A 72,089-nucleotide genomic window follows, 5' to 3' on the forward strand; every position below is an offset into this window, starting at 1 on the left:
AGCAGTTTTGACACAGTGTTTTTGCAGATTCTGCACGTGGATATTTGGAGCTCTTTCAGGCTTTTGTTGGAAACGAGACTACCTTCACATAAAAACTAGATAGAAGCATTCTGTGAAACTGCCTTGTGTAGTGTGAATCCAACTTACAGAGTTGATCACTTCTTTTGAAAGAACAGTTTTGAAACACTCATTTTGTAGAATCTGCAATTCCTCATTAGGAGCGCTTTGAGGCCTACGGTGGAAAACGAGATATCCTCACAGAAAATCCAGACAGAAGCATTCTCGGAAAGTCCTTTATGATGTGTGCTTTCAACTCACAGAGTTCAACCTTCGTTTTGATGGAGCAGTTTGGAAAGAGTCTTTTCACAGAATCTGCAAGTGGAGATTTGGAGCTCTTTGAGGCCTCCGTTGGAAACGGGAATATCTTCACACAAAAACTGGACAGAAGCATTCGCAGAAACCGCATTGTGATGTGTGTGTTCAATTCAGAGAGTTGAACCTTTCCTTTGGTAAAGCAGTTATGAAACACCCTTTTTGTAGAATCTGCAAGGTTTCATTTGGAGAGCTTTGAGGCCTATGGTGGAAAAGGAAATATCTTCATATGAAAACTAGACAGACGCATTCTCAGAAACAACTTTATGATGTGTGCATTCAACCCAGAGATTTGAACCTTCCTTTTGATAGAGCAGGTTTGAAAACAGTGTTTTTGCAGAATCTGCAAGTGGATATTTGAAGCTCTTTCAGGACTTCGTTGCAAACGGGACAATTTTCACGTAAAAACTAGATAGAAGCGTTCTGTAAAACTGCTTTGTGTAGTGTGAATCCAACTCACAGAGTTGAACACTTCTTTTGAAATAGGAGTTTTGAGACAGTCTTTTTGTGGAATCTGCAATTGTTCACTATTAGCGTTTTGAGGCGTACGGTGGAAAACGAGATATGTTCCCGTAAAACCCAGACAGAAGCAATCTCTGAAAGTTCTTTGTGATGTGTGCTTTCAACTCAGAGAGTTCAACCTTCCTTTTGAAAGAGCAGTTTTGAAACACTCTTTTTGTAGGATCTGCAAGTGGATATTTGGACCGCTGTTACGAATTCGTTGGAAACGGGATATCCTCACAAAAAAACTAGACAGAAGCATTCTCACAAACTTCTTTTAGACGATTGCTTTCAACTCAAAGAGTTGAACCTTTCTTTTGATAGAGCAGTTTTGAAACACCCTATTTCTAGAATCTGCAAGTGGACATTTGGAAGGCTTTGCAGCCTGTGGTGGAAAAGGAAATATCTTCACATAAAAACAAGACAGAAACATTCTCTGAAACTTGTTTGTGGGGTGTGCATTCAACTCAGAGAGTTGAACATGCCTTTTGTCAGAGAAGTTTTGAAACACTCTTTTTGTGGAATCTGCAAGTGGATATTTGGACGGCTTATAGGAATTCGTTGGAAACGGGATATCCTCACACAAAAACTAGACAGAAGAATTCTCACAAACTTCTGTGTGATGTGTGCATTCATCTCACAGGGTTGAACCTTTCTTTTCATGGGCCAGTTTTGAAATACTCTTTTTGTAGAATCTGCAATTGGACATTTTGTGGGCTTTGAGGCCTGTGGTGGAAAAGGAAATATCTCCACATAAAAACTAGGCAGAAGCATTATCTGAAACTACTTTGTACTGTGTGCATTCACCTCACAGAGTTGAACATTCCTTTGGGCAGAGAAGTTTTGAAACACTTTTTTTCTAGAATCTGCGGGTGGATATGTGGAGAGGTTGGAGGCTTGTGGTGGAAAAAGAAATATCCTTACATAAAAACCATGCGGAAGCATTCTCTGAAACTTCTTTGTCGTGTGTTCATTCAACTCACTATGTTCAACATTCCTTTTGACCGAGAAGTTTTGAAACACTCTATTTGCACAGTGTGCAAGTGGATATGTTGAGCGCTTTCAGGCCTGTGGTGGAAAAGGTAATATCTTCACATAAAAACGACAGAGAAGCATTCTCAGAAACTTCCTGGTGATGTGTGCATTCAACTCACAGAGTTGAACTTTTCTTCTGATAGAGAAATTTTGAAACACTCTTTTTCTGGAATCTGCAAGTGGACGTTTGGAGGGCTTCCCTGCCTGTGGTGGAAAAGGAAATATCTTCAAACAAAAAAAAGACTGAAGCATTCTCTGAAACTACTTTCTGTTGTGGACATTCAACTCAAAGAGTGGAACATTCTTTTAGACAGAAAAGTTTGAAACACTCTTTTTGTAGGGTCTGCAAGTGGACATTTGGAAGGGTTTGAGGCCTTTGTTGGAAAAGGAAATATCTTCACATAAAAACTGGACAGAAGCATTCGCAGAAACTGCTTTGTGATGTGTGTGTTCAATTCACAGAGTTGAACATTTCCTTTGATAGGGTAGTTTTGAAACACCCTTTTTGTAGAATCTGCAAGTGTTCATTTAGAGTGCTTTGAGACCTACGGTGGAAAAGGAAATTTCTTCACATAAAAACTAGACAGAAGCATTCTCAGAAACATCTTTATGATGTGTGCATTCAACTCAGACAGATGAGCCTTCCTTCTGATAGAGCAGTTTTGAAACAGTGTTTTTGCAGGATCTGCATGTGGATATTTGGAGCTGTTTGAAGCGTTTGTTGGAAACGGGACTATCTTCACATAAAAACTAGATAGAAATGTTCTCGGAACCTGCTTCGTGTTGTCTGCATTCAACTCACAGAGTTGAATCTTTCTTTTGATAGAGCAGTTTTGAAACACTCTTTTTGTAGAATCTGCAAGTCTTCATTAGGTGTGCTTTGAGGCCTGTGGTGGAAAAGGAAATATTTTCAAATAAAAAATAGACAGAAGCGTTCTCAGAAACATCTTTATGATGTGCGCATTCAACTCACAGAGTTGAACCTTCCTTTTGATAGAGCAGTTTTGACACAGTGTTTTTGCAGATTCTGCACGTGGATATTTGGAGCTCTTTCAGGCTTTTGTTGGAAACGAGACTACCTTCACATAAAAACTAGATAGAAGCATTCTGTGAAACTGCCTTGTGTAGTGTGAATCCAACTTACAGAGTTGATCACTTCTTTTGAAAGAACAGTTTTGAAACACTCATTTTGTAGAATCTGCAATTCCTCATTAGGAGTGCTTTGAGGCCTACGGTGGAAAACGAGATATCCTCACAGAAAATCCAGACAGAAGCATTCTCGGAAAGTCCTTTATGATGTGTGCTTTCAACTCACAGAGTTCAACCTTCGTTTTGATGGAGCAGTTTGGAAAGAGTCTTTTCACAGAATCTGCAAGTGGAGATTTGGAGCTCTTTGAGGCCTCCGTTGGAAACGGGAATATCTTCACACAAAAACTGGACAGAAGCATTCGCAGAAACCGCATTGTGATGTGTGTGTTCAATTCAGAGAGTTGAAGCTTTCCTTTGGTAAAGCAGTTATGAAACACCCTTTTTGTAGAATCTGCAAGTTTTCATTTGGAGAGCTTTGAGGCCTATGGTGGAAAAGGAAATATCTTCATATGAAAACTAGACAGACGCATTCTCAGAAACAACTTTATGATTTGTGCATTCAACCCAGAGATTGGAACCTTCCTTTTGATAGAGCAGGTGTGAAAACAGTGTTTTTGTAGAATCTGCAAGAGGATATTTGAAGCTCCTTCAGGACTTCGTTGCAAACGGGATAATTTTCACGTAAAAACTAGATAGAAGCGTTCTGTAAAACTGCTTTGTGTAGTGTGAATCCAACTCACAGAGTTGAACACTTCTTTTGAAATTTTAGTTTTGAAACAATCTTTTTGTAGAATCTGCAATTGTTCACTATTAGCGTTTTGAGGCGTACGGTGGAAAACGAGATATGTTCACGTAAAACCCAGACAGAAGCAATCTCTGAAAGTTCTTTGTGATGTGTGCTTTCAACTCAGAGAGTTCAACCTTCCTTTTGAAAGAGCAGTTTTGAAACACTCTTTTTGTAGGATCTGCAAGTGGATATTTGGACCGCTGTGACGAATTCGTTGGAAACGGGATGTCCTCACAAAAAAACTAGACAGAAGCATTCTCACAAACTTCTTTTAGACGATTGCTTTCAACTCAAAGAGTTGAACCTTTCTTTTGATAGAGCAGGTTTGAAACACCCTATTTCTAGAATCTGCAAGTGGACATTTGGAGGGCTTTGCAGCCTGTGGTGAAAAGGAAATATCTTCACATAAAAACAAGACAGAAACATTCTCTGAAACTTGTTTGTGGGGTGTGCATTCAACTCAGAGAGTTGAACATGCCTTTTGTCAGAGAAGTTTTGAAACACTCTTTTTGTGGAGTCTGCAAGTGGATATTTGGACGGCTTATAGGAATTCGTTGGAAACGGGATATCCTCACACAAAAACTAGACAGAAGAATTCTCACAAACTTCTGTGTGATGTGTGCATTCATCTCACAGGGTTGAACCTTTCTTTTCATGGGCCAGTTTTGAAATACTCTTTTTGTAGAATCTGCAATTGGACATTTTGTGGGCTTTGAGGCCTGTGGTGGAAAAGGAAATATCTGCACATAAAAACTAGGCAGAAGCATTATCTGAAACTACTTTGTAGTGTGTGCATTCACCTCACAGAGTTGAACATTCCTTTTGGCAGAGAAGTTTTGAAACACTTTTTTTCTAGAATCTGCGGGTGGATATGTGGAGAGGTTGGAGGCTTGTGGTGGAAAAAGAAACATCCTTACATAAAAACCATGCGGAAGCATTCTCTGAAACTTCTCTGTCGTGTGTTCATTCAACTCACTATGTTCAACATTCCTTTTGACCGAGAAGTTTTGAAACACTCTATTTGTACAGTGTGCAAGTGGATATGTTGACCGCTTTCAGGCCTGTGGTGGAAAAGGTAATATCTTCACATAAAAACGACAGAGAAGCATTCTCACAAACTTCCTGGTGATGTGTGCATTCAACTCACAGAGTTGAACTTTTCTTCTGATAGAAAAATTTTGAAACACTCTTTTTCTGGAATCTGCAAGTGGACGTTTGGAGGGCTTCCCTGCCTGTGGTGGTAAAGGAAATATCTTCACAGAAAAAAAAGACTGAAGCATTCTCTGAAACTACTTTCTGTTGTGGACATTCAACTCAAAGAGTGGAACATTCTTTTAGACAGAAAAGTTTGAAACACTCTTTTTGTAGGGTCTGCAAGTGGACATTTGGAAGGGTTTGAGGCCTTTGTTGGAAAAGGAAATATCTTCACATAAAAACTGTACAGAAGCATTCGCAGAAACTGCTTTGGGATGTGTGTGTTCAATTCACAGAGTTGAACATTTCCTTTGATAGGGTAGTTTTGAAACACCCTTTTTGTAGAATCTGCAAGTGTTCATTTAGAGTGCTTTGAGGCCTATGGTGGAAAAGGAAATTTCTTCACATAAAAACTAGACAGAAGCATTCTCAGAAACATCTTTATGATGTGTGCATTCAACTCAGACAGATGAGCCTTCCTTCTGATAGAGCAGTTTTGAAACAGTGTTTTTGCAGGATCTGCATGTGGATATTTGGAGCTGTTTGAAGCGTTTGTTGGAAACGGGACTATCTTCACATAAAAACTAGATAGAAATGTTCTCGGAACCTGCTTCATGTTGTCTGCATTCAACTCACAGAGTTGAATCTTTCTTTTGATAGAGCAGTTTTGAAACACTCTTTTTGTAGAATCTGCAAGTGTTCATTAGGTGTGCTTTGAGGCCTATGGTGGAAAAGGAAATATTTTCAAATAAAAAATAGACAGAAGCGTTCTGAGAGACATCTTTATGATGTGCGCATTCAACTCACAGAGTTGAACCTTCCTTTTGATAGAGCAGTTTTGACACAGTGCTTTTGCAGATTCTGCACGTGGATATTTGGAGCTCTTTCAGGCTTTTGTTGGAAACGAGACTACCTTCACATAAAAACTAGATAGAAGCATTCTGTGAAACTGCCTTGTGTAGTGTGAATCCAACTTACAGAGTTGATCACTTCTTTTGAAAGAACAGTTTTGAAACACTCATTTTGTAGAATCTGCAATTCCTCATTAGGAGCGCTTTGAGGCCTACGGTGGAAAACGAGATATCCTCACAGAAAATCCAGACAGAAGCATTCTCGGAAAGTCCTTTATGATGTGTGCTTTCAAATCACAGAGTTCAACCTTCGTTTTGATGGAGCAGTTTGGAAATGGTCTTGTCACAGAATCTGTAAGTGGAGATTTGGAGCTCTTTGAGGCCTCCGTTGGAAACGGGAATATCTTCACATAAAAACTGGACAGAAGCATTCGCAGAAACTGCATTGTGATGTGGGTGTTCAATTCAGAGAGTTGAACCTTTCCTTTGGTAAAGCAGTTATGAAACACCCTTTTTGTAGAATCTGCAAGTTTTCATTTGGAGAGCTTTGGGGCCTACGGTGGAAAAGGAAATATCTACATATGAAAACTAGACAGACGCATTCTCAGAAACAACTTTATGATGTGTGCATTCAACCCAGAGATTTGAACCTTCCTTTTGATAGAGCAGGTTTGAAAACAGTGTTTTTGCAGAATCTGCAAGTGGATATTGGAAGCTCTTTCAGGACTTCGTTGCAAACGGGACAATTTTCACGTAAAAACTAGATAGAAGCGTTCTGTAAAACTGCTTTGTGTAGTGTGAATCCAATTCACAGAGTTGAACACTTCTTTTGAAATAGGAGTTTTGAAACAATCTTTTTGTAGAATCTGCAATTGTTCACTATTAGCGTTTTGAGGCGTACGGTGGAAAACGAGATATGTTCACGTAAAACCCAGACAGAAGCAATCTCTGAAAGTTCTTTGTGATGTGTGCTTTCAACTCAGAGAGTTCAACCTTCCTTTTGAAAGAGCAGTTTTGAAACACCCTTTTTGTAGGATCTGCAAGTGGATATTTGGACCGCTGTGACGAATTCGTTGGAAACGGGATGTCCTCACAAAAAAACTAGACAGAAGCATTCTCACAAACTTCTTTTAGACGATTGCTTTCAACTCAAAGAGTTGAACCTTTCTTTTGATAGAGCAGGTTTGAAACACCCTATTTCTAGAATCTGCAAGTGGACATTTGGAGGGCTTTGCAGCCTGTGGTGGAAAAGGAAATATCTTCACATAAAAACAAGACAGAAACATTCTCTGAAACTTGTTTCTGGGGTGTGCATTCAACTCAGAGAGTTGAACATGCCTTTTGTCAGAGAAGTTTTGAAACACTCTTTTTGTGGAATCTGCAAGTGGATATTTGGACGGCTTATAGGAATTCGTTGGAAACGGGATATCCTCACACAAAAACTAGACAGAAGAATTCTCACAAACTTCTGTGTGATGTGTGCATTCATCTCACAGGGTTGAACCTTTCTTTTCATGGGCCAGTTTTGAAATACTCTTTTTGTAGAATCTGCAATTGGACATTTTGTGGGCTTTGAGGCCTGTGGTGGAAAAGGAAATATCTCCACATAAAAATTAGGCAGAAGCATTATCTGAAACTACTTTGTAGTGTGTGCATTCACCTCACAGAGTTGAACATTCCTTTTGGCAGAGAAGTTTTGAAACACTTTTTTTCTAGAATCTGCGGGTGGATATGTGGAGAGGTTGGAGGCTTGTGGTGGAAAAAGAAACATCCTTACATAAAAACCATGCGGAAGCATTCTCTGAAACTTCTCTGTCGTGTGTTCATTCAACTCACTATGTTCAACATTCCTTTTGACCGAGAAGTTTTGAAACACTCTATTTGTACAGTGTGCAAGTGGATATGTTGACCGCTTTCAGGCCTGTGGTGGAAAAGGTAATATCTTCACATAAAAACGACAGAGAAGCATTCTCACAAACTTCCTGGTGATGTGTGCATTCAACTCACAGAGTTGAACTTTTCTTCTGATAGAAAAATTTTGAAACACTCTTTTTCTGGAATCTGCAAGTGGACCTTTGGAGGGCTTCCATGCCTGTGGTGGAAAAGGAAATATCTTCACAGAAAAAAAAGACGGAAGCATTCTCTGAAACTACTTTCTGTTGTGGACATTCAACTCAAAGAGTGGAACATTCTTTTAGACAGAAAATTTGAAACACTCTTTTTGTAGGGTCTGCAAGTGGACATTTGGAAGGGTTTGAGGCCTTTGTTGGAAAAGGAAATATCTTCACATAAAAACTGGACAGAAGCATTCGCAGAAACTGCTTTGGGATGTGTGTGTTCAATTCACAGAGTTGAACATTTCCTTTGATAGGGTAGTTTTGAAACACCCTTTTTGTAGAATCTGCAAGTGTTCATTTAGAGTGCTTTGAGGCCTATGGTGGAAAAGGAAATTTCTTCACATAAAAACTAGACAGAAGCATTCTCAGAAACATCTTTATGATGTGTGCATTCAACTCAGACAGATGAGCCTTCCTTCTGATACAGCAGTTTGGAAACAGTGTTTTTGCAGGATCTGCATGTGGATATTTGGAGCTGTTTGAAGCGTTTGTTGGAAACGGGACTATCTTCACATAAAAACTAGACAGAAATGTTCTCGGAACCTGCTTCGTGTTGTCTGCATTCAACTCACAGAGTTGAATCTTTCTTTTGATAGAGCAGTTTTGAAACACTCTTTTTGTAGAATCTGCAAGTGTTCATTAGGTGGGCTTTGAGGCCTATGGTGGAAAAGGAAATATTTTCAAATAAAAAATAGACAGAAGCGTTCTCAGAAACATCTTTATGATGTGCGCATTCAACTCACAGAGTTGAACCTTCCTTTTGATAGAGCAGTTTTGACACAGTGTTTTTGCAGATTCTGCACGTGGATATTTGGAGCTCTTTCAGGCTTTTGTTGGAAACGAGGCTACCTTCACATAAAAACTAGATAGAAGCATTCTGTGAAACTGCCTTGTGTAGTGTGAATCCAACTTACAGAGTTGATCACTTCTTTTGAAAGAACAGTTTTGAAACACTCATTTTGTAGAATCTGCAATTCCTCATTAGGAGCGCTTTGTGGCCTACGGTGGAAAACGAGATATCCTCACAGAAAATCCAGACAGAAGCATTCTCGGAAAGTCCTGTATGATGTGTGCTTTCAACTCACAGAGTTCAACCTTCGTTTTGATGGAGCAGTTTGGAAAGAGTCTTTTCACAGAATCTGCAAGTGGAGATTTGGAGCTCTTTGAGGCCTCCGTTGGAAACGGGAATATCTTCACACAAAAACTGGACAGAAGCATTCGCAGAAACTGCATTGTGATGTGTGTGTTCAATTCAGAGAGTTGAACCTTTCCTTTGGTAAAGCAGTTATGAAACACCCTTTTTGTAGAATCTGCAAGGTTTCATTTGGAGAGCTTTGAGGCCTATGGTGGAAAAGGAAATATCTTCATATGAAAACTAGACAGACGCATTCTCAGAAACAACTTTATGATGTGTGCATTCAACCCAGAGATTTGAACCTTCCTTTTGATAGAGCAGGTTTGAAAACAGTGTTTTTGCAGAATCTGCAAGTGGATATTTGAAGCTCTTTCAGGACTTCGTTGCAAACGGGGCAATTTTCACGTAAAAACTAGATAGAAGGGTTCTGTAAAACTGCTTTGTGTAGTGTGAATCCAACTCACAGAGTTGAACACTTCTTTTGAAATAGGAGTTTTGAAACAGTCTTTTTGTGGAATCTGCAATTGTTCACTATTAGCGTTTTGAGGCGTACGGTGGAAAACGAGATATGTTCACGTAAAACCCAGACAGAAGCAATCTCTGAAAGTTCTTTGTGATGTGTGCTTTCAACTCAGAGAGTTCAACCTTCCTTTTGAAAGAGCAGTTTTGAAACACTCTTTTTGTAGGATCTGCAAGTGGATATTTGGACCGCTGTTACGAATTCGTTGGAAACGGGATATCCTCACAAAAAAACTAGACAGAAGCATTCTCACAAACTTCTTTTAGACGATTGCTTTCAACTCAAAGAGTTGAACCTTTCTTTTGATAGAGGAGTTTTGAAACACCCTATTTCTAGAATCTGCAAGTGGACATTTGGAGGGCTTTGCAGCCTGTGGTGGAAAAGGAAATATCTTCACATAAAAACAAGACAGAAACATTCTCTGAAACTTGCTTGTGGGGTGTGCATTCAACTCAGAGAGTTGAACATGCCTTTTGTCAGAGAAGTTTTGAAACACTCTTTTTGTGGAATCTGAAAGTGGATATTTGGACTGCTTATAGGAATTCGTTGGAAACGGGATATCCTCACACAAAAACTAGACAGAAGAATTCTCACAAACTTCTGTGTGATGTGTGCATTCAACTCACAGGGTTGAACCTTTCTTTTCATGGGCCAGTTTTGAAATACTCTTTTTGTAGAATCTGCAATTGGACATTTTGTGGGCTTTGCGGCCTGTGGTGGAAAAGGAAATATCTCCACATAAAAGCTAGGCAGAAGCATTATCTGAAACTACTTTGTAGTGTGTGCATTCACCTCACAGAGTTGAACATTCCTTTTGGCAGAGAAGTTTTGAAACACTTTTTTTCTAGAATCTGCGGGTGGATATGTGGAGAGGTTGGAGGCTTGTGGTGGAAAAAGAAACATCCTTACATAAAAACCATGCGGAAGCATTCTCTGAAACTTCTCTGTCGTGTGTTCATTCAACTCACTATGTTCAACATTCCTTTTGACCGAGAAGTTTTGAAACACTCTATTTGTACAGTGTGCAAGTGGATATGTTGACCGCTTTCAGGCCTGTGGTGGAAAAGGAAATATCTTCACATAAAAACGACAGAGAAGCATTCTCACAAACTTCCTGGTGATGTGTGCATTCAACTCACAGAGTTGAACTTTTCTTCTGATAGAAAAATTTTGAAACACTCTTTTTCTGGAATCTGCAAGTGGACGTTTGGAGGGCTTCCCTGCCTGTGGTGGTAAAGGAAATATCTTCACAGAAAAAAAAGACTGAAGCATTCTCTGAAACTACTTTCTGTTGTGGACATTCAACTCAAAGAGTGGAACATTCTTTTAGACAGAAAAGTTTGAAACACTCTTTTTGTAGGGTCTGCAAGTGGACATTTGGAAGGGTTTGAGGCCTTTGTTGGAAAAGGAAATATCTTCACATAAAAACTGTACAGAAGCATTCGCAGAAACTGCTTTGGGATGTGTGTGTTCAATTCACAGAGCTGAACATTTCCTTTGATAGGGTAGTTTTGAAACACCCTTTTTGTAGAATCTGCAAGTGTTCATTTAGAGTGCTTTGAGGCCTATGGTGGAAAAGGAAATTTCTTCACATAAAAACTAGACAGAAGCATTCTCAGAAACATCTTTATGATGTGTGCATTCAACTCAGACAGATGAGCCTTCCTTCTGATAGAGCAGTTTTGAAACAGTGTTTTTGCAGGATCTGCATGTGGATATTTGGAGCTGTTTGAAGCGTTTGTTGGAAACGGGACTATCTTCACATGAAAACTAGATAGAAATGTTCTCGGAACCTGCTTCATGTTGTCTGCATTCAACTCACAGAGTTGAATCTTTCTTTTGATAGAGCAGTTTTGAAACACTCTTTTTGTAGAATCTGCAAGTGTTCATTAGGTGTGCTTTGAGGCCTATGGTGGAAAAGGAAATATTTTCAAATAAAAAATAGACAGAAGCGTTCTCAGAGACATCTTTATGATGTGCGCATTCAACTCACAGAGTTGAACCTTCCTTTTGATAGAGCAGTTTTGACACAGTGCTTTTGCAGATTCTGCACGTGGATATTTGGAGCTCTTTCAGGCTTTTGTTGGAAACGAGACTACCTTCACATAAAAACTAGATAGAAGCATTCTGTGAAACTGCCTTGTGTAGTGTGAATCCAACTTACAGAGTTGATCACTTCTTTTGAAAGAACAGTTTTGAAACACTCATTTTGTCGAATCTGCAATTCCTCATTAGGAGCGCTTTGAGGCCTACGGTGGAAAACGAGATATCCTCACAGAAAATCCAGACAGAAGCATTCTCGGAAAGTCCTTTATGATGTGTGCTTTCAACTCACAGAGTTCAACCTTCGTTTTGATGGAGCAGTTTGGAAAGAGTCTTTTCACAGAATCTGCAAGTGGAGATTTGGAGCTCTTTGAGGCCTCCGTTGGAAACGGGAATATCTTCACACAAAAACTGGACAGAAGCATTCGCAGAAACCGCATTGTGATGTGTGTGTTCAATTCAGAGAGTTGAACCTTTCCTTTGGTAAAGCAGTTATGAAACACCCTTTTTGTAGAATCTGCAAGGTTTCATTTGGAGAGCTTTGAGGCCTATGGTGGAAAAGGAAATATCTTCATATGAAAACTAGACAGACGCATTCTCAGAAACAACTTTATGATGTGTGCATTCAACCCAGAGATTTGAACCTTCCTTTTGATAGAGCAGGTTTGAAAACAGTGTTTTTGCAGAATCTGCAAGTGGATATTTCAAGCTCTTTCAGGACTTCGTTGCAAACGGGACAATTTTCACGTAAAAACTAGATAGAAGCGTTCTGTAAAACTGCTTTGTGTAGTGTGAATCCAACTCACAGAGTTGAACACTTCTTTTGAAATAGGAGTTTTGAGACAGTCTTTTTGTGGAATCTGCAATTGTTCACTATTAGCGTTTTGAGGCGTACGGTGGAAAACGAGATATGTTCACGTAAAACCCAGACAGAAGCAATCTCTGAAAGTTCTTTGTGATGTGTGCTTTCAACTCAGAGAGTTCAACCTTCCTTTTGAAAGAGCAGTTTTGAAACACTCTTTTTGTAGGATCTGCAAGTGGATATTTGGACCGCTGTTACGAATTCGTTGGAAACGGGATATCCTCACAAAAAAACTAGACAGAAGCATTCTCACAAACTTCTTTTAGACGATTGCTTTCAACTCAAAGAGTTGAACCTTTCTTTTGATAGAGCAGGTTTGAAACACCCTATTTCTAGAATCTGCAAGTGGACATTTGGAAGGCTTTGCAGCCTGTGGTGGAAAAGGAAATATCTTCACATAAAAACAAGACAGAAACATTCTCTGAAACTTGTTTGTGGGGTGTGCATTCAACTCAGAGAGTTGAACATGCCTTTTGTCAGAGAAGTTTTGAAACACTCTTTTTGTGGAATCTGCAAGTGGATATTTGGACGGCTTATAGGAATTCGTTGGAAACGGGATATCCTCACACAAAAACTAGACAGAAGAATTCTCACAAACTTCTGTGTGATGTGTGCATTCATCTCACAGGGTTGAACCTTTCTTTTCATGGGCCAGTTTTGAAATACTCTTTTTGTAGAATCTGCAATTGGACATTTTGTGGGCTTTGAGGCCTGTGGTGGAAAAGGAAATATCTCCACATAAAAACTAGGCAGAAGCATTATCTGAAACTACTTTGTACTGTGTGCATTCACCTCACAGAGTTGAACATTCCTTTGGGCAGAGAAGTTTTGAAACACTTTTTTTCTAGAATCTGCGGGTGGATATGTGGAGAGGTTGGAGGCTTGTGGTGGAAAAAGAAATATCCTTACATAAAAACCATGCGGAAGCATTCTCTGAAACTTCTTTGTCGTGTGTTCATTCAACTCACTATGTTCAACATTCCTTTTGACCGAGAAGTTTTGAAACACTCTATTTGCACAGTGTGCAAGTGGATATGTTGACCGCTTTCAGGCCTGTGGTGGAAAAGGTAATATCTTCACATAAAAACGACAGAGAAGCATTCTCAGAAACTTCCTGGTGATGTGTGCATTCAACTCACAGAGTTGAACTTTTCTTCTGATAGAAAAATTTTGAAACACTCTTTTTCTGGAATCTGCAAGTGGACGTTTGGAGGGCTTCCGTGCCTGTGGTGGAAAAGGAAATATCTTCAAACAAAAAAAAGACTGAAGCATTCTCTGAAACTACTTTCTGTTGTGGACATTCAACTCAAAGAGTGGAACATTCTTTTAGACAGAAAAGTTTGAAACACTCTTTTTGTAGGGTCTGCAAGTGGACATTTGGAAGGGTTTGAGGCCTTTGTTGGAAAAGGAAATATCTTCACATAAAAACTGGACAGAAGCATTCGCAGAAACTGCTTTGTGATGTGTGTGTTCAATTCACAGAGTTGAACATTTCCTTTGATAGGGTAGTTTTGAAACACCCTTTTTGTAGAATCTGCAAGTGTTCATTTAGAGTGCTTTGAGACCTACGGTGGAAAAGGAAATTTCTTCACATAAAAACTAGACAGAAGCATTCTCAGAAACATCTTTATGATGTGTGCATTCAACTCAGACAGATGAGCCTTCCTTCTGATAGAGCAGTTTTGAAACAGTGTTTTTGCAGGATCTGCATGTGGATATTTGGAGCTGTTTGAAGCGTTTGTTGGAAACGGGACTATCTTCACATAAAAACTAGATAGAAATGTTCTCGGAACCTGCTTCGTGTTGTCTGCATTCAACTCACAGAGTTGAATCTTTCTTTTGATAGAGCAGTTTTGAAACACTCTTTTTGTAGAATCTGCAAGTGTTCATTAGGTGTGCTTTGAGGCCTGTGGTGGAAAAGGAAATATTTTCAAATAAAAAATAGACAGAAGCGTTCTCAGAAACATCTTTATGATGTGCGCATTCAACTCACAGAGTTGAACCTTCCTTTTGATAGAGCAGTTTTGACACAGTGTTTTTGCAGATTCTGCACGTGGATATTTGGAGCTCTTTCAGGCTTTTGTTGGAAACGAGACTACCTTCACATAAAAACTAGATAGAAGCATTCTGTGAAACTGCCTTGTGTAGTGTGAATCCAACTTACAGAGTTGATCACTTCTTTTGAAAGAACAGTTTTGAAACACTCATTTTGTAGAATCTGCAATTCCTCATTAGGAGCGCTTTGAGGCCTACGGTGGAAAACGAGATATCCTCACAGAAAATCCAGACAGAAGCATTCTCGGAAAGTCCTTTATGATGTGTGCTTTCAACTCACAGAGTTCAACCTTCGTTTTGATGGAGCAGTTTGGAAAGAGTCTTTTCACAGAATCTGCAAGTGGAGATTTGGAGCTCTTTGAGGCCTCCGTTGGAAACGGGAATATCTTCACACAAAAACTGGACAGAAGCATTCGCAGAAACCGCATTGTGATGTGTGTGTTCAATTCAGAGAGTTGAAGCTTTCCTTTGGTAAAGCAGTTATGAAACACCCTTTTTGTAGAATCTGCAAGTTTTCATTTGGAGAGCTTTGAGGCCTATGGTGGAAAAGGAAATATCTTCATATGAAAACTAGACAGACGCATTCTCAGAAACAACTTTATGATTTGTGCATTCAACCCAGAGATTGAAACCTTCCTTTTGATAGAGCAGGTGTGAAAACAGTGTTTTTGTAGAATCTGCAAGAGGATATTTGAAGCTCCTTCAGGACTTCGTTGCAAACGGGATAATTTTCACGTAAAAACTAGATAGAAGCGTTCTGTAAAACTGCTTTGTGTAGTGTGAATCCAACTCACAGAGTTGAACACTTCTTTTGAAATAGGAGTTTTGAAACAATCTTTTTGTAGAATCTGCAATTGTTCACTATTAGCGTTTTGAGGCGTACGGTGGAAAACGAGATATGTTCACGTAAAACCCAGACAGAAGCAATCTCTGAAAGTTCTTTGTGATGTGTGCTTTCAACTCAGAGAGTTCAACCTTCCTTTTGAAAGAGCAGTTTTGAAACACTCTTTTTGTAGGATCTGCAAGTGGATATTTGGACCGCTGTGACGAATTCGTTGGAAACGGGATGTCCTCACAAAAAAACTAGACAGAAGCATTCTCACAAACTTCTTTTAGACGATTGCTTTCAACTCAAAGAGTTGAACCTTTCTTTTGATAGAGCAGGTTTGAAACACCCTATTTCTAGAATCTGCAAGTGGACATTTGGAGGGCTTTGCAGCCTGTGGTGAAAAGGAAATATCTTCACATAAAAACAAGACAGAAACATTCTCTGAAACTTGTTTGTGGGGTGTGCATTCAACTCAGAGAGTTGAACATGCCTTTTGTCAGAGAAGTTTTGAAACACTCTTTTTGTGGAGTCTGCAAGTGGATATTTGGACGGCTTATAGGAATTCGTTGGAAAGGGGATATCCTCACACAAAAACTAGACAGAAGAATTCTCACAAACTTCTGTGTGATGTGTGCATTCATCTCACAGGGTTGAACCTTTCTTTTCATGGGCCAGTTTTGAAATACTCTTTTTGTAGAATCTGCAATTGGACATTTTGTGGGCTTTGAGGCCTGTGGTGGAAAAGGAAATATCTCCACATAAAAACTAGGCAGAAGCATTATCTGAAACTACTTTGTACTGTGTGCATTCACCTCACAGAGTTGAACATTCCTTTGGGCAGAGAAGTTTTGAAACACTTTTTTTCTAGAATCTGCGGGTGGATATGTGGAGAGGTTGGAGGCTTGTGGTGGAAAAAGAAATATCCTTACATAAAAACCATGCGGAAGCATTCTCTGAAACTTCTTTGTCGTGTGTTCATTCAACTCACTATGTTCAACATTCCTTTTGACCGAGAAGTTTTGAAACACTCTATTTGCACAGTGTGCAAGTGGATATGTTGACCGCTTTCAGGCCTGTGGTGGAAAAGGTAATATCTTCACATAAAAACGACAGAGAAGCATTCTCAGAAACTTCCTGGTGATGTGTGCATTCAACTCACAGAGTTGAACTTTTCTTCTGATAGAAAAATTTTGAAACACTCTTTTTCTGGAATCTGCAAGTGGACGTTTGGAGGGCTTCCCTGCCTGTGGTGGAAAAGGAAATATCTTCAAACAAAAAAAAGACTGAAGCATTCTCTGAAACTACTTTCTGTTGTGGACATTCAACTCAAAGAGTGGAACATTCTTTTAGACAGAAAAGTTTGAAACACTCTTTTTGTAGGGTCTGCAAGTGGACATTTGGAAGGGTTTGAGGCCTTTGTTGGAAAAGGAAATATCTTCACATAAAAACTGGACAGAAGCATTCGCAGAAACTGCTTTGTGATGTGTGTGTTCAATTCACAGAGTTGAACATTTCCTTTGATAGGGTAGTTTTGAAACACCCTTTTTGTAGAATCTGCAAGTGTTCATTTAGAGTGCTTTGAGACCTACGGTGGAAAAGGAAATTTCTTCACATAAAAACTAGACAGAAGCATTCTCAGAAACATCTTTATGATGTGTGCATTCAACTCAGACAGATGAGCCTTCCTTCTGATAGAGCAGTTTTGAAACAGTGTTTTTGCAGGATCTGCATGTGGATATTTGGAGCTGTTTGAAGCGTTTGTTGGAAACGGGACTATCTTCACATAAAAACTAGATAGAAATGTTCTCGGAACCTGCTTCGTGTTGTCTGCATTCAACTCACAGAGTTGAATCTTTCTTTTGATAGAGCAGTTTTGAAACACTCTTTTTGTAGAATCTGCAAGTGTTCATTAGGTGTGCTTTGAGGCCTGTGGTGGAAAAGGAAATATTTTCAAATAAAAAATAGACAGAAGCGTTCTCAGAAACATCTTTATGATGTGCGCATTCAACTCACAGAGTTGAACCTTCCTTTTGATAGAGCAGTTTTGACACAGTGTTTTTGCAGATTCTGCACGTGGATATTTGGAGCTCTTTCAGGCTTTTGTTGGAAACGAGACTACCTTCACATAAAAACTAGATAGAAGCATTCTGTGAAACTGCCTTGTGTAGTGTGAATCCAACTTACAGAGTTGATCACTTCTTTTGAAAGAACAGTTTTGAAACACTCATTTTGTAGAATCTGCAATTCCTCATTAGGAGCGCTTTGAGGCCTACGGTGGAAAACGAGATATCCTCACAGAAAATCCAGACAGAAGCATTCTCGGAAAGTCCTTTATGATGTGTGCTTTCAACTCACAGAGTTCAACCTTCGTTTTGATGGAGCAGTTTGGAAAGAGTCTTTTCACAGAATCTGCAAGTGGAGATTTGGAGCTCTTTGAGGCCTCCGTTGGAAACGGGAATATCTTCACACAAAAACTGGACAGAAGCATTCGCAGAAACCGCATTGTGATGTGTGTGTTCAATTCAGAGAGTTGAAGCTTTCCTTTGGTAAAGCAGTTATGAAACACCCTTTTTGTAGAATCTGCAAGTTTTCATTTGGAGAGCTTTGAGGCCTATGGTGGAAAAGGAAATATCTTCATATGAAAACTAGACAGACGCATTCTCAGAAACAACTTTATGATTTGTGCATTCAACCCAGAGATTGAAACCTTCCTTTTGATAGAGCAGGTGTGAAAACAGTGTTTTTGTAGAATCTGCAAGAGGATATTTGAAGCTCCTTCAGGACTTCGTTGCAAACGGGATAATTTTCACGTAAAAACTAGATAGAAGCGTTCTGTAAAACTGCTTTGTGTAGTGTGAATCCAACTCACAGAGTTGAACACTTCTTTTGAAATAGGAGTTTTGAAACAATCTTTTTGTAGAATCTGCAATTGTTCACTATTAGCGTTTTGAGGCGTACGGTGGAAAACGAGATATGTTCACGTAAAACCCAGACAGAAGCAATCTCTGAAAGTTCTTTGTGATGTGTGCTTTCAACTCAGAGAGTTCAACCTTCCTTTTGAAAGAGCAGTTTTGAAACACTCTTTTTGTAGGATCTGCAAGTGGATATTTGGACCGCTGTGACGAATTCGTTGGAAACGGGATGTCCTCACAAAAAAACTAGACAGAAGCATTCTCACAAACTTCTTTTAGACGATTGCTTTCAACTCAAAGAGTTGAACCTTTCTTTTGATAGAGCAGGTTTGAAACACCCTATTTCTAGAATCTGCAAGTGGACATTTGGAGGGCTTTGCAGCCTGTGGTGAAAAGGAAATATCTTCACATAAAAACAAGACAGAAACATTCTCTGAAACTTGTTTGTGGGGTGTGCATTCAACTCAGAGAGTTGAACATGCCTTTTGTCAGAGAAGTTTTGAAACACTCTTTTTGTGGAGTCTGCAAGTGGATATTTGGACGGCTTATAGGAATTCGTTGGAAAGGGGATATCCTCACACAAAAACTAGACAGAAGAATTCTCACAAACTTCTGTGTGATGTGTGCATTCATCTCACAGGGTTGAACCTTTCTTTTCATGGGCCAGTTTTGAAATACTCTTTTTGTAGAATCTGCAATTGGACATTTTGTGGGCTTTGAGGCCTGTGGTGGAAAAGGAAATATCTCCACATAAAAACTAGGCAGAAGCATTTTCTGAAACTACTTTGTAGTGTGTGCATTCACCTCACAGAGTTGAACATTCCTTTGGGCAGAGAAGTTTTGAAACACTTTTTTTCTAGAATCTGCGGGTGGATATGTGGAGAGGTTGGAGGCTTGTGGTGGAAAAAGAAACATCCTTACATAAAAACCATGCGGAAGCATTCTCTGAAACTTCTCTGTCGTGTGTTCATTCAACTCACTATGTTCAACATTCCTTTTGACCGAGAAGTTTTGAAACACTCTATTTGTACAGTGTGCAAGTGGATATGTTGACCGCTTTCAGGCCTGTGGTGGAAAAGGTAATATCTTCACATAAAAACGACAGAGAAGCATTCTCACAAACTTCCTGGTGATGTGTGCATTCAACTCACAGAGTTGAACTTTTCTTCTGATAGAAAAATTTTGAAACACTCTTTTTCTGGAATCTGCAAGTGGACGTTTGGAGGGCTTCCCTGCCTGTGGTGGTAAAGGAAATATCTTCACAGAAAAAAAAGACTGAAGCATTCTCTGAAACTACTTTCTGTTGTGGACATTCAACTCAAAGAGTGGAACATTCTTTTAGACAGAAAAGTTTGAAACACTCTTTTTGTAGGGTCTGCAAGTGGACATTTGGAAGGGTTTGAGGCCTTTGTTGGAAAAGGAAATATCTTCACATAAAAACTGTACAGAAGCATTCGCAGAAACTGCTTTGGGATGTGTGTGTTCAATTCACAGAGTTGAACATTTCCTTTGATAGGGTAGTTTTGAAACACCCTTTTTGTAGAATCTGCAAGTGTTCATTTAGAGTGCTTTGAGGCCTATGGTGGAAAAGGAAATTTCTTCACATAAAAACTAGACAGAAGCATTCTCAGAAACATCTTTATGATGTGTGCATTCAACTCAGACAGATGAGCCTTCCTTCTGATAGAGCAGTTTTGAAACAGTGTTTTTGCAGGATCTGCATGTGGATATTTGGAGCTGTTTGAAGCGTTTGTTGGAAACGGGACTATCTTCACATAAAAACTAGATAGAAATGTTCTCGGAACCTGCTTCATGTTGTCTGCATTCAACTCACAGAGTTGAATCTTTCTTTTGATAGAGCAGTTTTGAAACACTCTTTTTGTAGAATCTGCAAGTGTTCATTAGGTGTGCTTTGAGGCCTATGGTGGAAAAGGAAATATTTTCAAATAAAAAATAGACAGAAGCGTTCTCAGAGACATCTTTATGATGTGCGCATTCAACTCACAGAGTTGAACCTTCCTTTTGATAGAGCAGTTTTGACACAGTGCTTTTGCAGATTCTGCACGTGGATATTTGGAGCTCTTTCAGGCTTTTGTTGGAAACGAGACTACCTTCACATAAAAACTAGATAGAAGCATTCTGTGAAACTGCCTTGTGTAGTGTGAATCCAACTTACAGAGTTGATCACTTCTTTTCAAAGAACAGTTTTGAAACACTCATTTTGTAGAATCTGCAATTCCTCATTAGGAGCGCTTTGAGGCCTACGGTGGAAAACGAGATATCCTCACAGAAAATCCAGACAGAAGCATTCTCGGAAAGTCCTTTATGATGTGTGCTTTCAAATCACAGAGTTCAACCTTCGTTTTGATGGAGCAGTTTGGAAATGGTCTTGTCACAGAATCTGTAAGTGGAGATTTGGAGCTCTTTGAGGCCTCCGTTGGAAACGGGAATATCTTCACATAAAAACTGGACAGAAGCATTCGCAGAAACTGCATTGTGATGTGGGTGTTCAATTCAGAGAGTTGAACCTTTCCTTTGGTAAAGCAGTTATGAAACACCCTTTTTGTAGAATCTGCAAGTTTTCATTTGGAGAGCTTTGGGGCCTACGGTGGAAAAGGAAATATCTACATATGAAAACTAGACAGACGCATTCTCAGAAACAACTTTATGATGTGTGCATTCAACCCAGAGATTTGAACCTTCCTTTTGATAGAGCAGGTTTGAAAACAGTGTTTTTGCAGAATCTGCAAGTGGATATTTGAAGCTCTTTCAGGACTTCGTTGCAAACGGGACAATTTTCACGTAAAAACTAGATAGAAGCGTTCTGTAAAACTGCTTTGTGTAGTGTGAATCCAATTCACAGAGTTGAACACTTCTTTTGAAATAGGAGTTTTGAAACAATCTTTTTGTAGAATCTGCAATTGTTCAGTATTAGCGTTTTGAGGCGTACGGTGGAAAACGAGATATGTTCACGTAAAACCCAGACAGAAGCAATCTCTGAAAGTTCTTTGTGATGTGTGCTTTCAACTCAGAGAGTTCAACCTTCCTTTTGAAAGAGCAGTTTTGAAACACCCTTTTTGTAGGATCTGCAAGTGGATATTTGGACTGCTGTGACGAATTCGTTGGAAACGGGATGTCCTCACAAAAAAACTAGACAGAAGCATTCTCACAAACTTCTTTTAGACGATTGCTTTCAACTCAAAGAGTTGAACCTTTCTTTTGATAGAGCAGGTTTGAAACACCCTATTTCTAGAATCTGCAAGTGGACATTTGGAGGGCTTTGCAGCCTGTGGTGAAAAGGAAATATCTTCACATAAAAACAAGACAGAAACATTCTCTGAAACTTGTTTCTGGGGTGTGCATTCAACTCAGAGAGTTGAACATGCCTTTTGTCAGAGAAGTTTTGAAACACTCTTTTTGTGGAATCTGCAAGTGGATATTTGGACGGCTTATAGGAATTCGTTGGAAACGGGATATCCTCACACAAAAACTAGACAGAAGAATTCTCACAAACTTCTGTGTGATGTGTGCATTCATCTCACAGGGTTGAACCTTTCTTTTCATGGGCCAGTTTTGAAATACTCTTTTTGTAGAATCTGCAATTGGACATTTTGTGGGCTTTGAGGCCTGTGGTGGAAAAGGAAATATCTCCACATAAAAATTAGGCAGAAGCATTATCTGAAACTACTTTGTAGTGTGTGCATTCACCTCACAGAGTTGAACATTCCTTTTGGCAGAGAAGTTTTGAAACACTTTTTTTCTAGAATCTGCGGGTGGATATGTGGAGAGGTTGGAGGCTTGTGGTGGAAAAAGAAACATCCTTACATAAAAACCATGCGGAAGCATTCTCTGAAACTTCTCTGTCGTGTGTTCATTCAACTCACTATGTTCAACATTCCTTTTGACCGAGAAGTTTTGAAACACTCTATTTGTACAGTGTGCAAGTGGATATGTTGACCGCTTTCAGGCCTGTGGTGGAAAAGGTAATATCTTCACATAAAAACGACAGAGAAGCATTCTCACAAACTTCCTGGTGATGTGTGCATTCAACTCACAGAGTTGAACTTTTCTTCTGATAGAAAAATTTTGAAACACTCTTTTTCTGGAATCTGCAAGTGGACCTTTGGAGGGCTTCCATGCCTGTGGTGGAAAAGGAAATATCTTCACAGAAAAAAAAGACGGAAGCATTCTCTGAAACTACTTTCTGTTGTGGACATTCAACTCAAAGAGTGGAACATTCTTTTAGACAGAAAATTTGAAACACTCTTTTTGTAGGGTCTGCAAGTGGACATTTGGAAGGGTTTGAGGCCTTTGTTGGAAAAGGAAATATCTTCACATAAAAACTGGACAGAAGCATTCGCAGAAACTGCTTTGGGATGTGTGTGTTCAATTCACAGAGTTGAACATTTCCTTTGATAGGGTAGTTTTGAAACACCCTTTTTGTAGAATCTGCAAGTGTTCATTTAGAGTGCTTTGAGGCCTATGGTGGAAAAGGAAATTTCTTCACATAAAAACTAGACAGAAGCATTCTCAGAAACATCTTTATGATGTGTGCATTCAACTCAGACAGATGAGCCTTCCTTCTGATAGAGCAGTTTGGAAACAGTGTTTTTGCAGGATCTGCATGTGGATATTTGGAGCTGTTTGAAGCGTTTGTTGGAAACGGGACTATCTTCACATAAAAACTAGACAGAAATGTTCTCGGAACCTGCTTCGTGTTGTCTGCATTCAACTCACAGAGTTGAATCTTTCTTTTGATAGAGCAGTTTTGAAACACTCTTTTTGTAGAATCTGCAAGTGTTCATTAGGTGGGCTTTGAGGCCTATGGTGGAAAAGGAAATATTTTCAAATAAAAAATAGACAGAAGCGTTCTCAGAAACATCTTTATGATGTGCGCATTCAACTCACAGAGTTGAACCTTCCTTTTGATAGAGCAGTTTTGACACAGTGTTTTTGCAGATTCTGCACGTGGATATTTGGAGCTCTTTCAGGATTTTGTTGGAAACGAGGCTACCTTCACATAAAAACTAGATAGAAGCATTCTGTGAAACTGCCTTGTGTAGTGTGAATCCAACTTACAGAGTTGATCACTTCTTTTGAAAGAACAGTTTTGAAACACTCATTTTGTAGAATCTGCAATTCCTCATTAGGAGCGCTTTGTGGCCTACGGTGGAAAACGAGATATCCTCACAGAAAATCCAGACAGAAGCATTCTCGGAAAGTCCTGTATGATGTGTGCTTTCAACTCACAGAGTTCAACCTTCGTTTTGATGGAGCAGTTTGGAAAGAGTCTTTTCACAGAATCTGCAAGTGGAGATTTGGAGCTCTTTGAGGCCTCCGTTGGAAACGGGAATATCTTCACACAAAAACTGGACAGAAGCATTCGCAGAAACTGCATTGTGATGTGTGTGTTCAATTCAGAGAGTTGAACCTTTCCTTTGGTAAAGCAGTTATGAAACACCCTTTTTGTAGAATCTGCAAGGTTTCATTTGGAGAGCTTTGAGGCCTATGGTGGAAAAGGAAATATCTTCATATGAAAACTAGACAGACGCATTCTCAGAAACAACTTTATGATGTGTGCATTCAACCCAGAGATTTGAACCTTCCTTTTGATAGAGCAGGTTTGAAAACAGTGTTTTTGCAGAATCTGCAAGTGGATATTTGAAGCTCTTTCAGGACTTCGTTGCAAACGGGGCAATTTTCACGTAAAAACTAGATAGAAGGGTTCTGTAAAACTGCTTTGTGTAGTGTGAATCCAACTCACAGAGTTGAACACTTCTTTTGAAATAGGAGTTTTGAAACAGTCTTTTTGTGGAATCTGCAATTGTTCACTATTAGCGTTTTGAGGCGTACGGTGGAAAACGAGATATGTTCACGTAAAACCCAGACAGAAGCAATCTCTGAAAGTTCTTTGTGATGTGTGCTTTCAACTCAGAGAGTTCAACCTTCCTTTTGAAAGAGCAGTTTTGAAACACTCTTTTTGTAGGATCTGCAAGTGGATATTTGGACCGCTGTTACGAATTCGTTGGAAACGGGATATCCTCACAAAAAAACTAGACAGAAGCATTCTCACAAACTTCTTTTAGACGATTGCTTTCAACTCAAAGAGTTGAACCTTTCTTTTGATAGAGGAGTTTTGAAACACCCTATTTCTAGAATCTGCAAGTGGACATTTGGAGGGCTTTGCAGCCTGTGGTGGAAAAGGAAATATCTTCACATAAAAACAAGACAGAAACATTCTCTGAAACTTGCTTGTGGGGTGTGCATTCAACTCAGAGAGTTGAACATGCCTTTTGTCAGAGAAGTTTTGAAACACTCTTTTTGTGGAATCTGCAAGTGGATATTTGGACTGCTTATAGGAATTCGTTGGAAACGGGATATCCTCACACAAAAACTAGACAGAAGAATTCTCACAAACTTCTGTGTGATGTGTGCATTCAACTCACAGGGTTGAACCTTTCTTTTCATGGGCCAGTTTTGAAATACTCTTTTTGTAGAATCTGCAATTGGACATTTTGTGGGCTTTGCGGCCTGTGGTGGAAAAGGAAATATCTCCACATAAAAGCTAGGCAGAAGCATTATCTGAAACTACTTTGTAGTGTGTGCATTCACCTCACAGAGTTGAACATTCCTTTTGGCAGAGAAGTTTTGAAACACTTTTTTTCTAGAATCTGCGGGTGGATATGTGGAGAGGTTGGAGGCTTGTGGTGGAAAAAGAAACATCCTTACATAAAAACCATGCGGAAGCATTCTCTGAAACTTCTCTGTCGTGTGTTCATTCAACTCACTATGTTCAACATTCCTTTTGACCGAGAAGTTTTGAAACACTCTATTTGTACAGTGTGCAAGTGGATATGTTGACCGCTTTCAGGCCTGTGGTGGAAAAGGAAATATCTTCACATAAAAACGACAGAGAAGCATTCTCACAAACTTCCTGGTGATGTGTGCATTCAACTCACAGAGTTGAACTTTTCTTCTGATAGAAAAATTTTGAAACACTCTTTTTCTGGAATCTGCAAGTGGACGTTTGGAGGGCTTCCCTGCCTGTGGTGGTAAAGGAAATATCTTCACAGAAAAAAAAGACTGAAGCATTCTCTGAAACTACTTTCTGTTGTGGACATTCAACTCAAAGAGTGGAACATTCTTTTAGACAGAAAAGTTTGAAACACTCTTTTTGTAGGGTCTGCAAGTGGACATTTGGAAGGGTTTGAGGCCTTTGTTGGAAAAGGAAATATCTTCACATAAAAACTGTACAGAAGCATTCGCAGAAACTGCTTTGGGATGTGTGTGTTCAATTCACAGAGCTGAACATTTCCTTTGATAGGGTAGTTTTGAAACACCCTTTTTGTAGAATCTGCAAGTGTTCATTTAGAGTGCTTTGAGGCCTATGGTGGAAAAGGAAATTTCTTCACATAAAAACTAGACAGAAGCATTCTCAGAAACATCTTTATGATGTGTGCATTCAACTCAGACAGATGAGCCTTCCTTCTGATAGAGCAGTTTTGAAACAGTGTTTTTGCAGGATCTGCATGTGGATATTTGGAGCTGTTTGACGCGTTTGTTGGAAACGGGACTATCTTCACATGAAAACTAGATAGAAATGTTCTCGGAACCTGCTTCATGTTGTCTGCATTCAACTCACAGAGTTGAATCTTTCTTTTGATAGAGCAGTTTTGAAACACTCTTTTTGTAGAATCTGCAAGTGTTCATTAGGTGTGCTTTGAGGCCTATGGTGGAAAAGGAAATATTTTCAAATAAAAAATAGACAGAAGCGTTCTCAGAGACATCTTTATGATGTGCGCATTCAACTCACAGAGTTGAACCTTCCTTTTGATAGAGCAGTTTTGACACAGTGCTTTTGCAGATTCTGCACGTGGATATTTGGAGCTCTTTCAGGCTTTTGTTGGAAACGAGACTACCTTCACATAAAAACTAGATAGAAGCATTCTGTGAAACTGCCTTGTGTAGTGTGAATCCAACTTACAGAGTTGATCACTTCTTTTGAAAGAACAGTTTTGAAACACTCATTTTGTCGAATCTGCAATTCCTCATTAGGAGCGCTTTGAGGCCTACGGTGGAAAACGAGATATCCTCACAGAAAATCCAGACAGAAGCATTCTCGGAAAGTCCTTTATGATGTGTGCTTTCAAATCACAGAGTTCAACCTTCGTTTTGATGGAGCAGTTTGGAAATGGTCTTGTCACAGAATCTGTAAGTGGAGATTTGGAGCTCTTTGAGGCCTCCGTTGGAAACGGGAATATCTTCACATAAAAACTGGACAGAAGCATTCGCAGAAACTGCATTGTGATGTGGGTGTTCAATTCAGAGAGTTGAACCTTTCCTTTGGTAAAGCAGTTATGAAACACCCTTTTTGTAGAATCTGCAAGTTTTCATTTGGAGAGCTTTGGGGCCTACGGTGGAAAAGGAAATATCTACATATGAAAACTAGACAGACGCATTCTCAGAAACAACTTTATGATGTGTGCATTCAACCCAGAGATTTGAACCTTCCTTTTGATAGAGCAGGTGTGAAAACAGTGTTTTTGCAGAATCTGCAAGTGGATATTTGAAGCTCTTTCAGGACTTCGTTGCAAACGGGACAATTTTCACGTAAAAACTAGATAGAAGCGTTCTGTAAAACTGCTTTGTGTAGTGTGAATCCAATTCACAGAGTTGAACACTTCTTTTGAAATAGGAGTTTTGAAACAATCTTTTTGTAGAATCTGCAATTGTTCACTATTAGCGTTTTGAGGCGTACGGTGGAAAACGAGATATGTTCACGTAAAACCCAGACAGAAGCAATCTCTGAAAGTTCTTTGTGATGTGTGCTTTCAACTCAGAGAGTTCAACCTTCCTTTTGAAAGAGCAGTTTTGAAACACTCTTTTTGTAGGATCTGCAAGTGGATATTTGGACCGCTGTGACGAATTCGTTGGAAACGGGATGTCCTCACAAAAAAACTAGACAGAAGCATTCTCACAAACTTCTTTTAGACGATTGCTTTCAACTCAAAGAGTTGAACCTTTCTTTTGATAGAGCAGGTTTGAAACACCCTATTTCTAGAATCTGCAAGTGGACATTTGGAGGGCTTTGCAGCCTGTGGTGAAAAGGAAATATCTTCACATAAAAACAACGCAGAAACATTCTCTGAAACTTGTTTGTGGGGTGTGCATTCAACTCAGAGAGTTGAACATGCCTTTTGTCAGAGAAGTTTTGAAACACTCTTTTTGTGGAGTCTGCAAGTGGATATTTGGACGGCTTATAGGAATTCGTTGGAAACGGGATATCCTCACACAAAAACTAGACAGAAGAATTCTCACAAACTTCTGTGTGATGTGTGCATTCATCTCACAGGGTTGAACCTTTCTTTTCATGGGCCAGTTTTGAAATACTCTTTTTGTAGAATCTGCAATTGGACATTTTGTGGGCTTTGAGGCCTGTGGTGGAAAAGGAAATATCTCCACATAAAAACTAGGCAGAAGCATTATCTGAAACTACTTTGTAGTGTGTGCATTCACCTCACAGAGTTGAACATTCCTTTTGGCAGAGAAGTTTTGAAACACTTTTTTTCTAGAATCTGCGGGTGGATATGTGGAGAGGTTGGAGGCTTGTGGTGGAAAAAGAAACATCCTTACATAAAAACCATGCGGAAGCATTCTCTGAAACTTCTCTGTCGTGTGTTCATTCAACTCACTATGTTCAACATTCCTTTTGACCGAGAAGTTTTGAAACACTCTATTTGTACAGTGTGCAAGTGGATATGTTGACCGCTTTCAGGCCTGTGGTGGAAAAGGTAATATCTTCACATAAAAACGACAGAGAAGCATTCTCACAAACTTCCTGGTGATGTGTGCATTCAACTCACAGAGTTGAACTTTTCTTCTGATAGAAAAATTTTGAAACACTCTTTTTCTGGAATCTGCAAGTGGACGTTTGGAGGGCTTCCCTGCCTGTGGTGGTAAAGGAAATATCTTCACAGAAAAAAAAGACTGAAGCATTCTCTGAAACTACTTTCTGTTGTGGACATTCAACTCAAAGAGTGGAACATTCTTTTAGACAGAAAAGTTTGAAACACTCTTTTTGTAGGGTCTGCAAGTGGACATTTGGAAGGGTTTGAGGCCTTTGTTGGAAAAGGAAATATCTTCACATAAAAACTGTACAGAAGCATTCGCAGAAACTGCTTTGGGATGTGTGTGTTCAATTCACAGAGTTGAACATTTCCTTTGATAGGGTAGTTTTGAAACACCCTTTTTGTAGAATCTGCAAGTGTTCATTTAGAGTGCTTTGAGGCCTATGGTGGAAAAGGAAATTTCTTCACATAAAAACTAGACAGAAGCATTCTCAGAAACATCTTTATGATGTGTGCATTCAACTCAGACAGATGAGCCTTCCTTCTGATAGAGCAGTTTGGAAAGAGTGTTTTTGCAGGATCTGCATGTGGATATTTGGAACTGTTTGAAGCGTTTGTTGGAAACGGGACTATCTTCACATAAAAACTAGATAGAAATGTTCTCGGAACCTGCTTCGTGTTGTCTGCATTCAACTCACAGAGTTGAATCTTTCTTTTGATAGAGCAGTTTTGAAACACTCTTTTTGTAGAATCTGCAAGTGTTCATTAGGTGTGCTTTGAGGCCTGTGGTGGAAAAGGAAATATTTTCAAATAAAAAATAGACAGAAGCGTTCTCAGAAACATCTTTATGATGTGCGCATTCAACTCACAGAGTTGAACCTTCCTTTTGATAGAGCAGTTTTGACACAGTGTTTTTGCAGATTCTGCACGTGGATATTTGGAGCTCTTTCAGGCTTTTGTTGGAAACGAGACTACCTTCACATAAAAACTAGATAGAAGCATTCTGTGAAACTGCCTTGTGTAGTGTGAATCCAACTTACAGAGTTGATCACTTCTTTTGAAAGAACAGTTTTGAAACACTCATTTTGTAGAATCTGCAATTCCTCATTAGGAGCGCTTTGAGGCCTACGGTGGAAAACGAGATATCCTCACAGAAAATCCAGACAGAAGCATTCTCGGAAAGTCCTTTATGATGTGTGCTTTCAACTCACAGAGTTCAACCTTCGTTTTGATGGAGCAGTTTGGAAAGAGTCTTTTCACAGAATCTGCAAGTGGAGATTTGGAGCTCTTTGAGGCCTCCGTTGGAAACGGGAATATCTTCACACAAAAACTGGACAGAAGCATTCGCAGAAACCGCATTGTGATGTGTGTGTTCAATTCAGAGAGTTGAACCTTTCCTTTGGTAAAGCAGTTATGAAACACCCTTTTTGTAGAATCTGCAAGGTTTCATTTGGAGAGCTTTGGGGCCTATGGTGGAAAAGGAAATATCTTCATATGAAAACTAGACAGACGCATTCTCAGAAACAACTTTATGATGTGTGCATTCAACCCAGAGATTTGAACCTTCCTTTTGATAGAGCAGGTTTGAAAACAGTGTTTTTGCAGAATCTGCAAGTGGATATTTGAAGCTCTTTCAGGACTTCGTTGCAAACGGGACAATTTTCACGTAAAAACTAGATAGAAGCGTTCTGTAAAACTGCTTTGTGTAGTGTGAATCCAACTCACAGAGTTGAACACTTCTTTTGAAATAGGAGTTTTGAGACAGTCTTTTTGTGGAATCTGCAATTGTTCACTATTAGCGTTTTGAGGCGTACGGTGGAAAACGAGATATGTTCACGTAAAACCCAGACAGAAGCAATCTCTGAAAGTTCTTTGTGATGTGTGCTTTCAACTCAGAGAGTTCAACCTTCCTTTTGAAAGAGCAGTTTTGAAACACTCTTTTTGTAGGATCTGCAAGTGGATATTTGGACCGCTGTTACGAATTCGTTGGAAACGGGATATCCTCACAAAAAAACTAGACAGAAGCATTCTCACAAACTTCTTTTAGACGATTGCTTTCAACTCAAAGAGTTGAACCTTTCTTTTGATAGAGCAGTTTTGAAACACCCTATTTCTAGAATCTGCAAGTGGACATTTGGAAGGCTTTGCAGCCTGTGGTGGAAAAGGAAATATCTTCACATAAAAACAAGACAGAAACATTCTCTGAAACTTGTTTGTGGGGTGTGCATTCAACTCAGAGAGTTGAACATGCCTTTTGTCAGAGAAGTTTTGAAACACTCTTTTTGTGGAATCTGCAAGTGGATATTTGGACGGCTTATAGGAATTCGTTGGAAACGGGATATCCTCACACAAAAACTAGACAGAAGAATTCTCACAAACTTCTGTGTGATGTGTGCATTCATCTCACAGGGTTGAACCTTTCTTTTCATGGGCCAGTTTTGAAATACTCTTTTTGTAGAATCTGCAATTGGACATTTTGTGGGCTTTGAGGCCTGTGGTGGAAAAGGAAATATCTCCACATAAAAACTAGGCAGAAGCATTATCTGAAACTACTTTGTACTGTGTGCATTCACCTCACAGAGTTGAACATTCCTTTGGGCAGAGAAGTTTTGAAACACTTTTTTTCTAGAATCTGCGGGTGGATATGTGGAGAGGTTGGAGGCTTGTGGTGGAAAAAGAAATATCCTTACATAAAAACCATGCGGAAGCATTCTCTGAAACTTCTTTGTCGTGTGTTCATTCAACTCACTATGTTCAACATTCCTTTTGACCGAGAAGTTTTGAAACACTCTATTTGCACAGTGTGCAAGTGGATATGTTGACCGATTTCAGGCCTGTGGTGGAAAAGGTAATATCTTCACATAAAAACGACAGAGAAGCATTCTCAGAAACTTCCTGGTGATGTGTGCATTCAACTCACAGAGTTGAACTTTTCTTCTGATAGAAAAATTTTGAAACACTCTTTTTCTGGAATCTGCAAGTGGACGTTTGGAGGGCTTCCCTGCCTGTGGTGGAAAAGGAAATATCTTCAAACAAAAAAAAGACTGAAGCATTCTCTGAAACTACTTTCTGTTGTGGACATTCAACTCAAAGAGTGGAACATTCTTTTAGACAGAAAAGTTTGAAACACTCTTTTTGTAGGGTCTGCAAGTGGACATTTGGAAGGGTTTGAGGCCTTTGTTGGAAAAGGAAATATCTTCACATAAAAACTGGACAGAAGCATTCGCAGAAACTGCTTTGTGATGTGTGTGTTCAATTCACAGAGTTGAACATTTCCTTTGATAGGGTAGTTTTGAAACACCCTTTTTGTAGAATCTGCAAGTGTTCATTTAGAGTGCTTTGAGACCTACGGTGGAAAAGGAAATTTCTTCACATAAAAACTAGACAGAAGCATTCTCAGAAACATCTTTATGATGTGTGCATTCAACTCAGACAGATGAGCCTTCCTTCTGATAGAGCAGTTTTGAAACAGTGTTTTTGCAGGATCTGCATGTGGATATTTGGAGCTGTTTGAAGCGTTTGTTGGAAACGGGACTATCTTCACATAAAAACTAGATAGAAATGTTCTCGGAACCTGCTTCGTGTTGTCTGCATTCAACTCACAGAGTTGAATCTTTCTTTTGATAGAGCAGTTTTGAAACACTCTTTTTGTAGAATCTGCAAGTGTTCATTAGGTGTGCTTTGAGGCCTGTGGTGGAAAAGGAAATATTTTCAAATAAAAAATAGACAGAAGCGTTCTCAGAAACATCTTTATGATGTGCGCATTCAACTCACAGAGTTGAACCTTCCTTTTGATAGAGCAGTTTTGACACAGTGTTTTTGCAGATTCTGCACGTGGATATTTGGAGCTCTTTCAGGCTTTTGTTGGAAACGAGACTACCTTCACATAAAAACTAGATAGAAGCATTCTGTGAAACTGCCTTGTGTAGTGTGAATCCAACTTACAGAGTTGATCACTTCTTTTGAAAGAACAGTTTTGAAACACTCATTTTGTAGAATCTGCAATTCCTCATTAGGAGCGCTTTGAGGCCTACGGTGGAAAACGAGATATCCTCACAGAAAATCCAGACAGAAGCATTCTCGGAAAGTCCTTTATGATGTGTGCTTTCAACTCACAGAGTTCAACCTTCGTTTTGATGGAGCAGTTTGGAAAGAGTCTTTTCACAGAATCTGCAAGTGGAGATTTGGAGCTCTTTGAGGCCTCCGTTGGAAACGGGAATATCTTCACACAAAAACTGGACAGAAGCATTCGCAGAAACCGCATTGTGATGTGTGTGTTCAATTCAGAGAGTTGAAGCTTTCCTTTGGTAAAGCAGTTATGAAACACCCTTTTTGTAGAATCTGCAAGTTTTCATTTGGAGAGCTTTGAGGCCTATGGTGGAAAAGGAAATATCTTCATATGAAAACTAGACAGACGCATTCTCAGAAACAACTTTATGATTTGTGCATTCAACCCAGAGATTGGAACCTTCCTTTTGATAGAGCAGGTGTGAAAACAGTGTTTTTGTAGAATCTGCAAGAGGATATTTGAAGCTCCTTCAGGACTTCGTTGCAAACGGGATAATTTTCACGTAAAAACTAGATAGAAGCGTTCTGTAAAACTGCTTTGTGTAGTGTGAATCCAACTCACAGAGTTGAACACTTCTTTTGAAATTTTAGTTTTGAAACAATCTTTTTGTAGAATCTGCAATTGTTCACTATTAGCGTTTTGAGGCGTACGGTGGAAAACGAGATATGTTCACGTAAAACCCAGACAGAAGCAATCTCTGAAAGTTCTTTGTGATGTGTGCTTTCAACTCAGAGAGTTCAACCTTCCTTTTGAAAGAGCAGTTTTGAAACACTCTTTTTGTAGGATCTGCAAGTGGATATTTGGACCGCTGTGACGAATTCGTTGGAAACCGGATGTCCTCACAAAAAAACTAGACAGAAGCATTCTCACAAACTTCTTTTAGACGATTGCTTTCAACTCAAAGAGTTGAACCTTTCTTTTGATAGAGCAGGTTTGAAACACCCTATTTCTAGAATCTGCAAGTGGACATTTGGAGGGCTTTGCAGCCTGTGGTGAAAAGGAAATATCTTCACATAAAAACAAGACAGAAACATTCTCTGAAACTTGTTTGTGGGGTGTGCATTCAACTCAGAGAGTTGAACATGCCTTTTGTCAGAGAAGTTTTGAAACACTCTTTTTGTGGAGTCTGCAAGTGGATATTTGGACGGCTTATAGGAATTCGTTGGAAACGGGATATCCTCACACAAAAACTAGACAGAAGAATTCTCACAAACTTCTGTGTGATGTGTGCATTCATCTCACAGGGTTGAACCTTTCTTTTCATGGGCCAGTTTTGAAATACTCTTTTTGTAGAATCTGCAATTGGACATTTTGTGGGCTTTGAGGCCTGTGGTGGAAAAGGAAATATCTGCACATAAAAACTAGGCAGAAGCATTATCTGAAACTACTTTGTAGTGTGTGCATTCACCTCACAGAGTTGAACATTCCTTTTGGCAGAGAAGTTTTGAAACACTTTTTTTCTAGAATCTGCGGGTGGATATGTGGAGAGGTTGGAGGCTTGTGGTGGAAAAAGAAACATCCTTACATAAAAACCATGCGGAAGCATTCTCTGAAACTTCTCTGTCGTGTGTTCATTCAACTCACTATGTTCAACATTCCTTTTGACCGAGAAGTTTTGAAACACTCTATTTGTACAGTGTGCAAGTGGATATGTTGACCGCTTTCAGGCCTGTGGTGGAAAAGGTAATATCTTCACATAAAAACGACAGAGAAGCATTCTCACAAACTTCCTGGTGATGTGTGCATTCAACTCACAGAGTTGAACTTTTCTTCTGATAGAAAAATTTTGAAACACTCTTTTTCTGGAATCTGCAAGTGGACGTTTGGAGGGCTTCCCTTCCTGTGGTGGTAAAGGAAATATCTTCACAGAAAAAAAAGACTGAAGCATTCTCTGAAACTACTTTCTGTTGTGGACATTCAACTCAAAGAGTGGAACATTCTTTTAGACAGAAAAGTTTGAAACACTCTTTTTGTAGGGTCTGCAAGTGGACATTTGGAAGGGTTTGAGGCCTTTGTTGGAAAAGGAAATATCTTCACATAAAAACTGTACAGAAGCATTCGCAGAAACTGCTTTGGGATGTGTGTGTTCAATTCACAGAGTTGAACATTTCCTTTGATAGGGTAGTTTTGAAACACCCTTTTTGTAGAATCTGCAAGTGTTCATTTAGAGTGCTTTGAGGCCTATGGTGGAAAAGGAAATTTCTTCACATAAAAACTAGACAGAAGCATTCTCAGAAACATCTTTATGATGTGTGCATTCAACTCAGACAGATGAGCCTTCCTTCTGATAGAGCAGCTTTGAAACAGTGTTTTTGCAGGATCTGCATGTGGATATTTGGAGCTGTTTGAAGCGTTTGTTGGAAACGGGACTATCTTCACATAAAAACTAGATAGAAATGTTCTCGGAACCTGCTTCATGTTGTCTGCATTCAACTCACAGAGTTGAATCTTTCTTTTGATAGAGCAGTTTTGAAACACTCTTTTTGTAGAATCTGCAAGTGTTCATTAGGTGTGCTTTGAGGCCTATGGTGGAAAAGGAAATATTTTCAAATAAAAAATAGACAGAAGCGTTCTCAGAGACATCTTTATGATGTGCGCATTCAACTCACAGAGTTGAACCTTCCTTTTGATAGAGCAGTTTTGACACAGTGCTTTTGCAGATTCTGCACGTGGATATTTGGAGCTCTTTCAGGCTTTTGTTGGAAACGAGACTACCTTCACATAAAAACTAGATAGAAGCATTCTGTGAAACTGCCTTGTGTAGTGTGAATCCAACTTACAGAGTTGATCACTTCTTTTCAAAGAACAGTTTTGAAACACTCATTTTGTAGAATCTGCAATTCCTCATTAGGAGCGCTTTGAGGCCTACGGTGGAAAACGAGATATCCTCACAGAAAATCCAGACAGAAGCATTCTCGGAAAGTCCTTTATGATGTGTGCTTTCAAATCACAGAGTTCAACCTTCGTTTTGATGGAGCAGTTTGGAAATGGTCTTGTCACAGAATCTGTAAGTGGAGATTTGGAGCTCTTTGAGGCCTCCGTTGGAAACGGGAATATCTTCACATAAAAACTGGACAGAAGCATTCGCAGAAACTGCATTGTGATGTGGGTGTTCAATTCAGAGAGTTGAACCTTTCCTTTGGTAAAGCAGTTATGAAACACCCTTTTTGTAGAATCTGCAAGTTTTCATTTGGAGAGCTTTGGGGCCTACGGAGGAAAAGGAAATATCTACATATGAAAACTAGACAGACGCATTCTCAGAAACAACTTTATGATGTGTGCATTCAACCCAGAGATTTGAACCTTCCTTTTGATAGAGCAGGTGTGAAAACAGTGTTTTTGCAGAATCTGCAAGTGGATATTTGAAGCTCTTTCAGGACTTCGTTGCAAACGGGACAATTTTCACGTAAAAACTAGATAGAAGCGTTCTGTAAAACTGCTTTGTGTAGTGTGAATCCAATTCACAGAGTTGAACACTTCTTTTGAAATAGGAGTTTTGAAACAATCTTTTTGTAGAATCTGCAATTGTTCACTATTAGCGTTTTGAGGCGTACGGTGGAAAACGAGATATGTTCACGTAAAACCCAGACAGAAGCAATCTCTGAAAATTCTTTGTGATGTGTGCTTTCAACTCAGAGAGTTCAACCTTCCTTTTGAAAGAGCAGTTTTGAAACACTCTTTTTGTAGGATCTGCAAGTGGATATTTGGACCGCTGTGACGAATTCGTTGGAAACGGGATGTCCTCACAAAAAAACTAGACAGAAGCATTCTCACAAACTTCTTTTAGACGATTGCTTTCAACTCAAAGAGTTGAACCTTTCTTTTGATAGAGCAGGTTTGAAACACCCTATTTCTAGAATCTGCAAGTGGACATTTGGAGGGCTTTGCAGCCTGTGGTGAAAAGGAAATATCTTCACATAAAAACAAGACAGAAACATTCTCTGAAACTTGTTTGTGGGGTGTGCATTCAACTCAGAGAGTTGAACATGCCTTTTGTCAGAGAAGTTTTGAAACACTCTTTTTGTGGAGTCTGCAAGTGGATATTTGGACGGCTTATAGGAATTCGTTGGAAAGGGGATATCCTCACACAAAAACTAGACAGAAGAATTCTCACAAACTTCTGTGTGATGTGTGCATTCATCTCACAGGGTTGAACCTTTCTTTTCATGGGCCAGTTTTGAAATACTCTTTTTGTAGAATCTGCAATTGGACATTTTGTGGGCTTTGAGGCCTGTGGTGGAAAAGGAAATATCTCCACATAAAAACTAGGCAGAAGCATTATCTGAAACTACTTTGTAGTGTGTGCATTCACCTCACAGAGTTGAACATTCCTTTTGGCAGAGAAGTTTTGAAACACTTTTTTTCTAGAATCTGCGGGTGGATATGTGGAGAGGTTGGAGGCTTGTGGTGGAAAAAGAAACATCCTTACATAAAAACCATGCGGAAGCATTCTCTGAAACTTCTCTGTCGTGTGTTCATTCAACTCACTATGTTCAACATTCCTTTTGACCGAGAAGTTTTGAAACACTCTATTTGTACAGTGTGCAAGTGGATATGTTGACCGCTTTCAGGCCTGTGGTGGAAAAGGTAATATCTTCACATAAAAACGACAGAGAAGCATTCTCACAAACTTCCTGGTGATGTGTGCATTCAACTCACAGAGTTGAACTTTTCTTCTGATAGAAAAATTTTGAAACACTCTTTTTCTGGAATCTGCAAGTGGACGTTTGGAGGGCTTCCCTGCCTGTGGTGGTAAAGGAAATATCTTCACAGAAAAAAAAGACTGAAGCATTCTCTGAAACTACTTTCTGTTGTGGACATTCAACTCAAAGAGTGGAACATTCTTTTAGACAGAAAAGTTTGAAACACTCTTTTTGTAGGGTCTGCAAGTGGACATTTGGAAGGGTTTGAGGCCTTTGTTGGAAAAGGAAATATCTTCACATAAAAACTGTACAGAAGCATTCGCAGAAACTGCTTTGGGATGTGTGTGTTCAATTCACAGAGTTGAACATTTCCTTTGATAGGGTAGTTTTGAAACACCCTTTTTGTAGAATCTGCAAGAGTTCATTTAGAGTGCTTTGAGGCCTATGGTGGAAAAGGAAATTTCTTCACATAAAAACTAGACAGAAGCATTCTCAGAAACATCTTTATGATGTGTGCATTCAACTCAGACAGATGAGACTTCCTTCTGATAGAGCAGTTTTGAAACAGTGTTTTTGCAGGATCTGCATGTGGATATTTGGAGCTGTTTGAAGCGTTTGTTGGAAACGGGACTATCTTCACATAAAAACTAGATAGAAATGTTCTCGGAACCTGCTTCCTGTTGTCTGCATTCAACTCACAGAGTTGAATCTTTCTTTTGATAGAGCAGTTTTGAAACACTCTTTTTGTAGAATCTGCAAGTGTTCATTAGGTGTGCTTTGAGGCCTATGGTGGAAAAGGAAATATTTTCAAATAAAAAATAGACAGAAGCGTTCTCAGAGACATCTTTATGATGTGCGCATTCAACTCACAGAGTTGAACCTTCCTTTTGATAGAGCAGTTTTGACACAGTGCTTTTGCAGATTCTGCACGTGGATATTTGGAGCTCTTTCAGGCTTTTGTTGGAAACGAGACTACCTTCACATAAAAACTAGATAGAAGCATTCTGTGAAACTGCCTTGTGTAGTGTGAATCCAACTTACAGAGTTGATCACTTCTTTTCAAAGAACAGTTTTGAAACACTCATTTTGTAGAATCTGCAATTCCTCATTAGGAGCGCTTTGAGGCCTACGGTGGAAAATGAGATATCCTCACAGAAAATCCAGACAGAAGCATTCTCGGAAAGTCCTTTATGATGTGTGCTTTCAAATCACAGAGTTCAACCTTCGTTTTGATGGAGCAGTTTGGAAATGGTCTTGTCACAGAATCTATAAGTGGAGATTTGGAGCTCTTTGAGGCCTCCGTTGGAAACGGGAATATCTTCACATAAAAACTGGACAGAAGCATTCGCAGAAACTGCATTGTGATGTGGGTGTTCAATTCAGAGAGTTGAACCTTTCCTTTGGTAAAGCAGTTATGAAACACCCTTTTTGTAGAATCTGCAAGTTTTCATTTGGAGAGCTTTGGGGCCTACGGAGGAAAAGGAAATATCTACATATGAAAACTAGACAGACGCATTCTCAGAAACAACTTTATGATGTGTGCATTCAACCCAGAGATTTGAACCTTCCTTTTGATAGAGCAGGTGTGAAAACAGTGTTTTTGCAGAATCTGCAAGTGGATATTTGAAGCTCTTTCAGGACTTCGTTGCAAACGGGACAATTTTCACGTAAAAACTAGATAGAAGCGTTCTGTAAAACTGCTTTGTGTAGTGTGAATCCAATTCACAGAGTTGAACACTTCTTTTGAAATAGGAGTTTTGAAACAATCTTTTTGTAGAATCTGCAATTGTTCACTATTAGCGTTTTGAGGCGTACGGTGGAAAACGAGATATGTTCACGTAAAACCCAGACAGAAGCAATCTCTGAAAATTCTTTGTGATGTGTGCTTTCAACTCAGAGAGTTCAACCTTCCTTTTGAAAGAGCAGTTTTGAAACACTCTTTTTGTAGGATCTGCAAGTGGATATTTGGACCGCTGTGACGAATTCGTTGGAAACGGGATGTCCTCACAAAAAAACTAGACAGAAGCATTCTCACAAACTTCTTTTAGACGATTGCTTTCAACTCAAAGAGTTGAACCTTTCTTTTGATAGAGCAGGTTTGAAACACCCTATTTCTAGAATCTGCAAGTGGACATTTGGAGGGCTTTGCAGCCTGTGGTGAAAAGGAAATATCTTCACATAAAAACAAGACAGAAACATTCTCTGAAACTTGTTTGTGGGGTGTGCATTCAACTCAGAGAGTTGAACATGCCTTTTGTCAGAGAAGTTTTGAAACACTCTTTTTGTGGAGTCTGCAAGTGGATATTTGGACGGCTTATAGGAATTCGTTGGAAAGGGGATATCCTCACACAAAAACTAGACAGAAGAATTCTCACAAACTTCTGTGTGATGTGTGCATTCATCTCACAGGGTTGAACCTTTCTTTTCATGGGCCAGTTTTGAAATACTCTTTTTGTAGAATCTGCAATTGGACATTTTGTGGGCTTTGAGGCCTGTGGTGGAAAAGGAAATATCTCCACATAAAAACTAGGCAGAAGCATTATCTGAAACTACTTTGTAGTGTGTGCATTCACCTCACAGAGTTGAACATTCCTTTTGGCAGAGAAGTTTTGAAACACTTTTTTTCTAGAATCTGCGGGTGGATATGTGGAGAGGTTGGAGGCTTGTGGTGGAAAAAGAAACATCCTTACATAAAAACCATGCGGAAGCATTCTCTGAAACTTCTCTGTCGTGTGTTCATTCAACTCACTATGTTCAACATTCCTTTTGACCGAGAAGTTTTGAAACACTCTATTTGTACAGTGTGCAAGTGGATATGTTGACCGCTTTCAGGCCTGTGGTGGAAAAGGTAATATCTTCACATAAAAACGACAGAGAAGCATTCTCACAAACTTCCTGGTGATGTGTGCATTCAACTCACAGAGTTGAACTTTTCTTCTGATAGAAAAATTTTGAAACACTCTTTTTCTGGAATCTGCAAGTGGACGTTTGGAGGGCTTCCCTGCCTGTGGTGGTAAAGGAAATATCTTCACAGAAAAAAAAGACTGAAGCATTCTCTGAAACTACTTTCTGTTGTGGACATTCAACTCAAAGAGTGGAACATTCTTTTAGACAGAAAAGTTTGAAACACTCTTTTTGTAGGGTCTGCAAGTGGACATTTGGAAGGGTTTGAGGCCTTTGTTGGAAAAGGAAATATCTTCACATAAAAACTGTACAGAAGCATTCGCAGAAACTGCTTTGGGATGTGTGTGTTCAATTCACAGAGTTGAACATTTCCTTTGATAGGGTAGTTTTGAAACACCCTTTTTGTAGAATCTGCAAGTGTTCATTTAGAGTGCTTTGAGGCCTATGGTGGAAAAGGAAATTTCTTCACATAAAAACTAGACAGAAGCATTCTCAGAAACATCTTTATGATGTGTGCATTCAACTCAGACAGATGAGACTTCCTTCTGATAGAGCAGTTTTGAAACAGTGTTTTTGCAGGATCTGCATGTGGATATTTGGAGCTGTTTGAAGCGTTTGTTGGAAACGGGACTATCTTCACATAAAAACTAGATAGAAATGTTCTCGGAACCTGCTTCCTGTTGTCTGCATTCAACTCACAGAGTTGAATCTTTCTTTTGATAGAGCAGTTTTGAAACACTCTTTTTGTAGAATCTGCAAGTGTTCATTAGGTGTGCTTTGAGGCCTATGGTGGAAAAGGAAATATTTTCAAATAAAAAATAGACAGAAGCGTTCTCAGAGACTTCTTTATGATGTGCGCATTCAACTCACAGAGTTGAACCTTCCTTTTGATAGAGCAGTTTTGACACAGTGCTTTTGCAGATTCTGCACGTGGATATTTGGAGCTCTTTCAGGCTTTTGTTGGAAACGAGACTACCTTCACATAAAAACTAGATAGAAGCATTCTGTGAAACTGCCTTGTGTAGTGTGAATCCAACTTACAGAGTTGATCACTTCTTTTGAAAGAACAGTTTTGAAACACTCATTTTGTAGAATCTGCAATTCCTCATTAGGAGCGCTTTGAGGCCTACGGTGGAAAACGAGATATCCTCACAGAAAATCCAGACAGAAGCATTCTCGGAAAGTCCTTTATGATGTGTGCTTTCAAATCACAGAGTTCAACCTTCGTTTTGATGGAGCAGTTTGGAAATGGTCTTGTCACAGAATCTGTAAGTGTAGATTTGGAGCTCTTTGAGTCCTCCGTTGGAAACGGGAATATCTTCACATAAAAACTGGACAGAAGCATTCGCAGAAACTGCATTGTGATGTGGGTGTTCAATTCAGAGAGTTGAACCTTTCCTTTGGTAAAGCAGTTATGAAACACCCTTTTTGTAGAATCTGCAAGTTTTCATTTGGAGAGCTTTGGGGCCTACGGTGGAAAAGGAAATATCTACATATGAAAACTAGACAGACGCATTCTCAGAAACAACTTTATGATGTGTGCATTCAACCCAGAGATTTGAACCTTCCTTTTGATAGAGCAGGTTTGAAAACAGTGTTTTTGCAGAATCTGCAAGTGGATATTGGAAGCTCTTTCAGGACTTCGTTGCAAACGGGACAATTTTCACGTAAAAACTAGATAGAAGCGTTCTGTAAAACTGCTTTGTGTAGTGTGAATCCAATTCACAGAGTTGAACACTTCTTTTGAAATAGGAGTTTTGAAACAATCTTTTTGTAGAATCTGCAATTGTTCACTATTAGCGTTTTGAGGCGTACGGTGGAAAACGAGATATGTTCACGTAAAACCCAGACAGAAGCAATCTCTGAAAGTTCTTTGTGATGTGTGCTTTCAACTCAGAGAGTTCAACCTTCCTTTTGAAAGAGCAGTTTTGAAACACTCTTTTTGTAGGATCTGCAAGTGGATATTTGGACCGCTGTGACGAATTCGTTGGAAACGGGATGTCCTCACAAAAAAACTAGACAGAAGCATTCTCACAAACTTCTTTTAGACGATTGCTTTCAACTCAAAGAGTTGAACCTTTCTTTTGATAGAGCAGGTTTGAAACACCCTATTTCTAGAATCTGCAAGTGGACATTTGGAGGGCTTTGCAGCCTGTGGTGGAAAAGGAAATATCTTCACATAAAAACAAGACAGAAACATTCTCTGAAACTTGTTTCTGGGGTGTGCATTCAACTCAGAGAGTTGAACATGCCTTTTGTCAGAGAAGTTTTGAAACACTCTTTTTGTGGAATCTGCAAGTGGATATTTGGACGGCTTATAGGAATTCGTTGGAAACGGGATATCCTCACACAAAAACTAGACAGAAGAATTCTCACAAACTTCTGTGTGATGTGTGCATTCATCTCACAGGGTTGAACCTTTCTTTTCATGGGCCAGTTTTGAAATACTCTTTTTGTAGAATCTGCAATTGGACATTTTGTGGGCTTTGAGGCCTGTGGTGGAAAAGGAAATATCTCCACATAAAAATTAGGCAGATGCATTATCTGAAACTACTTTGTAGTGTGTGCATTCACCTCACAGAGTTGAACATTCCTTTTGGCAGAGAAGTTTTGAAACACTTTTTTTCTAGAATCTGCGGGTGGATATGTGGAGAGGTTGGAGGCTTGTGGTGGAAAAAGAAACATCCTTACATAAAAACCATGCGGAAGCATTCTCTGAAACTTCTCTGTCGTGTGTTCATTCAACTCACTATGTTCAACATTCCTTTTGACCGAGAAGTTTTGAAACACTCTATTTGTACAGTGTGCAAGTGGATATGTTGACCGCTTTCAGGCCTGTGGTGGAAAAGGTAATATCTTCACATAAAAACGACAGAGAAGCATTCTCACAAACTTCCTGGTGATGTGTGCATTCAACTCACAGAGTTGAACTTTTCTTCTGATAGAAAAATTTTGAAACACTCTTTTTCTGGAATCTGCAAGTGGACCTTTGGAGGGCTTCCATGCCTGTGGTGGAAAAGGAAATATCTTCACAGAAAAAAAAGACGGAAGCATTCTCTGAAACTACTTTCTGTTGTGGACATTCAACTCAAAGAGTGGAACATTCTTTTAGACAGAAAATTTGAAACACTCTTTTTGTAGGGTCTGCAAGTGGACATTTGGAAGGGTTTGAGGCCTTTGTTGGAAAAGGAAATATCTTCACATAAAAACTGGACAGAAGCATTCGCAGAAACTGCTTTGGGATGTGTGTGTTCAATTCACAGAGTTGAACATTTCCTTTGATAGGGTAGTTTTGAAACACCCTTTTTGTAGAATCTGCAAGTGTTCATTTAGAGTGCTTTGAGGCCTATGGTGGAAAAGGAAATTTCTTCACATAAAAACTAGACAGAAGCATTCTCAGAAACATCTTTATGATGTGTGCATTCAACTCAGACAGATGAGCCTTCCTTCTGATAGAGCAGTTTGGAAACAGTGTTTTTGCAGGATCTGCATGTGGATATTTGGAGCTGTTTGAAGCGTTTGTTGGAAACGGGACTATCTTCACATAAAAACTAGACAGAAATGTTCTCGGAACCTGCTTCGTGTTGTCTGCATTCAACTCACAGAGTTGAATCTTTCTTTTGATAGAGCAGTTTTGAAACACTCTTTTTGTAGAATCTGCAAGTGTTCATTAGGTGGGCTTTGAGGCCTATGGTGGAAAAGGAAATATTTTCAAATAAAAAATAGACAGAAGCGTTCTCAGAAACATCTTTATGATGTGCGCATTCAACTCACAGAGTTGAACCTTCCTTTTGATAGAGCAGTTTTGACACAGTGTTTTTGCAGATTCTGCACGTGGATATTTGGAGCTCTTTCAGGCTTTTGTTGGAAACGAGACTACCTTCACATAAAAACTAGATAGAAGCATTCTGTGAAACTGCCTTGTGTAGTGTGAATCCAACTTACAGAGTTGATCACTTCTTTTGAAAGAACAGTTTTGAAACACTCATTTTGTAGAATCTGCAATTCCTCATTAGGAGCGCTTTGTGGCCTACGGTGGAAAACGAGATATCCTCACAGAAAATCCAGACAGAAGCATTCTCGGAAAGTCCTGTATGATGTGTGCTTTCAACTCACAGAGTTCAACCTTCGTTTTGATGGAGCAGTTTGGAAAGAGTCTTTTCACAGAATCTGCAAGTGGAGATTTGGAGCTCTTTGAGGCCTCCGTTGGAAACGGGAATATCTTCACACAAAAACTGGACAGAAGCATTCGCAGAAACTGCATTGTGATGTGTGTGTTCAATTCAGAGAGTTGAACCTTTCCTTTGGTAAAGCAGTTATGAAACACCCTTTTTGTAGAATCTGCAAGGTTTCATTTGGAGAGCTTTGAGGCCTATGGTGGAAAAGGAAATATCTTCATATGAAAACTAGACAGACGCATTCTCAGAAACAACTTTATGATGTGTGCATTCAACCCAGAGATTTGAACCTTCCTTTTGATAGAGCAGGTTTGAAAACAGTGTTTTTGCAGAATCTGCAAGTGGATATTTGAAGCTCTTTCAGGACTTCGTTGCAAACGGGGCAATTTTCACGTAAAAACTAGATAGAAGGGTTCTGTAAAACTGCTTTGTGTAGTGTGAATCCAACTCACAGAGTTGAACACTTCTTTTGAAATAGGAGTTTTGAAACAGTCTTTTTGTGGAATCTGCAATTGTTCACTATTAGCGTTTTGAGGCGTACGGTGGAAAACGAGATATGTTCACGTAAAACCCAGACAGAAGCAATCTCTGAAAGTTCTTTGTGATGTGTGCTTTCAACTCAGAGAGTTCAACCTTCCTTTTGAAAGAGCAGTTTTGAAACACTCTTTTTGTAGGATCTGCAAGTGGATATTTGGACCGCTGTTACGAATTCGTTGGAAACGGGATATCCTCACAAAAAAACTAGACAGAAGCATTCTCACAAACTTCTTTTAGACGATTGCTTTCAACTCAAAGAGTTGAACCTTTCTTTTGATAGAGCAGTTTTGAAACACCCTATTTCTAGAATCTGCAAGTGGACATTTGGAGGGCTTTGCAGCCTGTGGTGGAAAAGGAAATATCTTCACATAAAAACAAGACAGAAACATTCTCTGAAACTTGTTTGTGGGGTGTGCATTCAACTCAGAGAGTTGAACATGCCTTTTGTCAGAGAAGTTTTGAAACACTCTTTTTGTGGAATCTGCAAGTGGATATTTGGACTGCTTATAGGAATTCGTTGGAAACGGGATATCCTCACACAAAAACTAGACAGAAGAATTCTCACAAACTTCTGTGTGATGTGTGCATTCAACTCACAGGGTTGAACCTTTCTTTTCATGGGCCAGTTTTGAAATACTCTTTTTGTAGAATCTGCAATTGGACATTTTGTGGGCTTTGAGGCCTGTGGTGGAAAAGGAAATATCTCCACATAAAAACTAGGCAGAAGCATTATCTGAAACTACTTTGTAGTGTGTGCATTCACCTCACAGAGTTGAACATTCCTTTGCACAGAGAAGTTTTGAAACACTTTTTTTCTAGAATCTGCGGGTGGATATGTGGAGAGGTTGGAGGCTTGTGGTGGAAAAAGAAACATCCTTACATAAAAACCATGCGGAAGCATTCTCTGAAACTTCTCTGTTGTGTGTTCATTCAACTCACTATGTTCAACATTCCTTTTGACCGAGAAGTTTTGAAACACTCTATTTGTACAGTGTGCAAGTGGATATGTTGACCGCTTTCAGGCCTGTGGTGGAAAAGGTAATATCTTCACATAAAAACGACAGAGAAGCATTCTCACAAACTTCCTGGTGATGTGTGCATTCAACTCACAGAGTTGAACTTTTCTTCTGATAGAAAAATTTTGAAACACTCTTTTTCTGGAATCTGCAAGTGGACGTTTGGAGGGCTTCCCTGCCTGTGGTGGAAAAGGAAATATCTTCACACAAAAAAAAGACGGAAGCATTCTCTGAAACTACTTTCTGTTGTGGACATTCAACTCAAAGAGTGGAACATTCTTTCAGACAGAAAAGTTTGAAACACTCTTTTTGTAGGGTCTGCAAGTGGACATTTGGAAGGGTTTGAGGCCTTTGTTGGAAAAGGAAATATCTTCACATAAAAACTGGACAGAAGCATTCGCAGAAACTGCTTTGGGATGTGCGTGTTCAATTCACAGAGTTGAACATTTCCTTTGATAGGGTAGTTTTGAAACACCCTTTTTGTAGAATCTGCAAGTATTCATTTAGAGTGCTTTGACGCCTATGGTGGAAAAGGAAATTTCTTCACATAAAAACTAGACAGAAGCATTCTCAGAAACATCTTTATGATGTGTGCATTCAACTCAGACAGAAGAGCATTCCTTCTGATAGAGCAGTTTGGAAACAGTGTTTTTGCAGGATCTGCATGTGGATATTTGGAGCTGTTTGAAGCGTTTGTTGGAAACGGGACTATCTTCACATAAAAACTAGATAGAAATGTTCTCAGAACCTGCTTCGTGTTGTCTGCATTCAACTCACCGAGTTGAATCTTTCTTTTGATAGAGCAGTTTTGAAGCACTCTTTTTGTAGAATCTGCAAGTGTTCATTAGGTGTGCTTTGAGGCCTATGGTGGAAAAGGAAATATTTTCAAATAAAAAATAGACAGAAGCGTTCTCAGAAACATCTTTATGATGTGCGCCTTCAACTCACAGAGTTGAACCTTCCTTTTGATAGAGCAGTTTTGACACAGTGTTTTTGCAGATTCTGCACGTGGATATTTGGAGCTCTTTCAGGCTTTTGTTGGAAACGAGACTACCTTCACATAAAAACTAGATAGAAGCATTCTGTGAAACTGCCTTGTGTAGTGTGAATCCAACTTACAGAGTTGATCACTTCTTTTGAAAGAACAGTTTTGAAACACTCATTTTGTAGAATCTGCAATTCCTCATTAGGAGCGCTTTGAGGCCTACGGTGGAAAACGAGATATCCTCACAGAAAATCCAGACAGAAGCATTCTCGGAAAGTCCTTTATGATGTGTGCTTTCAACTCACAGAGTTCAACCTTCGTTTTGATGGAGCAGTTTGGAAAGAGTCTTTTCACAGAATCTGCAAGTGGAGATTTGGAGCTCTTTGAGGCCTCCGTTGGAAACGGGAATATCTTCACATAAAAACTGGACAGAAGCATTCGCAGAAACTGCATTGTGATGTGTGTGTTCAATTCAGAGAGTTGAACCTTTCCTTTGGTAAAGCAGTTATGAAACACCCTTTTTGTAGAATCTGCAAGTTTTCATTTGGAGAGCTTTGCGGCCTATGGTGGAAAAGGAAATATCTTCATATGAAAACTAGACAGACGCATTCTCTGAAACAACTTTATGATGTGTGCATTCAACCCAGAGATTTGAACCTTCCTTTTGATAGAGCAGGTTTGAAAACAGTGTTTTTGCAGAATCTGCAAGTGGATATTGGAAGCTCTTTCAGGACTTCATTGCAAACGGGACAATTTTCACGTAAAAACTAGATAGAAGCGTTCTGTAAAACTGCTTTGTGTAGGGTGAATCCAACTCACAGAGTTGAACACTTCTTTTGAAATAGGAGTTTTGAAACAATCTTTTTGTAGAATCTGCAATTGTTCACTATTAGCGTTTTGAGGCGTACGGTGGAAAACGAGATATGTTCACGTAAAACCCAGACAGAAGCAATCTCTGAAAGTTCTTTGTGATGTGTGCTTTCAACTCAGAGAGTTCAACCTTCCTTTTCAAAGAGCAGTTTTGAAACACTCTTTTTGTAGGATCTGCAATTGGATATTTGGACCGCTGTTACGAATTCGTTGGAAACGGGATGTCCTCACAAAAAAACTAGACCGAAGCATTCTCACAAACTTCTTTTAGACGATTGCTTTCAACTCAAAGAGTTGAACCTTTCTTTTGAGAGGGCAGTTTTGAAACACCCTATTTCTAGAATCTGCAAGTGGACATTTGGAGGGCTTTGCAGCCTGTGGTGGAAAAGGAAATATCTTCACATAAAAACAAGACAGAAACATTCTCTGAAACTTGTTTGTGGGGTGCGCATTCAACTCAGAGATTTGAACATGCCTTCTGTCAGAGAAGTTTTGAAACACTCTTTTTGTGGAAGCTGCAAGTGGATATTTGGACGGCTTATAGGAATTCGTCGGAAACGGGATATCCTCACACAAAAACTAGACAGAAGAATTCTCACAAACTTCTGTGTGATGTGTGCATTCAACTCACAGGGTTGAAGCTTTCTTTTCATGGACCAGTTTTGAAATATTCTTTTTGTAGAATCTGCAATTGGACATTTTGTGGGCTTTGAGGCCTGTGGTGGAAAAGGAAATATCTCCACATAAAAACTAGGCAGAAGCATTATCTGAAACTACTTTGTAGTGTGTGCATTCACCTCACAGAGTTGAACATTCCTTTTGGCAGAGAAGTTTTGAAACACTTTTTTTCTAGAATCTGCGGGTGGATATGTGGAGAGGTTGGAGGCTTGTGGTGGAAAAAGAAACATCCTTACATAAAAACCATGCGGAAGCATTCTCTGAAACTTCTTTGTCGTGTGTTCATTCAACTCACTATGTTCAACATTCCTTTTGACCGAGAAGTTTTGAAACACTCTATTTGTACAGTGTGCAAGTGGATATGTTGACCGCTTTCAGGCCTGTGGTGGAAAAGGTAATATCTTCACATAAAAACGACAGAGAAGCATTCTCACAAACTTCCTGGTGATGTGTGCATTCAACTCACAGAGTTGAACTTTTCTTCTGATAGAAAAATTTTGAAAAACTCTTTTTCTGGAATCTGCAAGTGGACGTTTGGAGGGCTTCCCTGCCTGTGGTGGAAAAGGAAATATCTTCACACAAGAAAAAGACTGAAGCATTCTCTGAAACTACTTTCTGTTGTGGACATTCAACTCAAAGAGTGGAACATTCTTTTAGACAGAAAAGTTTGAAACACTCTTTTTTTTTTTTTTTTTCTTTTATTGTAATTATTATTATTATTATTATTATTATTATACTTTAGGTTTTATGGTACATGTGCCCAATGTGCAGGTAAGTTACATATGTATACATGTGCCATGCTGGTGCACTGCACCCACCAACTCGTCATCTAGCATTAGGTATATCTCCCAATGTTATCCCTCCCCCCTCCCCCCAACCCACAACAGTCCCTGAAGTGTGATGTTACCCCTCCTGTGTCCATGTGTTCTCATTGTTCAATTCCCACCTATGAGTGAGAATATGCGGTGTTTGGTTTTTTGTTCTTGCGATAGTTTACTGAGAATGATGATTTCCAATTTCATCCATGTCCCTACAAAGGACGTGAACTCATCATTTCTTATGGCTGCATAGTATTCCATGGTGTAGATGTGCCACATTTTCTTAATCCAGTCTATCATTGTTGGACATTTGGGTTGGTTCCAAGTCTTTGCTATTGTGAATAATGCGGCAATAAACATACGTGTGCATGTGTCTTTATAGCAGCATGATTTATAGTCCTTTGGGTATATACCCAGTAATGGGATGGCTGGGTCGAATGGAATTTCTAGTTCTAGATCCCTGAGGAATCGCCACACTGACTTCCACAAGGGTTGAACTAGTTTACAGTCCCACCAACAGTGTAAAAGTGTTCCTATTTCTCCACATCCTCTCCAGCACCTGTTGTTTCCTGACTTTTTAATGATCGCCATTCTAACTGGTGTGAGATGGTATCTCATTGTGGTTTTGATTTGCATTTCTCTGATGGCCAGTGATGGTGAGCATTTTTTCATGTGTCTTTTGGCTGCATAAATGTCTTCTTTTGAGAAGTGTCTGTTCATGTCCTTCGCCCACTTTTTGATGGGGTTGTTTGTTTTTTTCTTGTAAATTTGTTGGAGTTCATTGTAGATTCTGGATATTAGCCCTTTGTCAGATGAGTAGGTTGCGAAAATTTTCTCCCATTTTGTAGGTTGCCTGTTCACTCTGATGGTAGTTTCTTTTGCTGTGCAGAAGCTCTTTAGTTTAATTAGATCCCATTTGTCAATTTTGGCTTTTGTTGCCATTGCTTTTGGTGTTTTAGACATGAAGTCCTTGCCCATGCCAATGTCCTGAATGGTATTGCCTAGGTTTTCTTCTAGGGTTTTTATGGTTTTAGGTCTAACATTTCAGTCTTTAATCCATCTTGAATTGATTTTTGTATAAGGTGTAAGGAAGGGATCCAGTTTCAGCTTTCTACATATAGCTAGCCAGTTTTCCCAGCACCATTTATTAAATAGGGAATCCTTTCCCCATTTCTTGTTTTTCTCAGGTTTGTCAAAGATCAGATGGTTGTAGATATGTGGCATTATTTCTGATGGCTCTGTTCTGTTCCATTGATCTATATCTCTGTTTTGGTACCAGTACCATGCTGTTTTGGTTACTGTAGCCTTGTAGTATAGTTTGAAGTCAGGTAGCGTGATGCCTCCAGCTTTGTTCTTTTGGCTTAGGATTGACTTGGCAATGCGGGCTCTTTTTTGGTTCCATATGAACTTTAAAGTAGTTTTTTCCAATTCTGTGAAGAAAGTCATTGGTAGCTTGATGGGGATGGCATTGAATCTGTAAATTACCTTGGGAAGGATGGCCATTTTCATGATATTGATTCTTCCTACCCATGAGCATGGAATGTTCTTCCATTTGTTTGTATCCTCTTTTATTTCATTGAGCAGTGGTTTGTAGTTCTCCTTGAAGAGGTCTTTCACATCCCTTGTAAGTTGGATTCCTAGGTATTTTATTCTCTTTGAAGCAATTGTGAATGGGAGTTCACTCATGATTTGGCTCTCTGTTTGTCTGTTATTGATGTATAAGAATGCTTGTGATTTTTGCACATTGATTTTGTATCCTGAGACTTTGCTGAAGTTGCTTATCAGCTTAAGGAGATTTTGGGCTGAGACAATGGGGTTTTCTAGATATACTATCATGTCATCTGCAAACAGGGACAATTTGACTTCCTCTTTTCCTAATTGAATACCCTTGATTTCCTTCTCCTGCCTAATTGCCCTGGCCAGAACTTCCAACACTATGTTGAATAGAAGTGGCGAGAGAGGGCATCCCTGTCTTGTGCCAGTTTTCAAAGGGAATGCTTTCAGTTTTTGCCCATTCAGTATGATATTGGCTGTGGGTTTGTCATAAATAGCTCTTATTATTTTGAGATACGTCCCATCAATTCCTAATTTATTGAGAGTTTTTAGCATGAAGGGTTGTTGAATTTTGTCAAAGGCCTTTTCTGCATCTATTGAGATAATCATGTGGTTTTTGTCTTTGGTTCTGTTTATATGCTGGATTACATTTATTGATTTGCGTATATTGAACCAGCCTTGCATCCCAGGGATGAAGCCCACTTGATCATGGTGGATAAGCTTTTTGATGTGCTGCTGGATTCTGTTTGCCAGTATTTTATTGAGGATTTTTGCATCAATGTTCATCAAGGATATTGGTCTAAAATTCTCTTTTTTTGTTGTGTCTCTGCCAGGCTTTGGTATCAGGATGATGCTGGCCTCATAAAATGAGTTAGGGAGGATTCCCTCTTTTTCTATTGATTGGAATAGTTTCAGAAGGAATGGTACCAGCTCCTCCTTGTACCTCTGGTAGAATTCGGCTGTGAACCCATCTGGTCCTGGACTTTTTTTGGTTGGTAAGCTATTGATTATTGCCATAATTTCAGCTCCTGTTATTGGTCTATTCAGAGATTGAACTTCTTCTTGGTTTAGTCTTGGGAGGGTGTATGTGTTGAGGAATTTATCCATTTCTTCTAGATTTTCTAGTTTATTTGCATAGAGGTGTTTGTAATATTCTCTGATGGTAGTTTGTATTTCTGTGGGATCGGTGGTGATATCCCCTTTATCATTTTTTGTTGCATCTATTTGATTCTTCTCTCTTTTTTTCTTTATTAATCTTGTTAGCGGTCTATCAATTTTGTTGATCCTTTCAAAAAACCAGCTCCTGGATTCATTTATTTTTTGAAGGGTTTTTTGTGTCTCTATTTCCTTCAGTTCTGCTCTGATTTTAGTTATTTCTTGCCTTCTGCTAGCTTTTGAATGTGTTTGCTCTTGCTTTTCTAGTTCTTTTAATTGTGATGTTAGGGTGTCAATTTTGGATCTTTCCTGCTTTCTCTTGTGGGCATTTAGTGCTATAAATTTCCCTCTACACACTGCTTTGAATGCATCCCAGAGATTCTGGTATGTTGTGTCTTGGTTCTCGTTGGTTTCAAAGAACATCTTTATTTCTGCCTTCATTTCGTTATGTACCCAGTAGTCATTCAGGAGCAGGTTGTTCAGTTTCCACGTAGTTGAGCGGTTTTGAGTGAGATTCTTAATCCTGAGTTCTAGCTTGATTGCACTGTGATCTGAGAGACAGTTTGTTACAATTTCTGTTCTTTTACATTTATTGAGGAGAGCTTTACTTCCAAGGATATGGTCAATTTTGGAATAGGTGTGGTGTGGTGCTGAAAAAAATGTATATTCTGTTGATTTGGGGTGGAGAGTTCTGTAGATGTCTATTAGGTCTGCTTGGTGCAGAGCTGAGTTCAATTCCTGGGTATCCTTGTTGACTTTCTGTCTCGTTCATCTGTCTAATGTTGACAGTGGGGTGTTAAAGTCTCCCATTATTAATGTGTGGGAGTCTAAGTCTCTTTGTAGGTCACTCAGGACTTGCTTTATGAATCTGGGTGCTCCTGTATTGGGTGCATATATATTTAGGATAGTTAGCTCTTCTTGTTGAATTAATCCCTTTACCATTATGTAATGGCCTTCTTTGTCTCTTTTGATCTTTGTTGGTTTAAAGTCTGTTTTATCAGAGACTAGGATTGCAACCCCTGCCTTTTTTTGTTTTCCATTTGCTTGGTAGATCTTCCTCCATCCTTTTATTTTGAACCTATGTGTGTCTCTGCACGTGAGATGGGTTTCCTAAATACAGCACACTGATGGGTCTTGAGTCTTTATCCAATTTGCCAGTCTGTGTCTTTTAATTGGAGCATTTAGTCCATTTACATTTAAAGTTAATATTGTTATGTGTGAATTTGATCCTGTCATTATGATGTTAGCTCGATGTTTTGCTCGTTAGTTGATGCAGTCTCTTCCTAGTCTCAATGGTCTTTACATTTCGGTATGATTTTGCAGTGGCTGGTACCGGTTGTGCCTTTCCATGTTTAGCGCTTCCTTCAAGAGCTCTTTTAGGGCAGGCCTGGTGGTGACAAAATCTCTCAGCATTTGCTTGTCTGTAAAGTATTTTATTTCTCCTTCACTTATGAAGCTTAGTTTGGCAGGATATGAAATTCTGGGTTGAAAATTCTTTTCTTTAAGAATGTTGAATATTGGCCCCCACTCTCTTCTGGCTTGTAGGGTTTCTGCCGAGAGATCCGCTGTTAGTCTGATGGGCTTCCCTTTGATGGTAACCCGTCCTTTCTCTCTGGCTGCCCTTAACATTTTTTCCTTCATTTCATCTTTGGTGAATCTGACAATTATGTGTCTTGGAGTTGCTCTTCTCGAAGAGTATCTTTGTGGCGTTCTCTGTATTTCCTGAATCTGAATGTTGGCCTGCCTTGCTAGATTGGGGAAGTTCTCGTGGATAATATCCTGCAGAGTGTTTTCCAACTTGTTTCCATTCTCCCCATCACTTTCAGGTACACCAATCAGACGTAGATTTGGTCTTTTCACATAGTCCCACATTTCTTGGAGGCTTTGCTCATTTCTTTTTATTCTTTTTTCTCTAAACTTCCCTTCTCGCTTCATTTCATTCATTTCATCTTCCAGGGCTGATACCCTTTCTTCCATTTGATCGCATCGGCTCCTGAGGCTTCTGCATTCTTCACGTAGTTCTCGAGCCTTGGTTTTCAGCTCCATCAGCTCCTTTAAGCACTTCTCTGTATTGGTTATTCTATTTATACATTCTTCTAAATTTTTTTCAAAGTTTTCAACTTCTTTGCCTTTGGATTGAATATCCTCCCGTAGCTCGGAGTAATTTGATCGTCTGAAGCCTTCTTCTCTCAGCTCGTCAAAGTCATTCTCCATCCAGCTTTGTTCCATTGCTGGTGAGGAACTGCGTTCCTTTGGAGGAGGAGAGGTACTCTGGTTTTTAGAGTTTCCAGTTTTTCTGCTCTGGTTTTTCCCCATCTTTGTGGTTTTATCTACTTTTTGTCTTTGATGATGGTGATGTACAGATGGGTTTTTGGTGTGGATGTCCTTTCTGTTAGTTTTCCTTCTAACAGACAGAACCCTCAGCTGCAGGTCTGTTGGAGTACCTGGCCGGCCGTGTGAGGTGTCAGTCTGCCCCTGCTGGGGGTTGCCTCCCAGTTAGGCTGCTCAGGGGTCAGGGGTCAGGGACCCACTTGAGGAGGCAGTCAGCCCGTTCTCAGATCTCCAGCTGCGTGCTGGGAGAACCACTGCTATCCTCACAGCTGTCAGACAGGGACATTTAAGTCTGCAGAGGTTACTGCTGTCTTTTTGTTTGTCTGTGCCCTGCCCCCAGAGGTGGAGCCTACAGAGGCAGGCAGGCCTCCTTGAGCTGTGGTGGGCTCCACCCAGTTCAAGCTTCCAGGCTGCTTTGTTTACCTAAGCGAGCCTGGGCAATGGCGGGCGCCCCTCCCCCAGCCTCGCTGCCGACTTGCTGCTTGATCTCAGACTGCTGTGCTAGCAATCAGCGAGACTCCGTGGGCGTAGGACCCTCTGAGCCAGGTGCGGGCTATACTCTCCTGGGGCACCGTTTCCTAAGCCCGTCGGAAAAGCACAGTATTCGGGTGGGAGTGGCCCGATTTTCCAGGTGCCTTCTATCACCTCTGGAAGGGGAACTCCCTGACCCCTTGCGCTTCCCGAGTGAGGCAATGCCTCGCCCCTGCTTCGGCTGACGCACGGTGCGCTCACCCACTGACCTGCGCCCACTGTCTGGCACTCCCTAGTGAGATGAACACGGTACCTCAGATGGAAATGCAGAAATCACCCGACTTCTGCGTCACTCACGCTGGGAGCTGTAGACCGGATCTGTTCCTATTCGGCCATCTTCGAAACACTCTTTTTGTAGGGTCTGCAAGTGGACATTTGGAAGGGTGTGAGGCCTTTGTTGGAAAAGGAAATATCTTCACATGAAAACTGGACAGAAGCATTCGCAGAAACTGCTTTGGGATGTGTGTGTTCAATTCACAGAGTTGAACATTTCCTTTGATAGGGTAGTTTTGAAACACCCTTTTTGTACAATCTGCAAGTGTTCATTTAGAGTGCTTTGAGGCCTATGGTGGAAAAGGAAATTTCTTCACATAAAAACTAGACAGAAGCATTCTCAGAAACATCTTTATGATGTGTGCATTCAACTCAGACAGATGAGCCTTCCTTCTGATAGAGCAGTTTGGAAACAGTGTTTTTGCAGGATCTGCATGTGGATATTTGGAGCTGTTTGAAGCGTTTGTTGGAAACGGGACTATCTTCACATAAAAACTAGATAGAAATGTTCTCGGAACCTGCTTCGTGTTGTCTGCATTCAACTCACAGAGTTGAATCTTTCTTTTGATAGAGCAGTTTTGAAACACTCTTTTTGTAGAATCTGCAAGTGTTCATTAGGTGTGCTTTGAGGCCTATGGTGGAAAAGGAAATATTTTCAAATAAAAAATAGACAGAAGCGTTCTCAGAGACATCTTTATGATGTGCGCATTCAACTCACAGAGTTGAGCCTTCCTTTTGATAGAGCAGTTTTGACACAGTGTTTTTGCAGATTCTGCACGTGGATATTTGGAGCTCTTTCAGGCTTTTGTTGGAAACGAGACTACCTTCACATAAAAACTAGATAGAAGCATTCTGTGAAACTGCCTTGTGTAGTGTGAATCCAACTTACAGAGTTGATCACTTCTTTTGAAAGAACAGTTTTGAAACACTCATTTTGTCGAATCTGCAATTCCTCATTAGGAGCGCTTTGAGGCCTACGGTGGAAAACGAGATATCCTCACAGAAAATCCAGACAGAAGCATTCTCGGAAAGTCCTTTAGGATGTGTGCTTTCAACTCACAGAGTTCAACCTTCGTTTTGATGGAGCAGTTTGGAAAGAGTCTTTTCACAGAATCTGCAAGTGGAGATTTGGAGCTCTTTGAGGCCTCCGTTGGAAACGGGAATATCTTCACATAAAAACTGGACAGAAGCATTCGCAGAAACTGCATTGTGATGTGTGTGTTCAATTCAGAGAGTTGAACCTTTCCTTTGGTAAAGCAGTTATGAAACACCCTTTTTGTAGAATCTGCAAGTTTTCATTTGGAGAGCTTTGAGGCCTATGGTGGAAAAGGAAATATCTTCATATGAAAACTAGACAGACGCATTCTCTGAAACAACTTTATGATGTGTGCATTCAACCCAGAGATTTGAACCTTCCTTTTGATAGAGCAGGTTTGAAAACAGTGTTTTTGCCGAATCTGCAAGTGGATATTGGAAGCTCTTTCAGGACTTCGTTGCAAACGGGACAATTTTCACGTAAAAACTAGATAGAAGCGTTCTGTAAAACTGCTTTGTGTAGGGTGAATCCAACTCACAGAGTTGAACACTTCTTTTGAAATAGGAGTTTTGAAACAATCTTTTTGTAGAATCTGCAATTGTTCACTATTAGCGTTTTGAGGCGTACGGTGGAAAACGAGATATGTTCACGTAAAACCCAGACAGAAGCAATCTCTGAAAGTTCTTTGTGATGTGTGCTTTCAACTCAGAGAGTTCAACCTTCCTTTTCAAAGAGCAGTTTTGAAACACTCTTTTTGTAGGATCTGCAATTGGATATTTGGACCGCTGTTACGAATTCGTTGGAAACGGGATGTCCTCACAAAAAAACTAGACCGAAGCATTCTCACAAACTTCTTTTAGACGATTGCTTTCAACTCAAAGAGTTGAACCTTTCTTTTGAGAGGGCAGTTTTGAAACACCCTATTTCTAGAATCTGCAAGTGGACATTTGGAGGGCTTTGCAGCCTGTGGTGGAAAAGGAAATATCTTCACATAAAAACAAGACAGAAACATTCTCTGAAACTTGTTTGTGGGGTGCGCATTCAACTCAGAGATTTGAACATGCCTTCTGTCAGAGAAGTTTTGAAACACTCTTTTTGTGGAAGCTGCAAGTGGATATTTGGACGGCTTATAGGAATTCGTCGGAAACGGGATATCCTCACACAAAAACTAGACAGAAGAATTCTCACAAACTTCTGTGTGATGTGTGCATTCAACTCACAGGGTTGAAGCTTTCTTTTCATGGACCAGTTTTGAAATATTCTTTTTGTAGAATCTGCAATTGGACATTTTGTGGGCTTTGAGGCCTGTGGTGGAAAAGGAAATATCTCCACATAAAAACTAGGCAGAAGCATTATCTGAAACTACTTTGTAGTGTGTGCATTCACCTCACAGAGTTGAACATTCCTTTTGGCAGAGAAGTTTTGAAACACTTTTTTTCTAGAATCTGCGGGTGGATATGTGGAGAGGTTGGAGGCTTGTGGTGGAAAAAGAAACATCCTTACATAAAAACCATGCGGAAGCATTCTCTGAAACTTCTTTGTCGTGTGTTCATTCAACTCACTATGTTCAACATTCCTTTTGACCGAGAAGTTTTGAAACACTCTATTTGTACAGTGTGCAAGTGGATATGTTGACCGCTTTCAGGCCTGTGGTGGAAAAGGTAATATCTTCACATAAAAACGACAGAGAAGCATTCTCACAAACTTCCTGGTGATGTGTGCATTCAACTCACAGAGTTGAACTTTTCTTCTGATAGAAAAATTTTGAAAAACTCTTTTTCTGGAATCTGCAAGTGGACGTTTGGAGGGCTTCCCTGCCTGTGGTGGAAAAGGAAATATCTTCACACAAGAAAAATACTGAAGCATTCTCTGAAACTACTTTCTGTTGTGGACATTCAACTCAAAGAGTGGAACATTCTTTTAGACAGAAAAGTTTGAAACACTCTTTTTTTTTTTTTTTTTTCTTTTATTGTAATTATTATTATTATTATTATTATTATTATACTTTAGGTTTTATGGTACATGTGCCCAATGTGCAGGTAAGTTACATATGTATACATGTGCCATGCTGGTGCACTGCACCCACCAACTCGTCATCTAGCATTAGGTATATCTCCCAATGTTATCCCTCCCCCCTCCCCCCAACCCACAACAGTCCCTGAAGTGTGATGTTACCCCTCCTGTGTCCATGTGTTCTCATTGTTCAATTCCCACCTATGAGTGAGAATATGCGGTGTTTGGTTTTTTGTTCTTGCGATAGTTTACTGAGAATGATGATTTCCAATTTCATCCATGTCCCTACAAAGGACGTGAACTCATCATTTCTTATGGCTGCATAGTATTCCATGGTGTAGATGTGCCACATTTTCTTAATCCAGTCTATCATTGTTGGACATTTGGGTTGGTTCCAAGTCTTTGCTATTGTGAATAATGCGGCAATAAACATACGTGTGCATGTGTCTTTATAGCAGCATGATTTATAGCCCTTTGGGTATATACCCAGTAATGGGATGGCTGGGTCGAATGGAATTTCTAGTTCTAGATCCCTGAGGAATCGCCACACTGACTTCCACAAGGGTTGAACTAGTTTACAGTCCCACCAGCAGTGTAAAAGTGTTCCTATTTCTCCACATCCTCTCCAGCACCTGTTGTTTCCTGACTTTTTAATGATCGCCATTCTAACTGGTGTGAGATGGTATCTCATTGTGGTTTTGATTTGCATTTCTCTGATGGCCAGTGATGGTGAGCATTTTTTCATGTGTCTTTTGGCTGCATAAATGTCTTCTTTTGAGAAGTGTCTGTTCATGTCCTTCGCCCACTTTTTGATGGGGTTGTTTGTTTTTTTCTTGTAAATTTGTTGGAGTTCATTGTAGATTCTGGATATTAGCCCTTTGTCAGATGAGTAGGTTGCGAAAATTTTCTCCCATTTTGTAGGTTGCCTGTTCACTCTGATGGTAGTTTCTTTTGCTGTGCAGAAGCTCTTTAGTTTAATTAGATCCCATTTGTCAATTTTGGCTTTTGTTGCCATTGCTTTTGGTGTTTTAGACATGAAGTCCTTGCCCATGCCAATGTCCTGAATGGTATTGCCTAGGTTTTCTTCTAGGGTTTTTATGGTTTTAGGTCTAACATTTCAGTCTTTAATCCATCTTGAATTGATTTTTGTATAAGGTGTAAGGAAGGGATCCAATTTCAGCTTTCTACATATAGCTAGCCAGTTTTCCCAGCACCATTTATTAAATAGGGAATCCTTTCCCCATTTCTTGTTTTTCTCAGGTTTGTCAAAGATCAGATGGTTGTAGATATGTGGCATTATTTCTGATGGCTCTGTTCTGTTCCATTGATCTATATCTCTGTTTTGGTACCAGTACCATGCTGTTTTGGTTACTGTAGCCTTGTAGTATAGTTTGAAGTCAGGTAGCGTGATGCCTCCAGCTTTGTTCTTTTGGCTTAGGATTGACTTGGCAATGCGGGCTCTTTTTTGGTTCCATATGAACTTTAAAGTAGTTTTTTCCAATTCTGTGAAGAAAGTCATTGGTAGCTTGATGGGGATGGCATTGAATCTGTAAATTACCTTGGGAAGGATGGCCATTTTCATGATATTGATTCTTCCTACCCATGAGCATGGAATGTTCTTCCATTTGTTTGTATCCTCTTTTATTTCATTGAGCAGTGGTTTGTAGTTCTCCTTGAAGAGGTCTTTCACATCCCTTGTAAGTTGGATTCCTAGGTATTTTATTCTCTTTGAAGCAATTGTGAATGGGAGTTCACTCATGATTTGGCTCTCTGTTTGTCTGTTATTGATGTATAAGAATGCTTGTGATTTTTGCACATTGATTTTGTATCCTGAGACTTTGCTGAAGTTGCTTATCAGCTTAAGGAGATTTTGGGCTGAGACAATGGGGTTTTCTAGATATACTATCATGTCATCTGCAAACAGGGACAATTTGACTTCCTCTTTTCCTAATTGAATACCCTTGATTTCCTTCTCCTGCCTAATTGCCCTGGCCAGAACTTCCAACACTATGTTGAATAGAAGTGGCGAGAGAGGGCATCCCTGTCTTGTGCCAGTTTTCAAAGGGAATGCTTTCAGTTTTTGCCCATTCAGTATGATATTGGCTGTGGGTTTGTCATAAATAGCTCTTATTATTTTGAGATACGTCCCATCAATTCCTAATTTATTGAGAGTTTTTAGCATGAAGGGTTGTTGAATTTTGTCAAAGGCCTTTTCTGCATCTATTGAGATAATCATGTGGTTTTTGTCTTTGGTTCTGTTTATATGCTGGATTACATTTATTGATTTGCGTATATTGAACCAGCCTTGCATCCCAGGGATGAAGCCCACTTGATCATGGTGGATAAGCTTTTTGATGTGCTGCTGGATTCTGTTTGCCAGTATTTTATTGAGGATTTTTGCATCAATGTTCATCAAGGATATTGGTCTAAAATTCTCTTTTTTTGTTGTGTCTCTGCCAGGCTTTGGTATCAGGATGATGCTGGCCTCATAAAATGAGTTAGGGAGGATTCCCTCTTTTTCTATTGATTGGAATAGTTTCAGAAGGAATGGTACCAGCTCCTCCTTGTACCTCTGGTAGAATTCGGCTGTGAACCCATCTGGTCCTGGACTTTTTTTGGTTGGTAAGCTATTGATTATTGCCATAATTTCAGCTCCTGTTATTGGTCTATTCAGAGATTGAACTTCTTCTTGGTTTAGTCTTGGGAGGGTGTATGTGTTGAGGAATTTATCCATTTCTTCTAGATTTTCTTGTTTATTTGCATAGAGGTGTTTGTAATATTCTCTGATGGTAGTTTGTATTTCTGTGGGATCGGTGGTGATATCCCCTTTATCATTTTTTATTGCATCTATTTGATTCTTCTCTCTTTTTTTCTTTATTAATCTTGTTAGCGGTCTATCAATTTTGTTGATCCTTTCAAAAAACCAGCTCCTGGATTCATTTATTTTTTGAAGGGTTTTTTGTGTCTCTATTTCCTTCAGTTCTGCTCTGATTTTAGTTATTTCTTGCCTTCTGCTAGCTTTTGAATGTGTTTGCTCTTGCTTTTCTAGTTCTTTTAATTGTGATGTTAGGGTGTCAATTTTGGATCTTTCCTGCTTTCTCTTGTGGGCATTTAGTGCTATAAATTTCCCTCTACACACTGCTTTGAATGCATCCCAGAGATTCTGGTATGTTGTGTCTTGGTTCTCGTTGGTTTCAAAGAACATCTTTATTTCTGCCTTCATTTCGTTATGTACCCAGTAGTCATTCAGGAGCAGGTTGTTCAGTTTCCACGTAGTTGAGCGGTTTTGAGTGAGATTCTTAATCCTGAGTTCTAGCTTGATTGCACTGTGATCTGAGAGACAGTTTGTTACAATTTCTGTTCTTTTACATTTATTGAGGAGAGCTTTACTTCCAAGGATATGGTCAATTTTGGAATAGGTGTGGTGTGGTGCTGAAAAAAATGTATATTCTGTTGATTTGGGGTGGAGAGTTCTGTAGATGTCTATTAGGTCTGCTTGGTGCAGAGCTGAGTTCAATTCCTGGGTATCCTTGTTGACTTTCTGTCTCGTTCATCTGTCTAATGTTGACAGTGGGGTGTTAAAGTCTCCCATTATTAATGTGTGGGAGTCTAAGTCTCTTTGTAGGTCACTCAGGACTTGCTTTATGAATCTGGGTGCTCCTGTATTGGGTGCATATATATTTAGGATAGTTAGCTCTTCTTGTTGAATTAATCCCTTTACCATTATGTAATGGCCTTCTTTGTCTCTTTTGATCTTTGTTGGTTTAAAGTCTGTTTTATCAGAGACTAGGATTGCAACCCCTGCCTTTTTTTGTTTTCCATTTGCTTGGTAGATCTTCCTCCATCCTTTTATTTTGAACCTATGTGTGTCTCTGCACGTGAGATGGGTTTCCTGAATACAGCACACTGATGGGTCTTGAGTCTTTATCCAATTTGCCAGTCTGTGTCTTTTAATTGGAGCATTTAGTCCATTTACATTTAAAGTTAATATTGTTATGTGTGAATTTGATCCTGTCATTATGATGTTAGCTCGATGTTTTGCTCGTTAGTTGATGCAGTCTCTTCCTAGTCTCAATGGTCTTTACATTTCGGTATGATTTTGCAGTGGCTGGTACCGGTTGTGCCTTTCCATGTTTAGCGCTTCCTTCAAGAGCTCTTTTAGGGCAGGCCTGGTGGTGACAAAATCTCTCAGCATTTGCTTGTCTGTAAAGTATTTTATTTCTCCTTCACTTATGAAGCTTAGTTTGGCAGGATATGAAATTCTGGGTTGAAAATTCTTTTCTTTAAGAATGTTGAATATTGGCCCCCACTCTCTTCTGGCTTGTAGGGTTTCTGCCGAGAGATCCGCTGTTAGTCTGATGGGCTTCCCTTTGATGGTAACCCGTCCTTTCTCTCTGGCTGCCCTTAACATTTTTTCCTTCATTTCAACTTTGGTGAATCTGACAATTATGTGTCTTGGAGTTGCTCTTCTCGAAGAGTATCTTTGTGGCGTTCTCTGTATTTCCTGAATCTGAATGTTGGCCTGCCTTGCTAGATTGGGGAAGTTCTCGTGGATAATATCCTGCAGAGTGTTTTCCAACTTGTTTCCATTCTCCCCATCACTTTCAGGTACACCAATCAGACGTAGATTTGGTCTTTTCACATAGTCCCACATTTCTTGGAGGCTTTGCTCGTTTCTTTTTATTCTTTTTTCTCTAAACTTCCCTTCTCGCTTCATTTCATTCATTTCATCTTCCAGGGCTGATACCCTTTCTTCCATTTGATCGCATCGGCTCCTGAGGCTTCTGCATTCTACACGTAGTTCTCGAGCCTTGGTTTTCAGCTCCATCAGCTCCTTTAAGCACTTCTCTGTATTGGTTATTCTATTTATACATTCTTCTAAATTTTTTTCAAAGTTTTCAACTTCTTTGCCTTTGGATTGAATATCCTCCCGTAGCTCGGAGTAATTTGATCGTCTGAAGCCTTCTTCTCTCAGCTCGTCAAAGTCATTCTCCGTCCAGCTTTGTTCCATTGCTGGTGAGGAACTGCGTTCCTTTGGAGGAGGAGAGGTACTCTGGTTTTTAGAGTTTCCAGTTTTTCTGCTCTGGTTTTTCCCCATCTTTGTGGTTTTATCTACTTTTTGTCTTTGATGATGGTGATGTACAGATGGGTTTTTGGTGTGGATGTCCTTTCTGTTAGTTTTCCTTCTAACAGACAGAACCCTCAGCTGCAGGTCTGTTGGAGTACCTGGCCGGCCGTGTGAGGTGTCAGTCTGCCCCTGCTGGGGGGTGCCTCCCAGTTAGGCTGCTCAGGGGTCAGGGGTCAGGGACCCACTTGAGGAGGCAGTCAGCCCGTTCTCAGATCTCCAGCTGCGTGCTGGGAGAACCACTGCTCTCCTCACAGCTGTCAGACAGGGACATTTAAGTCTGCAGAGGTTACTGCTGTCTTTTTGTTTGTCTGTGCCCTGCCCCCAGAGGTGGAGCCTACAGAGGCAGGCAGGCCTCCTTGAGCTGTGGTGGGCTCCACCCAGTTCAAGCTTCCAGGCTGCTTTGTTTACCTAAGCGAGCCTGGGCAATGGCGGGCGCCCCTCTCCCAGCCTCGCTGCCGACTTGCTGCTTGATCTCAGACTGCTGTGCTAGCAATCAGCGAGACTCCGTGGGCGTAGGACCCTCTGAGCCAGGTGCGGGCTATACTCTCCTGGGGCACCGTTTCCTAAGCCCGTCGGAAAAGCACAGTATTCGGGTGGGAGTGGCCCGATTTTCCAGGTGCCTTCTGTCACCTCTGGAAGGGGAACTCCCTGACCCCTGGCGTTTCCCGAGTGAGGCAATGCCTCGCCTGTGCTTCGGCTGACGCACGGTGCGCTCACCCACTGACCTGCGCCCACTGTCTGGCACTCCCTAGTGAGATGAACACGGTACCTCAGATGGAAATGCAGAAATCACCCGACTTCTGCGTCGCTCACGCTGGGAGCTGTAGACCGGAGCTGTTCCTATTCGGCCATCTTCGAAACACTCTTTTTGTAGGGTCTGCAAGTGGACATTTGGAAGGGTGTGAGGCCTTTGTTGGAAAAGGAAATATCTTCACATGAAAACTGGACAGAAGCATTCGCAGAAACTGCTTTGGGATGTGTGTGTTCAATTCACAGTGTTGAACCTTTCCTTTGATAGGGTAGTTTTGAAACACCCTTTTTGTAGAATCTGCAAGTGTTCATTTAGAGTGCTTTGAGGCCTATGGTGGAAAAGGAAATTTCTTCACATAAAAACTAGACAGAAGCATTCTCAGAAACATCTGTATGATGTGTGCATTCAACTCAGACAGATGAGCCTTCCTTCTGATAGAGCAGTTTGGAAACAGTGTTTTTGCAGGATCTGCATGTGGATATTTGGAGCTGTTTGAAGCGTTTGTTGGAAACGGGACTATCTTCACATAAAAACTAGATAGAAATGTTCTCGGAACCTGCTTCGTGTTGTCTGCATTCAACTCACAGAGTTGAATCTTTCTTTTGATAGAGCAGTTTTGAAACACTCTTTTTGTAGAATCTGCAAGTGTTCATTAGGTGTGCTTTGAGGCCTATGGTGGAAAAGGAAATATTTTCAAATAAAAAATAGACAGAAGCGTTCTCAGAGACATCTTTATGATGTGCGCATTCAACTCACAGAGTTGAGCCTTCCTTTTGATAGAGCAGTTTTGACACAGTGTTTTTGCAGATTCTGCACGTGGATATTTGGAGCTCTTTCAGGCTTTTGTTGGAAACGAGACTACCTTCACATAAAAACTAGATAGAAGCATTCTGTGAAACTGCCTTGTGTAGTGTGAATCCAACTTACAGAGTTGATCACTTCTTTTGAAAGAACAGTTTTGAAACACTCATTTTGTCGAATCTGCAATTCCTCATTAGGAGCGCTTTGAGGCCTACGGTGGAAAACGAGATATCCTCACAGAAAATCCAGACAGAAGCATTCTCGGAAAGTCCTTTAGGATGTGTGCTTTCAACTCACAGAGTTCAACCTTCGTTTTGATGGAGCAGTTTGGAAAGAGTCTTTTCACAGAATCTGCAAGTGGAGATTTGGAGCTCTTTGAGGCCTCCGTTGGAAACGGGAATATCTTCACATAAAAACTGGACAGAAGCATTCGCAGAAACTGCATTGTGATGTGTGTGTTCAATTCAGAGAGTTGAACCTTTCCTTTGGTAAAGCAGTTATGAAACACCCTTTTTGTAGAATCTGCAAGTTTTCATGTGGAGAGCTTTGAGGCCTATGGTGGAAAAGGAAATATCTTCATATGAAAACTAGACAGACGCATTCTCTGAAACAACTTTATGATGTGTGCATTCAACCCAGAGATTTGAACCTTCCTTTTGATAGAGCAGGTTTGAAAACAGTGTTTTTGCCGAATCTGCAAGTGGATATTTGAAGCTCTTTCAGGACTTCGTTGCAAACGGGACAATTTTCACATAAAAACTAGATAGAAGCGTTCTGTAAAACTGCTTTGTGTAGGGTGAATCCAACTCACAGAGTTGAACACTTCTTTTGAAATAGGAGTTTTGAAACAATCTTTTTGTAGAATCTGCAATTGTTCACTATTAGCGTTTTGAGGCGTACGGTGGAAAACGAGATATGTTCACGTAAAACCCAGACAGAAGCAATCTCTGAAAGTTCTTTGTGATGTGTGCTTTCAACTCAGAGAGTTCAACCTTCCTTTTCAAAGAGCAGTTTTGAAACACTCTTTTTGTAGGATCTGCAATTGGATATTTGGACCGCTGTTACGAATTCGTTGGAAACGGGATGTCCTCACAAAAAAACTAGACAGAAGCATTCTCACAAACTTCTTTTAGACGATTGCTTTCAACTCAAAGAGTTGAACCTATCTTTTGAGAGAGCAGTTTTGAAACACCCTATTTCTAGAATCTGCAAGTGGACATTTGGAGGGCTTTGCAGCCTGTGGTGGAAAAGGAAATATCTTCACATAAAAACAAGACAGAAACATTCTCTGAAACTTGTTCGTGGGGTGCGCATTCAACTCAGAGATTTGAACATGCCTTCTGTCAGAGAAGTTTTGAAACACTCTTTTTGTGGAATCTGCAAGTGGATATTTGGACGGCTTATAGGAATTCGTCGGAAACGGGATATCCTCACACAAAAACTAGACAGAAGAATTCTCACAAACTTCTGTGTGATGTGTGCATTCAACTCACAGGGTTGAAGCTTTCTTTTCATGGGCCAGTTTTGAAATACTCTTTTTGTAGAATCTGCAATTGGACATTTTGTGGGCTTTGAGGCCTGTGGTGGAAAAGGAAATATCTCCACATAAAAACTAGGCGGAAGCATTATCTGAAACTACTTTGTAGTGTGTGCATTCACCTCACAGAGTTGAACATTCCTTTTGGCAGAGAAGTTTTGAAACACTTTTTTTCTAGAATCTGCGGGTGGATATGTGGAGAGGTTGGAGGCTTGTGGTGGAAAAAGAAACATCCTTACATAAAAACCATGCGGAAGCATTCTCTGAAACTTCTTTGTCGTGTGTTCATTCAACTCACTATGTTCAACATTCCTTTTGAACGAGAAGTTTTGAAACACTCTATTTGTACAGTGTGCAAGTGGATATGTTGACCGCTTTCAGGCCTGTGGTGCAAAAGGTAATATCTTCACAGAAAAACGACAGAGAAGCATTCTCACAAACTCCCTGGTGATGTGTGCATTCAACTCACAGAGTTGAACTTTTCTTCTGATAGAAAAATTTTGAAAAACTCTTTTTCTGGAATCTGCAAGTGGACGTTTGGAGGGCTTCCCTGCCTGTGGTGGAAAAGGAAATATCTTCACACAAGAAAAAGACTGAAGCATTCTCTGAAACTACTTTCTGTTGTGGACATTCAACTCAAAGAGTAGAACATTCTTTTAGACAGAAAAGTTTGAAACACTCTTTTTGTAGGGTCTGCAAGTGGACATTTGGAAGGGTGTGAGGCCTTTGTTGGAAAAGGAAATATCTTCACATAAAAACTGGACAGAAGCATTCGCAGAAACTGCTTTGGGATGTGCGTGTTCAATTCACAGAGTTGAACATTTCCTTTGATAGGGTAGTTTTGAAACACCCTTTTTGCAGAATCTGCAAGTGTTCATTTAGAGTGCTTTGAGGCCTATGGTGGAAAAGGAAATTTCTTCACATAAAAACTAGACAGAAGCATTCTCAGAAACATCTTTATGATGTGTGCATTCAACTCAGACAGATGAGCCTTCCTTCTGATAGAGCAGTTTTGAAACAGTGTTTTTGCAGGATCTGCATGTGGATATTTGGAGCTGTTTGAAGCGTTTGTTGGAAACGGGACTATCTTCACATAAAAACTAGATAGAAATGTTCTCGGAACCTGCTTCGTGTTGTCTGCATTCAACTCACAGAGTTGAATCTTTCTTTTGATAGAGCAGTTTTGAAACACTCTTTTTGTAGAATCTGCAAGTGTTCATTAGGTGTGCTTTGAGGCCTATGGTGGAAAAGGAAATATTTTCAAATAAAAAATAGACAGAAGCGTTCTCAGAGACATCTTTATGATGTGCGCATTCAACTCACAGAGTTGAGCCTTCCTTTGGATAGAGCAGTTTTGACACAGTGTTTTTGCAGATTCTGCACGTGGATATTTGGAGCTCTTTCAGGCTTTTGTTGGAAATGAGACTACCTTCACATAAAAACTAGATAGAAGCATTCTGTGAAACTGCCTTGTGTAGTGTGAATCCAACTTACAGAGTTGATCACTTCTTTTGAAAGAACAGTTTTGAAACACTCATTTTGTCGAATCTGCAATTCCTCATTAGGAGCGCTTTGAGGCCTACGGTGGAAAACGAGATATCCTCACAGAAAATCCAGACAGAAGCATTCTCGGAAAGTCCTTTAGGATGTGTGCTTTCAACTCACAGAGTTCAACCTTCGTTTTGATGGAGCAGTTTGGAAAGAGTCTTTTCACAGAATCTGCAAGTGGAGATTTGGAGCTCTTTGAGGCCTCCGTTGGAAACGGGAATATCTTCACATAAAAACTGGACAGAAGCATTCGCAGAAACTGCATTGTGATGTGTGTGTTCAATTCAGAGAGTTGAACCTTTCCTTTGGTAAAGCAGTTATGAAACACCCTTTTTGTAGAATCTGCAAGTTTTCATGTGGAGACCTTTGAGGCCTATGGTGGAAAAGGAAATATCTTCATATGAAAACTAGACAGACGCATTCTCAGAAACAACTTTATGATGTGTGCATTCAACCCAGAGATTTGAACCTTCCTTTTGATAGAGCAGGTTTGAAAACAGTGTTTTTGCAGAATCTGCAAGTGGATATTGGATGCTCTTTCAGGACTTCGTTGCAAACGGGACAATTTTCACGTAAAAACTAGATAGAAGCGTTCTGTAAAACTGCTTTGTGTAGGGTGAATCCAACTCACAGAGTTGAACACTTCTTTTGAAATAGGAGTTTTGAAACAATCTTTTTGTAGAATCTGCAATTCTTCACTATTAGCGTTTTGAGGCGTACGGTGGAAAACGAGATATGTTCACGTAAAACCCAGACAGAAGCAATCTCTGAAAGTTCTTTGTGATGTGTGCTTTCAACTCAGAGAGTTCAACCTTCCTTTTGAAAGAGCAGTTTTGAAACACTCTTTTTGTAGGATCTGCAATTGGATATTTGGACCGCTGTTACGAATTCGTTGGAAACGGGATGTCCTCACAAAAAAACTAGACAGAAGCATTCTCACAAACTTCTTTTAGACGATTGCTTTCAACTCAAAGAGTTGAACCTTTCTTTTGAGAGGGCAGTTTTGAAACACCCTATTTCTAGAATCTGCAAGTGGACATTTGGAGGGCTTTGCAGCCTGTGGTGGAAAAGGAAATATCTTCACATAAAAACAAGACAGAAACATTCTCTGAAACTTGTTCGTGGGGTGCGCATTCAACTCAGAGATTTGAACATGCCTTCTGTCAGAGAAGTTTTGAAACACTCTTTTTGTGGAATCTGCAAGTGGATATTTGGACGGCTTATAGGAATTCGTCGGAAACGGGATATCCTCACACAAAAACTAGACAGAAGAATTCTCACAAACTTCTGTGTGATGTGTGCATTCAACTCACAGGGTTGAAGCTTTCTTTTCATGGGCCAGTTTTGAAATACTCTTTTTGTAGAATCTGCAATTGGACATTTTGTGGGCTTTGAGGCCTGTGGTGGAAAAGGAAATATCTCCACATAAAAACTAGGCGGAAGCATTATCTGAAACTACTTTGTAGTGTGTGCATTCACCTCACAGAGTTGAACATTCCTTTTGGCAGAGAAGTTTTGAAACACTTTTTTTCTAGAATCTGCGGGTGGATATGTGGAGAGGTTGGAGGCTTGTGGTGGAAAAAGAAACATCCTTACATAAAAACCATGCGGAAGCATTCTCTGAAACTTCTTTGTCGTGTGTTCATTCAACTCACTATGTTCAACATTCCTTTTGACCGAGAAGTTTTGAAACACTCTATTTGTACAGTGTGCAAGTGGATATGTTGACCGCTTTCAGGCCTGTGGTGCAAAAGGTAATATCTTCACAGAAAAACGACAGAGAAGCATTCTCACAAACTCCCTGGTGATGTGTGCATTCAACTCACAGAGTTGAACTTTTCTTCTGATAGAAAAATTTTGAAAAACTCTTTTTCTGGAATCTGCAAGTGGACGTTTGGAGGGCTTCCCTGCCTGTGGTGGAAAAGGAAATATCTTCACACAAGAAAAAGACTGAAGCATTCTCTGAAACTACTTTCTGTTGTGGACATTCAACTCAAAGAGTGGAACATTCTTTTAGAAGAAAAGTTTGAAACACTCTTTTTGTAGGGTCTGCAATTGGACATTTGGAAGGGTGTGAGGCCTTTGTTGGAAAAGGAAATATCTTCACATAAAAACTGGACAGAAGCATTCGCAGAAACTGCTTTGGGATGTGCGTGTTCAATTCACAGAGTTGAACATTTCCTTTGATAGGGTAGTTTTGAAACACCCTTTTTGTAGAATCTGCAAGTGTTCATTTAGAGTGCTTTGAGGCCTATGGTGGAAAAGGAAATTTCTTCACATAAAAACTAGACAGAAGCATTCTCAGAAACATCTGTATGATGTGTGCATTCAACTCAGACAGATGAGCCTTCCTTCTGATAGAGCAGTTTGGAAACAGTGTTTTTGCAGGATCTGCATGTGGACATTTGGAGCTGTTTGAAGCGTTTGTTGGAAACGGGACTATCTTCACATAAAAACTAGATAGAAATGTTCTCGGAAGCTGCTTCGTGTTGTCTGCATTCAACTCACAGAGTTGAATCTTTCTTTTGATAGAGCAGTTTTGAAACACTCTTTTTGTAGAATCTGCAAGTGTTCATTAGGTGTGCTTTGAGGCCTATGGTGGAAAAGGAAATATTTTCAAATAAAAAATAGACAGAAGCGTTCTCAGAGACATCTTTATGATGTGCACATTCAACTCACAGAGTTGAGCCTTCCTTTTGATAGAGCAGTTTTGACACAGTGTTTTTGCAGATTCTGCACGTGGATATTTGGAGCTCTTTCAGGCTTTTGTTGGAAACGAGACTACCTTCACATAAAAACTAGATAGAAGCATTCTGTGAAACTGCCTTGTGTAGTGTGAATCCAACTTACAGAGTTGATCACTTCTTTTGAAAGAACAGTTTTGAAACACTCATTTTGTCGAATCTGCAATTCCTCATTAGGAGCGCTTGGAGGCCTACGGTGGAAAACGAGATATCCTCACAGAAAATCCAGACAGAAGCATTCTCGGAAAGTCCTTTAGGATGTGTGCTTTCAACTCACAGAGTTCAACCTTCGTTTTGATGGAGCAGTTTGGAAAGAGTCTTTTCACAGAATCTGCAAGTGGAGATTTGGAGCTCTTTGAGGCCTCCGTTGGAAACGGGAATATCTTCACATAAAAACTGGACAGAAGCATTCGCAGAAACTGCATTGTGATGTGTGTGTTCAATTCAGAGAGTTGAACCTTTCCTTTGGTAAAGCAGTTATGAAACACCCTTTTTGTAGAATCTGCAAGTTTTCATGTGGAGAGCTTTGAGGCCTATGGTGGAAAAGGAAATATCTTCATATGAAAACTAGACAGACGCATTCTCAGAAACAACTTTATGATGTGTGCATTCAACCCAGAGATTTGAACCTTCCTTTTGATAGAGCAGGTTTGAAAACAGTGTTTTTGCCGAATCTGCAAGTGGATATTGGAAGCTCTTTCAGGACTTCGTTGCAAACGGGACAATTTTCACGTAAAAACTAGATAGAAGCGTTCTGTAAAACTGCTTTGTGTAAGGTGAATCCAACTCACAGAGTTGAACACTTCTTTTGAAATAGGAGTTTTGAAACAATCTTTTTGTAGAATCTGCAATTGTTCACTATTAGCGTTTTGAGGCGTACGGTGGAAAACGAGATATGTTCACGTAAAACCCAGACAGAAGCAATCTCTGAAAGTTCTTTGTGATGTGTGCTTTCAACTCAGAGAGTTCAACCTTCCTTTTCAAAGAGCAGTTTTGAAACACTCTTTTTGTAGGATCTGCAATTGGATATTTGGACCGCTGTTACGAATTCGTTGGAAACGGGATGTCCTCACAAAAAAACTAGACAGAAGCATTCTCACAAACTTCTTTTAGACGATTGCTTTCAACTCAAAGAGTTGAACCTTTCTTTTGAGAGGGCAGTTTTGAAACACCCTATTTCTAGAATCTGCAAGTGGACATTTGGAGGGCTTTGCAGCCTGTGGTGGAAAAGGAAATATCTTCACATAAAAACAAGACGGAAACATTCTCTGAAACTTGTTCGTGGGGTGCGCATTCAACTCAGAGATTTGAACATGCCTTCTGTCAGAGAAGTTTTGAAACACTCTTTTTGTGGAATCTGCAAGTGGATATTTGGACGGCTTATAGGAATTCGTCGGAAACGGGATATCCTCACACAAAAACTAGACAGAAGAATTCTCACAAACTTCTGTGTGATGTGTGCATTCAACTCACAGGGTTGAAGCTTTCTTTTCATGGGCCAGTTTTGAAATACTCTTTTTGTAGAATCTGCAATTGGACATTTTGTGGGCTTTGGGGCCTGTGGTGGAAAAGGAAATATCTCCACATAAAAACTAGGCGGAAGCATTATCTGAAACTACTTTGTAGTGTGTGCATTCACCTCACAGAGTTGAACATTCCTTTTGGCAGAGAAGTTTTGAAACACTTTTTTTCTAGAATCTGCGGGTGGATATGTGGAGAGGTTGGAGGCTTGTGGTGGAAAAAGAAACATCCTTACATAAAAACCATGCGGAAGCATTCTCTGAAACTTCTTTGTCATGTGTTCATTCAACTCACTATGTTCAACATTCCTTTTGACCG

The sequence above is a fragment of the Pongo pygmaeus genome, chromosome 12, assembly GCF_028885625.2.
Source record: "Pongo pygmaeus isolate AG05252 chromosome 12, NHGRI_mPonPyg2-v2.0_pri, whole genome shotgun sequence".
Classification (NCBI taxonomy): Eukaryota; Metazoa; Chordata; class Mammalia; order Primates; family Hominidae; genus Pongo; species Pongo pygmaeus.